General features: G+C 45.5%; 1 protein-coding gene, 1 long non-coding RNA gene and 1 pseudogene across 7 annotated transcripts; 1 reads left to right on the top strand and 2 right to left on the bottom strand.

The window, feature by feature from the left end:
• The first annotated feature begins 787 nt into the window (after window positions 1-787).
• LOC148004221 (large ribosomal subunit protein eL42-like) lies at window positions 788-1,144 on the top strand (annotated as a pseudogene).
• A 26,640-nt stretch (window positions 1,145-27,784) lies between these two features.
• C2cd4b (C2 calcium-dependent domain containing 4B) lies at window positions 27,785-29,290 on the bottom strand. Of its 2 annotated transcripts, none has more exon segments than NM_001447018.1 (2): window positions 27,785-29,033; window positions 29,203-29,290. In NM_001447018.1, a coding segment is annotated over 1 exon segment (1,023 nt). In that variant the 5' UTR covers window positions 28,996-29,033; window positions 29,203-29,290; the 3' UTR covers window positions 27,785-27,972.
• A 12,502-nt stretch (window positions 29,291-41,792) lies between these two features.
• On the bottom strand, window positions 41,793-51,246 carry LOC146679309 (uncharacterized). Of its 5 annotated transcripts, NR_203060.1 has the most exon segments (5): window positions 41,793-42,159; window positions 44,370-44,557; window positions 46,010-46,116; window positions 48,086-48,196; window positions 49,909-50,137. It is a non-coding gene; the product is annotated as an uncharacterized LOC146679309 (long non-coding RNA).
• Window positions 51,247-60,948: the final 9,702 nt, after the last annotated feature.

The following is a 60,948-nucleotide window of genomic DNA, read 5'->3' as shown; positions in this document are numbered from 1 at the left end:
GCCTCCTGTGCTACCGTCCCCTCCCCCATCCCATTAGCGTGTCCATTCTTGTCCTTGTCCAGCCCATGCTTAGGCAGTCATGTTGGTGAGATTTTATAGGTGTAACTTCTGTCATTACTAGGAGGCACAATATCATAGCAAACTTCCTGTCCTCTGCTCTAACACTCTCTGTCTTCCGCAGTGATCTTTGAGCCTTAGGTTGTTGTATTGTAAATGTATCCTTGGGATGAGGCTCGCAACTCTGTATTCTGACTGATTGTGGTTTTCTGTAGTGGTCTCCATCTGTTGCAAAAAGAAGTTTCCTTGATACAGGTTGTATACACAGACACACACACAGACTCACACACACACACACACACACACACACAGGTATGTAACAACTATTAGTGGAAAAAGATCTTGAATTAAAAAAAAACAAGGAAGGATATATGGGAGGGTTTAGAAAGAGGAAAAGGATTAACGTAATTATATTATAATCTCAAACAATAAAAGAATTTTAAAGTAAGTACTGTACCCACTAACCTGTGTGAAAATGCCAAGCCTGGTGGCATATACTTATAACCCCAGTGAGAGACCCTGCTTCAAAACCAAAACAAACAAAATCCCAACAACAACAAGCTGGTGTCCACCTGAGGAAGGATAACCAAGGCTAACCTCTGACCTTTCCATGCACATGAACGCACATGGGCACATGTATGCCCCACACACCAACGGACACGTATGAACATCAAAGGAGGAGAGGAGAAAACTTCCGTTGCTGCTCTATCCTCTTTCTTCCTGAGCTGACAGCGCTCCTGCAAACATGGTGAACGTTCCTAAGACCCGCCGGACATTCTGCAAGAAATGTGGGAAGCACCAACCCCACAAGGTGACGCAGTACAAGAAGGGCAAGGGTTCTCTGTATGCCCAGAGAAAGCGGCGTTATGACAGGAAACCTACGGAGGGCAGACTAAGCCCATTTTCTGCAAAAAGGCTAAAACTACAAAGAAGATTGTGCTGAGACTGGAGTGCGTTGAGCCCAACTGCAGATCTAAGAGGATGCTGGGTATTAAGAAATGCAAGCATTTTGAACTAGGAGGTAACAAGAAGAGAAAGGGCCAAGTGATCCAGTTCTAAGCTGATTTTGTTATGAAGACAATAAAATCTAAGCTGATTTTGTTATGAAGACAATAAAATCTAAGCTGATTTTGTTATGAAGACAATAAAATCTTGACCTTTCAAAAAAAAAAAAAAAAAAAAAGGAGGAGAGGAGAAAAGCTGTGCCCACTCTTTCTGAGGCACGCTGCCTTCTGGTATGAACTAATCCATACCAACCAGATCTGAGGCCTCCACCAGATGCACCCACAAGAGATTAACCTGTCAGTGAGGGCAGGGTACCCATGACCTCATCACTTCACGCAGACACCATCTCATAAAGGTTGCGCCACCTCCAAACCTCCACATCGGGATCAAGCTTCGAGCAACGGAATAGTTCGGGAACAGGCCACACATAATACCTAGCAAGAGGCTCCCTTGCGAACCACAGAGGAAAAGAGAACTGGTTTGTTCTTCAGAAGACAAGGCAGGGGACATTTGAAGCCTGGGCTCTGTAGAGAGTGCGTCTGGGAGTCCCCGTTCTGCTTGGCTCTCTGTCTCTCTTTGCAGGCTTCATTAAGACCCTTTTGACTGGGCCAGCCCCAAAACTGGAATCCTGTTAGCTCCAAGAAGCCAGTGAGCACTCTTTCTGGCGATTGGCCATACCTTTTTCATCTCCAGTCAAGCCAAAAGGAGCTCTGCGTCGGACAGGGTACCCACGTGACACCTGGTCTTCGTGGTAACTTCCTGGGAGTGGACTGTTAACATTCCCGCTGGGCAGATGGAGACCATGAGTCTCAGAGGAGACACACGACCCCCCTTAGGTTTACAGATGTCAGTGGCGCAGCCTGGAGGTGCCACTGCTGAATTCCCGGGCATCCCAGAGGTGATCCGGGAACACTTACCCTCCATCACTTCCTACCGCTCTACCGCTGTAGGGAGCAGCAGAGGTCCCTTGCATTTTCCCCTCTGCTAATCAGCTGGAGCCACCTGGGTGCCTGTGAAATATGGGAGTTGCTGCTTTAATGGCTACCCCTCCTGGACTTCATCAGTCAGGGAACACGGTGCTGCTGTGGCCTCCTGCGGCACTGTAACCCCATCTGACTCCTTCCTCACTGCACTAGTGACTCAGACGCTTGTTGTTCTGATAATTCCCCTTTGTGCGCTTTTGTGCAGGCTCTGAGCCTGATTTCCTGTTCATGGGTTGCTCTGATTTTTCCTGCACAGGTATTAGGTGGCTGAGTTTACAGCAAAAGTGGATCTAGAAGTCCCTGCAGTTGGTCTAGTGGTTTTGCTAGTATGATGCTTTCCTTTGATAAGGCAACAGAATAGTGTACTCAGACCCCTGAGGGTTGATGCAATGTGGTGGGAAGATGAGTGGAAGCCTGGAGACCAGCTTCCTCCTTCCTTCTGACCACTCAGGCTTGTGTGGGCGGTTAAGATAGAATCCACATACTGTAAACCCACTCCGGAAAGGGTGCTGTCCAACAGCTTTTAGCAAATTCACAGTGTTCTCCAACTGTAGCTCTTATCTCATTCCAGAACATTTTAATCGCTCTCATAAAGCCCTGCTGTCCCCAAGCGCAGCCCCTCCCTGTGCCTCTTCCTGTGTGCTGATAGCATCTGGGGCTGTTTGTTTCTCCTCACACCTCCTCCCTCCCCACCCCCGCCCCAGTCACCCAGATGTCACTAGCCGGTCACCAGAGATGAACTGGATAAACCCAAGGCCAGGGTCACTGTTATTCCATGGACCGTGATGGTGCCACAAGCTCTCACCTCTGACATTAGAGAAGCCCCATTCTCCTGTCTGATACCCACGGTGAACAGGTATCTGAGCTGTGAGGAGAGGACGGAAAGCTCTAAGTGTGGCCTTCCCCTCAGAGCTGTCGTGGTCTCCGGAACTATTCACACAAGCACCTGGTCTCTCTAGAAAACCTAAGTCAGACTGAATCGCCAGGGGCATGGAAGTTGCCTTGCCAGGACAGAAGCACCTGTGCTTTGGTTGGTCCCATGTTTGCTGCCTTTGTGTGGCCTGTTGAAGGATATGCATTCCCTACTCTAGATTTTCAGGGATGAGACAGATTTCACATGTTGAACCCCCCAAAAGCATAGTGTAAAAGGCACCTCATGTTGGTCTATCCTTCCCTCCTCCCTAAGAAAGGACATTAGCCCTCTAGTCTTGTTGGTGATTGTTCTTTCGAAACATCTTATTATATTTGTGTGTGTGTGTGTGTGTGTGTGTGTGTGTGTGTGTGTGTGTGTGCGCGCATGTATGTTTATAGACATGCGTGGGCATGCCACAGCTAATCTGTGGAAGTCAGAGGCCAACTTGCGTGACATGCTTCTCTCCTCTCACCGTGCAGACCTCAGGCTCACACCCAGGTTAGCGGGCTCCATGCCAAGCACTTTTACACACTGACCTTCCTCGTCAGGTCCTGCTCAGTACTCTTCAGTCATTCATTCCTGTCTGTCCCTCCACTAGGACATGATGTGTCGAAGGCAGCGAGGTGGTCTAGGCTTGTCACTGTAGCACCTCCAGGTCCCGTAACTGCGCCTTAAATGGCGGAGGGGGTGCTGTAAAGTCAGTTGTGGCATCAACGAAGGAGAGAGGGTTCCTAGATAAAGTCGGCTGTCATTCTCCTGTACTCTGGATTGCATTTCCAGCCCCACCCACACTTCCACCCCCCAACCCTCCAGAGGCTGTGCTGAATTCACTGGGCCCAGACGTGTCAGGTTCCTTTACATCTCCTTTCAGCCTGGCTTCTACAGCAGCGGGGTGCTGGGGGAGGAGGTGTCCTCAGTCTCAGATTGGGGCCCTGAGGACCCACTAGAAACAGCTCAGTGTGGGAAACTTCTCAGGGCAATGTCTCTTGTAACAGCATAGAAGCACTGTTTGCCTTAGGGAATATGTTCTGTAGCTGTAGAGGAGGCCCCTGCTGCTTCTCTGAGTAGAGAAGACAGAGTCCACAATGTTTTGTTCAAACATACACTGCATATCTATTAGTGATCCTCTAAGTGTGTGTATGGTGTGTGTGTGTGTGTGTGTGTGTGTGTGTGTGTGTGTGTGAGAGAGAGAGAGAGAGAGAGAGAGAGATTGTAGTTGTCTTTATATAAGTACATACTATGAACATCACACAATGAAGAAATTCATTTTTTAGAATGTGTCCCCATTGTTAAGCCACACACAGCTGGCTTAGTACTCAGAAATGAATTACCCATACCAGAAAAGAAAGGCTTTGAATGGCGACACAGGGCTCTCTGTTCTGGGAGGCTGTTTCTTAAAGAAACATCACCAACTAAAGCTGGGGAAATGGCTCACTGGTTAAGAGCATCCAGAGAACACTGGTTCAATTCCCAGCACCCACACAGTGTCTCACAATCATCTATATACAATTCAAACTTTGGGGGATCTGACTTCCTCTTCTGGGCTTTAAGGGCACTAGGCATGTATGCAACACACTTACATACACATGCAGGCAAAACATTCATACACCATACACATAAGATAAGAAATAAGTAAAAATTTAGGGAACAGAGATGGTCCAACTATTAAGACCATTCATCTCTCTTCTAGAAGATCCGCATTTGGTCTCCAGCAACTGCATGGTTGCTCACAACTGTCTGTAACTTCGGTTCCTAGGGATTTTCTACCCTCTTCTGGCCGCTGTGGGAACTGCATGCATGTTGTGCATAAACATACATTGACACCAAACATTCATACACAATAAAATAAAATAGACCATGTATAATATCTTGCTTGAAGAAGTTTTTGACAAAAGAAGCAATATCTATCATTTGTAAGTTTTCTTGTTCTAAAGAAAGCAGTTATGTTCTGTAGATAAAAATTATGTAAATAAAAGTTATTTTATACCATTAAAATAAATAAATAAATACATTTACCTTGAAAAATAAAAAAATGATTTTCCCTAGTTAATACAAAGTGGTCAGCCCAAAATCATATGCACATAAGCAACACTGAACATACTTAGCAAACTGTGTTTACATATTTATTTATTCATATATGTGTGTATATAATGATAATCAAAGAAAAAGAGACCATAAATTTGAGATGGAGTGAGAGGGTCCATGGGAGGGTCTGGAGATAGAAAAGGGAAGTCAAGAAATGGTATAATTATATTTGATAAAAAAATTAAGGGCTGTCCCACCATTCTCCAAAGGGTCTCTAAGCTGATGTCCTGCTCAGAATGTCTGTGAATCTCAGCCACTCTCCATTAACACCACACGGTATCTGATGATGCTTCATGATACTATCAGCTGCAGTCATGGGCACTTATAGTCACCACTGGATAAAATGGCATTTGTTTCGGCCACACTTACTTAAAATACAAAGGCTGTCATGGAGAATCCTGAGCTCAGTCCTGAATTTCCTTTTAATGGCTCTTGATGGAGAATTAAGGCAATTTATAACAAGCCTCATAAACAGCTGGAACCCTAGTCTCTTAGCATCTGCAATCACCAAGGTGATCCAAAGTCACAATGAGAAATCGAGGGCTATGTATAAAACTGGGTCAGGATCTCGTAATGGTATTGATTCAGCAGAGAATCTAGGTCAGCAATATTTTGTTGTGACCTACATTGAGGCAGAGCCTTTTATTACACATGGAGCTTGGGGCAATGGTGATTTTTCTGGCTTCTACGTGAACATTTTTCCCTTCCTCTCTGCCAAAGGACCAAAACGCACCTTTATAATTTGGTCTACCAACTTTAAGCATAACAGGTTGGACGACCTACTTGGCCCTGGGTTTCACTGGCTGCTGCTCACCCAAGCACAGCTGAGTAGGGTCAATCCATAGCCTTTCAAGATAGAGTCTCTTTATTCTCCGCCTTTCCTTAAACAGAGAACAATAGGGTGTATTTAGTACCTGAAGAATGGGGCTCCGCAAACTTGACCTGAGGGCTATGACGTCAAACGAGGTCAGGCATCAATTTAGTCTCACAGGTGGTTCCGCACAGGCTTGGGGTTTATTCCTGAACGTCTTGATTGCCAGCCCTACAGATACACAAGGAAGTCTTCAAGCCCAGAAAGTATGCCAACCCTTCAGGCAAACCTGCAGGAATTGACCATGCTTGAAAAATATAAGCATGCCAAGGATTGCTTTGAACTAGTAGTCTTAGAGCGGGCTTGATGCTGATGGGAGTAGGTGATGGGGAATGGGGAATAGAGCAGAGACTGACTCTCTTGGCAGAAATGCTTTCAAGAGTCCCTTTCAACCTCCAAAATTCTGATTGGTTTGTTACCAACATACACAGACCGCTTCGTCATCTGAGAGTTATAGCATGTGCGTAGCACGTGGACAGTGTGTTCATGAGATTCTAGCACCATGCAAAGTCTGATGCACAGACTGCTTCATTACCTCCTCATAGCCACACTAGGGGGCTCATGGCATCACAGTATACAGGAAGGCAAAGTTTAGGGAAGTTGAGTAACTATCAAGGTCACACAGCCTTAAGGGTGAAATCAGGACACAGAACCTTCGAGTCTTGCAGTGCTCTCTAGCACTGAGCAGGAGTAGCCGGTGTGCTTTTTCTCATTGCTCAACAAAAAGACGGAGGTAGTGTTGCAAAAGGGAAAAAGAAATAAGTATATTCCGGAAACAGGAAGCCGCTTATATCTTACTCTGGTGAACAATGATTTGCAACCTTAAATAAGAGAGGGCAGTACAAATATTGACTTTTCCTGAATCACTGATAGTGTAGGCAAACTGTTTCAAAAGCACACATCCTTGGGAAAATTTAAATATAGTCTCCTCCCACCTCGACAGGGTCAGAGAGTTAATGAAGTCGAGGGTGATGGAAGGTGTCTTTCTCAACTTGCTTTCCTTCTGTGCTAATAAAGTGTTGGTCAGCAATTGCCCGCCCCACCTGTCAGCCTCAGTCTCCTCTCTGATCCACATTCCTTCGAGCTGAGCTGACGCTCTTCTCTCTCCCACCTGTTCCTAGCCCCTGAGGCCAAGTAGACGTAATTCCCCAAATGGTCCATAGGCGAAAGCCCAGCCTGTGAGCCACTCTTCGAGGCTCAGATTGGAAAGTATTTGATTCACAGAAAGCAGCACAGGGCATTTATGAGAATGGCTTCTTGCATCTGTGCACCTGACCAACGGGTAAAGAATGAGACTTGGAAACACTTCCTTCCCCTGGAACCCAGTCATAAAAGAGCACTCCAAGACTGGCTTCAAACTCACGATCCTTCTGCCCTTTCTTTTCTTGGTCAGTCCTTGTCTCAAAGATGATGGATGGATGGATGGATGGATGGATGGATGGATGGATGACAGACAGACAATAGATAAATAGATGGATGATGGATGGATAGATAGAAAGATAATAGATGCATAGACAGACAGATCATTGTTGGTCCCACAAGGCTCAGAGAACGACAAGGAAGAGTCGGCAGAAGGAAGGTTAGAGCTGGAGGACAGGGAGGGGACTGTAAAATGCTGTTGTCTAGACAGGACGTGGGTATTTTCTTCTGAAATCAACAGCTGTGGTTAACTGCACAAGATTAACCTGGCCAAAATGTCAGCATACATTGGGTGGGAGAGTTCACGAGGCCCCGCCCCTAACTGAGGAGCTATTGGCATTTAATAGCTGCTGGGAGTGGGAGAATCATTTTTTCTTTGGGGTTGTGGCCAGTTGTAGGTTATTCATAGACTAGTGGATGGCCACACACACACACACACACACACACACACACGATGCACATATAAGCATCACTAATTGGACTGAATGAGTTGTTTGTTTGGCTTTAAAGTTGGAAGGGAGACATGTTGGATTCAGGGCATATTGGAAGGGGGAAATGGGAGGCAGACATAGTCATATTTCTGTTATATACATGTATAAAATACTCAACAAAATAAATAATAAAATAAATAAATGCAAGGAAAGGGCACCCTGTTATACCCAGAAGGTGAGAAGTAGGCATTTAATTCACAGAGAACGATGCTACATCTGTTTGTTCTCCCACATCTTTCTTTTCACACCACCCCACAGCCATCCCTCTCTAGGTGCAAGGCCCTACACTGCATCGTTTAGCTTTACCTCCTATGGGAGGGGTGCTTAATTATTTCCATCACTCATTGCTAATTACTAATGGATTCTCCTCTTGAGAAATTGGGACAGTGCAGATAAGCAAATGGCCCCAGGGGTAACTGCTGATCTGGGTCCTGAAGCGAGCTGTAGACAAACAGTAGCTGGGACAGTAAATAGAAAGTGTGGTCGTCGATGGGGATGTGGTACAATTATCTCTTGCTCGTAAGCTTTTTAAAATAAGTTTTCTTGCCCCTTAGTGTATACAGCCATAATCTCATCTTCAGAAATAAAACTGGCAAAATTCCCGGCTTCCTGTGACCCTAGCTACCAGTCACCTACTCCTATGCACTTCTTCAAAGGTTTTCTCTGAATCCCTGTTCCTGAAGCTGTTTTACAACCAACGGTCTTCTCCGTATGTTGGCCTGATGGCTCATTTTATGACAGCTTGACATGGTGGAGAGTCACTTGGGAAGAGGGAAGCTCAATTTAGAAAATGCCTCCACCGGACTGGCTCTAGATTGGTCTGTAGGCAGGTCTGTGGGGGCATTTTCTTGACTGATGTGTGGGACGGCCCAGGTGTGAGTGCTGTCCATGGACTGGTCTCCTGGATGGTGTGAGAAAGCAAGCTGAGCAAGACAGTTAGCAGCACTCTTCCGTGCTTCTGCATCAGCTCCTGCCTCCAGGGTTCTGTCCTCTTTCAGTCTGTGCTGACTTCCCTCCGTGAGGGACTGTTATCTGGAAATGGTAGATGCCCCCTCCCCCAGTTGCTGTTGGTCGAGCTGTTTTATCACAGTAGTAGAATGCTGAACTAAGGCAGTAGAGTTGGTTCTAAGGACAAAGAATGGACACTTGGGGCTGGAGAGGTGACTCAGTAATTATAAATGTGAGAGAACTCGAGTTCAGTTCCCGGCCCTTACTTCAGGCAGCTAACAACCACCTGGAGCTGAAGCTCCTTGGGGATCTAACATCCCTAGCATCCACTGACGCATGCACATAGCTACATAGACACACACACACACACACACACACACACACACACACACACACACACACACTTACTTACACACAATTAAAAAGGAATAAATACATTTAGCCAGGCAGTGGTAGCTCATGCTTTTAATCACGGCACTCTAGAGGCAGAGGCAAGCAGAGCTCTGTGAGTTCAAGGCCACCCTGGTCTACAGAGTGAATTCCATAACAACCAGGGCTACACAAAGAAACCCTGCCTTGAAAAATAAACAGTTAAACAAACAAACAAATAAATCTGAAAAAGTGTTCACCTTTAAGATAAGAGTTTTAAAAAATAAAGCAAATCAGTGAAGTGAAGCATGGTGGTTCACACCTACAATTTTAGCACTGGGGAGACTGAGGCAAGAAGATTAAAGCCAACCTGGGCAAGTTCCAGAGTAGGTTAGGATATGGAGTGACTCCTTGTCTCAAACATGATAGATAGATAGATAGATAGATAGATAGATAGATAGATAGATAGATAGATAGATAGATGATGAATGGATGGATAGATAGACAGACAGACACCCAAGTTTGCCTTCTGTTATCCCTACACCCACAATGTGAGGAGTAAGTGTGAAGAAGACAGAAGGCCAGGCACAAGTGTACCCATTCAGCTGTGTGCTCAGCCAGCTGGACTGAAGCCCAAAGGGAAGGGGAAAGGAAGGGGCAAGTCTTCCAGGCAGGGGCCATTAGCGTTTGCATCCGGAGCTCCCAGCACTGGCAATGCTCCAGGAGCACTTAGCACAGCTGGAAGGCAGAGCTAAGTCAAGCTCTTCCTCTGTCAAGAGTTTATCTGGGTGTAACTGGTTATTACCAGAAGTGCAGGGGCAGGCTCACGTCTCTGCTTCATCCAGCTCCATCAATCACGTTTAATGCCCTCTCTTGCATCATCTTCTAACAGCCTAATAAAGTTGTCTGTAGTGTCAAGCCGAAGGTCCGTCTCATTTGCTGCTCACTCTGTTGAGCCTTCAAAAGGAGTCTGATTATGTGAGCTATTAATCCAATAAGTCCCCAGATGGAGCAGGAAGGCCCCAAACTTCTTCTCTGTGTTGACAGAATTTATCACGTACCATCCGTCCCTCTCCAAAGAGTTAAACTGTCATGTTTATCGTAATCCTCACTGCAAGGCTGTGGTTTTATTATTGATTTGTTACTTTGGTATGCAGTTTGCGTCCAATGTTAATGCTATTAATGTTAATGCTATTTTACCTACTATACATTTCCACATTTGGTAGAGTAAGAGTCCCTTTATTGTTACTTTTTGATTAAAAATATTTTGGAAACACTTTTTTATCTTGAACTTTGTAGTTAGTTTTCTTTAATTAGAAAAACTTATGTTAGAGAAACGTTTAAATATTTGTTTATCTGTATTTAATGTGTATGACTATTTCCCTGCATGTACGTATGTGGATACATGTGTGCACGCACTGCCTGCAGAGATCAAAAGAGGACATCGGAGTCCCTGGAACTGGAGTGGCAAGCAGTTGTGAGCTACCATGCGGGTGCTGGGAACCAGACGTGGGTTTTCTGCAAGAGCGGTCTGTGCTATTGACCACTGAGTCTAGATCACCTTTTAAATTCAGCATTAAGGAAAACCAAATCAGTAAAAATAAGCTGGACTTTATGACATTCCAGTATTGGAAATAACTGAATAGTCATAGCAAAACCCCATAAAGTCATATCTGTTCGACTCACAATTTTCTGAGGTACTTTCACTGTAGACAAGAGACAAGTGACATACAAACCACACAGATACTTAAAGAAAGAACTTCAGTGGGGATTTCTCTATTAGATATGAGGTACACTGAAAAGGCTGACCACATGAATAAGATTCTCTGTCTGTCTCTGTCTGTCTCTGTCTGTCTCTGTCTCTCTGTCTCTCTGTCTCTCTCTCTGTCTCTCTCTGTCTCTGTGTGTGTGTGTGTATGTGGATGTATGTGTGTGTATGTATGTGTGTGTGTATATGTGTGTATATATGTGTGTGTATGTATGTGTATGTATATGTGTGTATATATGTGTGTGTATGTATGTGTGTGTATGTGTGTATATATGTGTGTGAATGTATGTGTGTACATATATGTGTGTATGTGTGTATGTATGTGTGTGTATGTATGTGTGTGTATGTGTGTATATATGTGTGTGAATGTATGTGTGTACGTATATGTGTGTATGTGTGTATGTATGTGTGTGTATGTATGTGTGTATGTGTGTGTATGTGTATGTGTGTGTATATGTGTGTATGTGTATGTGTGTGTATATGTGTGTATGTGTGTGTATGTGTATGTGTGTGTATATGTGTGTATGTGTATGTGTGTGTATATGTGTGTATGTGTGTGTATGTGTATGTGTGTGTATATGTGTGTATGTGTGTGTGATATGTGTGTGTATGTGTGTATGTGTGTGTATATGTGTATGTATGTGTGTATGTGTGTATATGTGTATGTATGTGTGTATGTGTAGATGTGTGTATATGTGTATGTATGTGTGTATGTATGTGTGTGTATGTATGTGTGTATATGTGTATGTATATGTGTATGTGTGTGTGAGTCTGTGTGTGTATGTGTCTGTGTGTGTGTGTGTGTGTGTGTGTGTGCTGTGTTTAGGTCTTCATAGTTTTGCAGCAATTACTTTACCATCTGAGACATCTTCTCGGACTCTTTATATAAAAAAAATTCAATGGGAAAAAAAAAAGAGAGAGACACACACACACAAAAGATATAACAAGGGGGAAAATTGCCAAGTAAGTAATTATTACTCTTAGCACACAGGGTCCTAAAAGATTAACTCTACAGAAAAATAGAAAATAGGTAAAGCATAAAAATAAGAAAGGTGCGGTTTAAAATTTTTGTTACATACTGGCTCCCCGTATACGACTATCTGCTGATAATACAAAGCCAAAGTCACCAATTAGTTGCCACCGCAGAATACCAGATGGAGATGTAGCTCAGTGGTAGAATAATTGCCCAGCATCCAGGAAGTCCTGGCATGGTGGCACATGCCTGTCCACATCCTGGGGAGGTCAGGGACAGATCTGTAAGACACAGCTCATGTTGCCAAGGATAGGACGGCTCCATGGAAGGCCTCGTTTCTGCCTTGGTGCAGAGCATGAACAGGGAGGCTCCCACAGCCCCTAGCTCACCTCAGCACAGAGTCGATCTTCTGGGAGTCAACCGCAGGCTGTAAAGTGGACAGGGACAGCATCCACTCAGGAATAAGGAAACCGGAGAAATAAGGGGGAAAAAGGTTGATAATCATCAAAGCAAGCAGGAGAGTGAGGGCTTCTCTGCTTTAATAAAGGGGAATAAATTCCTTGTTATGGTATGTTCACACGGAACGTAAAATTTTCACAAAGGAATTGCTAATGTTAAGCAAGAAATGGCTGCCTAATCACGCATGCTTTCTTTATCACCAGAATTGTTTCCGCTGTACTAACCTTTAAAGAAAACCAACAAAATTGAGCCCTTTGTCCTGTCTGCTTGTGGTGACTTGAATGAGAACGGGCCCCCATAGTCTCATATATTTGAGCCATGGTTCCCGGGGGGGATCGGGTGGAAAGTTTGCAAAGGATTGAGAGGTGTGACTCTGCTAGAGGAGGTGTGCCATGGGCAGGTTCTGAGAGTTCAGAAGGCCACACTTTTCCAGCTAGTTCTCTCTGCCTCCTGCTTGTGGATCAAGATGTAAGCTCTAAGCTACTGCTCCAATACCGTGCTGGCCGCCTGCTCACTGCCCTGCTCCCACCATGGTGGTCATGGACTCACCTTCTGAAGCCTTAACCCTCACTAAACCACTGCTGCTATAAGTTGCCTTGGTCCTGGTGCCACTGAACATCATAGAGGAGTAGCGAAGGCAATCTTATATTTTCTTTTATCATTCATGACCACCTTTCCTTGTTTCCTGCCCTCTACTCCTTACTCTTTTCTTCCTTCCTTCCTCCCTTCCTCCCTCCCTTCCTTCCTTCCTTCTTCCCCTCCTTCTGTCCCTCCCTTCCTTTCTCTCTCTCTCTCTTTTTTTTTTTTTTTTTTGAGACAGGGATTCTCTGTGTTATAGCCCCAGCTGTCCCAGAACTCACTCTGTAGACCAGGCTGGCCTCCCTGCCCTGACTAACTAACACACTTAGTTCATAACAGACCAGTGAGGAGCAGGCTCAGGACCCCTCCTCATTTTGCCTTAGCAGAAATCAAACATCAATGGCTGCACGTCTACATGATTCCTGTGACGTCCCAAATGGTCTGATCTGGTCCTGGTGTTTGTTCTCTCTGCAGACTTGAGCCCTGTAGCAATCAGTAGGAGACTTGGGGATTTTCCTCTGAGCTGAAAACACTTCAGTATTGCTTGGTGCCAGCACTCGCCAGGTCTCAAAGTCTGGATCCATCCATAAACAAGGTCCAGTCAGAGAACTGCTGTACGCCCCTACTTCCCTTAAGCTAACAAAAACATGCTTATCTCCCAGCCAAAAGGAGAAAGGGAAAAGTCCCTATTATCATCCAACTGCACCAACTTCCTACTTTTTTCCCCAGCCTGCTACCCCTTCTTCTCCATTGTGTTCTTCTGGTCTCCTAGCAGCTGTCAATATCCCCTGCAACTTGAGTAGCCGGGCTGAGCAGGCACTGCCCAGGTGTACTCCGAGCTCAAAGTGTGGGAGGGCACAGGAAGAGAGCATAGCAGGACTCCACTGCTGCCCAAGAGCCAGAGGCATTTCCATGGCTGGTTTGGGAAGCTAGCCCGTGGCTTTCTCTAAATAAGCACTTGCAAACCCACGTTTCAGAATTTGCCAAGGAAGCTGCTTGGTGTGAGCAGCTGTGTTCCATAACTTGCCAGGCGGGATCTCGTCTTCATTCAAAAGCTTCAAGTGGGTTATCCACTATCACCTGGCAAAGTCGCAGGAAACCTGTGTGTTGGTCCTAGACCTGACATCGCATTAAATACAAATAGTACTGAGACGCCGCAGAGAGTGGGCACAGGCACGTGGGTGTCCACCCATGTGTGCCTACACTACCGTCCTGGTAAAAGAGTGCCTGCTGCTCCGTAGGTCTCATGCAGGCATAGAGACAGCCTTAAAGTCAGCATGGACTTTGTGGTTTTATGTGTGCATATATGTGCATGTGCATCTATGTGTGCGTGCAAAGTTCAGGGGTTGTTAGATGTCCTCTTCAGTCTCTCTCCACCTTACATTTTGAGGCAGGGTTTCTTTACTAAACCTGGAGCTCACCAATTTGGCTGACTGGCTGGCCAGTGAGTTCCAGCTATCCATTTGTCCCTACCTCCCAGCACAAGGATTACAGGTACATGCCATTGTGCCATTTTGCTTTGTTTTATTTTTGTTTTACATGAATGCCAAATTCAAGACTTCATGCTTGCACAAGTATTATACTGACTAGCTATATCCCCAGTTTTGGACTTTTTTTTAAGTGCTAGAGGGAGATGAATCTGGAACCTTGTATATACAAAGTACACATTCTACCACTGAGCTACACTCCAGCCCGCTACTCCTTTTTATGAATGAATCTGACAGCATTTGTCACACGGAACACCATGTTTGTGTATCTACCCCTTCAGCCAGCTGCGATTTCTGCTGGGAACTCTGAAGAGCTCCTACCACACCACTGACTCCATATACATCTTTTGTTTGCTTTTAATAATGAGCAGGAAAGACATGGAGATAAACTGCCATTTCTGTCACCCAGGTCATTGTATTATGCTGATACCGATCACTTCATGATCCCATGGGTCAGCTTTAATAGGATCACAGTGCATGGGATAGGTTAGTCAGAGGCCAGTGAGGCCTGGCAGTGTCACAAGGAGCTAAGATACAATGCAAAGGCTATCGTGAGAGAGATGATTCAACCAATGTCTTAGAGTGAGGAGGGAGGGAAGGCTCAAATTAACATAAAGGTTGGACTGATGGTCAATGCTAAGCAGATGGTACTGGGACAGTCTTGGCCTGGAGGGCAATGTGCTGGGTGGCCTACCCTCATTCATTAGATTCCAGTGAGGGAGAGAACAGATCCTTCTCTTGGCCTTTTACTGTGCATTATCCAAGACATGCTCTGTTCCTTCCCAATGCAACTAAGGACAGTGGGATTCTACAATGAAAACCTTTAGGTTGTTAGTCTAGGGAAGGAGAGTAAGCCCAAGATTCTTAATTCTGTGTCTGTCTCTGTCTCTCTCTGTGTGTGTCTGTGTGTGTCTCTCTCTCTCTCTGTGTTTCTATTTCTTGCTCTATGTACACACACACACACACACACACACACACACACACACACACACACACACTTTTTATAGCCCAAGCTGGTCTTGAACTCACTATATAGACAAAGATGACCTTGAACTTTGGACCTTTCTAATTCTCCAGTACTTAGAATACATGCACATTCCACAGTGCCTTGTGAGGGGCTGGAACCCATGTCTTCCTGTGTGCGAGCCGAGTTACGTACATGGCCTTCTTCATAATCTCTTTATCATTTGTATGAGAAATTTTCCTACCCCTTAATTACAGTCATGGCACCAACAGGTGAGCGAAACACAAAACTACTTTTAAAGAAGTACTGTAAAAGTGTTGTGTGTGTGTGTGTGTGTAGACCAGAAGTCAGCATCACGTGTCTTCCTCAGTAGTTCCCTACCTTATTTTATGAGACAGGGTCTCTCTCAGAACTTGAAGCTCACTCACTGATTTGGCTAGATGGCTCGGAGGACACTGTCTCCACCTTCCAAGCTCTGGGAGGACAGAAACATGCCCATACCCTACTTTTTCACAGAGCTGCTGGGAGTTTAACTCAGGTCCTAGTGCATGCATAGCAAACAGTCCATTGACCAAATCAAACCCCTAGCTAGCTCTCCCTAGAGAGCCTAGCCTCATTCATAAACTCTGGGTCCCCAGTGAGAGACCCTGTCTCAAAATCTATGGTGCAGGGGGACTGAAGAGATGCTTCAGTGCTTCTCTGCTCTAGAGAGAGTTCAGTCCTCAGCTCCCACATGACAGCTTATGACTCTCCATAACTCCAGGTTTGGGAGACCCGATACCTTTTTCTGGCCTCTGCAGGCCCCTCCAATCACACAGTGCACCTACATACATGCAGGCAAAACACTCAAACATGTAAAATGAGGTTAATAAATCTTAAAAAAAAAGGTTAGAGAACCAGAAGATAACCAACATTAACCTTTGACCAATATACTCATGCTTGCACACACGTGTCCCTGTAGATGCCTGACAATACCCCACCCCCACTCACATATGCACCAAGATACTGTTTTCAAAATAGTAAAAGGATGTAGAATTGCGATAGGATTATCAAAGTAAAACAAACAAAAAAAATCGATAGCAACCTGTAGCAATGAGCCCTTTCTCTCTGAACTGGGAGAAATGTGACTTAAGGTGCTCCTATCAGACTTCAGAAGGACCTTTTCCTGTAAAAGTCCATGCCTCCCAGTATCCAGAGCAGCATTCGTGTTTATTCTCAGCACCAGCTCTAAGTGGAAATGTAAATACCTTATCAAGGGCCGGCTCTGCTGGGTCCCTCAGACATCACCGAGGCTTTCCTCAGCTTGTTAACCTTGGTTCCAGAGCTCTCAGTGTTATCTGGCACACAAGAGCAGCTGAACTGCACACTAAATGCACTTACATGCCCCCAGGTGGGGTCAGGAGGCTCTGAAGTTCAGTCACTCTCTGCTAGATGGCGACTTCGAAGTCAGCCCGAAACACATGTGACTCTGTTTTAAATAGGAAAAACAAACAAAACAACAAAACCTAGCACACAGTACCATGCATAGCAGGCTCTCCTATCCTTGGGGAGATCAATAGTGATACTTTATTTTTATTTTTAATGTTTTTTTTGTCCTTGACTCTCCCTTAAAATGCCTTAATTTATCATGGTGGTACACATATGTAATCCCAGCACTGAGGAGACCGAGGCTGGGGAATCTTGAGGTCAGGGTCAGCTTAGACAACATAAAGAAATAAAAAATTACTAACTTTGATAATGCTATGTTACCTGCTTCTGACTGGGACACCCAGGTGTGCTTATTCTTCAGTTTGTAAAGTAGACATGGGCTCTGAGAGTTCAATGGCCTCTTAGTGAAGAGACACACCCCTTGAGTCCTACCTAGGACCCTTTCCACATGGACATAGCGAGCATAGATGGGGATTGTCTCTGTGAGAACATGGGGACTCCAGAGAAAAAGAACTGTGAAACCTCACAGCTAGGTTACTCTGATTCCTGCAATGGAACGGGCTCTCTCCACTTAACTGTTTCGACTAAGCTGTGATTGTCTTGAGTTCCAGTGTCTCTCTGGACTTTATGCCTTGACATTGAGTCAACACCACACACCTTTCTGGCTGTGGGGGTTTGAATAAGGATGCGTCCCATAGACTCATATGTCTGTCTGCTTGTCCCCCGGTTGAAGGAACTGTTTGGGAAGACTAGGAGATGTGGCCTTGCTGGAGGAGGTGAGGGAGGCTTTGAGAATGCAAAAGCTCACCTGATTCCTAGTGTGCCTCTCTTTGCCTCTTGTTTATGGGTCAAGATGTGATCTCTGAGCTGTTCCTGCCATGCCTAACCCTCTGAACCATAAGCCAACGAAATGGTTTGTTTTATGAGTTACCTTGGTCATGGTGTTTTATCATAGCAATAGAAAAGAAACTAAGCCTTTACCGAAGTCTTGGCCTGACATCAGGCTTTCTCTAGGACTCACATACATTGTGTGATTCCTTCTGCATCTATACTTGGATGCCCAGCACTTCCTCTCCATCCCCTTCTGCTGGCAGGGTCATGGTGAAGCTTCAGAGGGGAGACCACACTGTTCACTGGCCTTCCCAGGAACAAAGATTAACTCTCTAGCTCCCCTGGATCTCTGAATCTTTGCATCTGCTCGAGGTGAAAACACACCCCTATGGTGGCAAAGGAGACCTTTGGGTCATTTAAAGTGAAAGAACTTGAAGTTGATGAGACCAGACTGGAGGAAAGGGCCTGTGTCCTTGACTGAAGGATTTCTAGGGACAGGAGAGAGAATTCGCTGCTGAGGATAGTTTGAAAGGAGAGGCACATTTACATCGTGCCTGTAAATGTCAGTGGTCGAGCAGTGGGCAGATCCTGGAGGATGATCCTGTTTTCCTACCCTCCTGTGATGGTTTGCATGTGCTTGGCCCAGAGAGTGGCACTATTAGAAGGTGTGGCCTTGTTGGAGGAGGTGTGTCACTGTGGGGTGGGCTTGGAGACCCTCCTCCTAGCTGCCTGAGGATGCTCAGTCTGTTCTTGGCTTCCTTTGGATGAAGATGTAGAACTCAGCTCCTCCTGCACCATGCCTGCCTGGATGCTGCCATGTTCCTGCCTTGATGATAATGGACTGAACCTCTGAACCTGTAAGCCAGGCCCAATGAAATGTTGTCTTTATAAAATTTGCATTGGTCATGGTGTCTGTTCACAGCAATAAAACCCTAACTAAGACACCTTCCATGGGGTTCCATGCCATGGAAGAAACAGGGACATTTTCTTTATGCCCCCTTGATTTGTCCACATACTCCATCCTGGACACTTCCCTTGCCCAGGGAGGTCCAACTCCCTGATGATTCTCTTGATGTTTGACATGCAGGAAACCAGAGAAATAACTTCTCATGTAGCAAACTGCCTGGAAAGAAAATCTCTCTCTCTCTCTCTCTCTCTCTCTCTCTCTCTCTCTCGTTGAGGGAAACAGCCATGGCATACTGAGTGTGCTTGTTAGAAAGGATTAAATTGCATGGTTTCTGCCCCTTAGTCTGATTGGGTGGTGGACAAACAGACATGGGGGACTCGATGTACTAATAATGCAATTAAGGTCAGCAGGCTCTAACAAAACTTACAAGCTGACTTTTATACTAACATCAATTCTACTCCTTCAACTTTCTTGCGTATCTTATGGACTAGGACTAGAACTATGCTGACACTGTTAGTTAAAAGTCAATGGAAACTTTAAAAGCAAGGATACTCAGGTCTGCATGTGTAGTTTTGTTTCCCTGCTTCCTCTGAGGACACAAATGGCTCAGGGCAAAGATCTTCCTCCATGAGGAAGCATTTGCTAGTAGAGCATGCCCTGTGTACCAGGCACTATTCTGAGTACTCAGAGTCCACTAACCGGTCAGACAAGGCATGGAAACTGGGCTCTAATGGGTCAAAATGGACTAACCAAGTGGGCAACATTTCGTGGTTAAAAACAAGGGAACAGCCATTCTCACAGTCAACCAACCCATGAGAGGCTAAACTTTCCCTCCAACCAGGCTGCACCCGAAAGCCAGTGAGTTTTAAGGCAATTCTCACCATACAAGAGCTAACAAGTCCCTAGGGTTAGACTCACATTGCCTTTCAGGGTATTGGAAAGTTTGGCAATGACCTCTTTTGACATAAGATGAGGAGAGAGCAAATATAGATGGCCTAACGTGTCCCTCGTTGTTCCTGAGGATTAACCCTAATTCTTAATGTCACTCGGAGGAGGCTATTGTTAGTAGCCCTGAGGTAAAACATAAGTAAACCAGGTGAAGCCGAATGGCTTTTAAATGAGCAGAGCTCAGCTGAGTCCAGAGAGTCTGATGTTACTCCGTCAGCCTGTAAATAGTCGGGAATTCATTAAAGAAAGCAAACATAGGTGGAACTATTCTTTACGCCTTTGCACTTTAGATTCTGCATGTGTAAGTTAAGAAATTAAGAAGCATTGGCTTGGGAAAGGGAAGGAAGTAGGTAAAGTCAATGAACTCTGAAGTCTGTGAAAACATGGATGATTGACAATCAAAGAGAAATGGCGTAGCCAGTCAGGAAGACAGTCCCGTGTCCCCCCCCCCCCCCCCCGCCACCTCCCCTACCTCCCCATCCCATCTCACAGAGAGAGAGAGAGAGAGAGAGAGAGAGAGAGAGAGAGAGAGAGAGAGAGAGAGAGAGGAGGGATGCGTAGGGAAGCTAGCCCAGTAAAGCACTGTGCTGGCACTTACTGAACTCAGGCCTTTTGCACACGCTCCTCCTCAGTGCTCCCTTTTTCCTGGCTTCGAGTAAATGTGCCCTGAAACTTGGGGCCTGAGACAGTGAGATGGCTCAGTGGATAAAGCTGCTTGTCCCAATCCTGACAACCGTGACAACCCTGAGTCACACATGGTAAATGAGGGGAACTGACTCCCCAGGTTGTCCATTGCCTTCCACACACCCACTGTGACACATGCATGTAGATGTACACACAAACAAAGCAAGCCAATCTTCCTAAGAGATTTGTCCGTGGACAGAGCATAAGGAAGGGGCCCATATATCATTCTTAGTCTTGTCCCTGTGCTGCGCCGGTCCAGGTTCTTGGGTCCCTGCCCCCACCCATGAAAATCACACCCACTCCCCCATGTCATCCTTCCTCGCAGTGCTCAGAAAATGTGCCACAAAAGGATCCCTCAAGCTGAGTTCAGCTCTGGGAAAAGAATCTCAGGGAACTACCTGGAACAAAACAGACAAGAAAGGCAGGAGGATTATGGGAGGGGGCAGTGAAGAGCCCTGAATATCAGATCTAATTGCTGTCTTTGTGTCAGTCCCTGTAGTCATCATTCAGCTTCTTTGACCCTCTGGACACTGCTCTTTTCTTCATAGGATTGTAAGTTTTATGACGGTTACATGGAGTCATATCCCTAAAGCCGCCCCCTGTATGTGTGAGTGTGTGTGTGTGTGTGTGTGTGTGTGTGTGTGTATGTGGGTGGGTAGGTGAGTGTGTGTGTGTGTATGTGGGTGGGTGAGTGTGTGTATGTGTGCATGTGTGTGTATGGGTGTGTGGGTGGGTGGGTGAGTGTGTGTATGTGTGTATGTGTGTGCATGTGTGTGTGGGTGGGTGGGTGAGTGTATGTATGTGTGCATGTGTGTGTGTGGGTGTGTGGGTGGGTGGGTGAGTGTGTGTATGTGTGTATGTGTGTGCATGTGTGTGTGTGGGTGGGTGGGTGAGTGTATGTATGTGTGCATGTGTGTGTGTGGGTGTGTGGGTGGGTGGGTGAGTGTGTGTATGTGTGTATGTGTGTGTGTGTGAGTATGAGTGTGTGCATTCATGCCTGTGTAAGTGCCAGAGGTCAATGTCATTTGTATATCTCCAGTTCCCATTGGCTCATCAATTCAACTAGTCTTGCTGGCCAGGGAGTTTCAGAGATCTCCCTGTCCCCACCTCCCCAGCGTTGGGATTACAGACACAGGTAATCACACCTACTTTCTCACATAGGTGCTGGGAATCTGAACTCAAGCCTTTATACTTGAATCAAGCCATCCTCCGGGCCTCCCATTACCCTCTCTGTCATCTGTCCATAAACATTCTCTCCCTTTTGAAAGAGGAGGAGGAAGAAGAAGAGGAGGAGGAAGAGGAGGAGGAAGAAGAGGAAGAGGAGGAAGAGGGAGCAGATAATGACCATCACACAGAGATGAGCACAGCCCTGCTCAGCTGTAGACTTTAAGGAAACCCTCCGGGCCTCCTGCAACCTCACTGCTTCCCCTTTCTTGCCCACTCCCCACCCTTTCTAAATTTCCCTTCATTGGAACTGAAGTGTCACCGTGACCGTGACCCCAGCAAGGTGGATGGAAACACAAAGACTAGAACTGATTACAGTGTTTAGAGTTCCCTGCACAGTTTACATGGAAACCAGTGGCACACCTCTTGTTCCAGGCCGAGCTCTTAAAGTCACCCTCTCTCAGTCCTGTCATCAACTATCCGACACCCCTTCCAAAGCATGCATGGGTTAGAAAATAAGCAAACGATGCCAGACACTAATTTTTACCCATTTTGGAATACAGGGAGTTAGATTTGATTCCTTGTTTTGGTTATAGCACTCATGTCTCAGAGTAAACTGTTTAATTAATTAGTTAATGCCATTGGCAGGTTCACTACCTGCTCCAATGGTTTACATTCCAGAATGAAAGACAGCCTTTATAGTTTTAATATGCCTTAAGCAGCACAATATCTGGGCCACTACCTAACCTCCACGCAGTTAATTCACCTCCTGCCAACAATCCTGAGTTATTACTCACTAAACTTTATATTCTATCTTGGCTGCTCTGGACCCAAAGGGCAGCCCAATAGGGCTGCACTCTAGGCTGTGCTCTCCTGGCTGCTTAACATGGGGGCCACTCCTCTTTGTCCTACACTCTTCTCAGGAATTTCATCTTTCCTCTTCCCCACCATCCCCCAGTGTGGAGGATCTCCCTTCTCCTCCTTCCTCCTGGTCCCAAACCCTGTAATCCTAAAGTCCCACCACTGTCTGCCCTGCACTGCCCAGCCATTGGCTGCAGGTATCTTTTATTTACCAATCAGAACCAACTGTGGCAGGGTCCCTCAGTCTCAAACAATTTTAGGGGAGACCCAAATTAACATTAGAATACAAGCAGCATTAGGACAAACCCATGATAGTAAACTGTTTTCCCTTCAGTCTCTACAGGCTTTTACTACTTCAGCCCTAGCCTGTGACACCCCAGCCCTCACATCTGAAGGAGTTGGAGTGGGTCACAGTGTATCTCAGTTCATGTGGACAGGGGAGTCAGCGGATTGTTTAATTCAAGTTCTTTTTAAAAGCTAGATTAGATATAGAGAAACAGACATGGAACAAAAGGGTTAGCGTTTGGAAAGTCAGGGAGAAGGGCACACAGAAAGTCTTTGTGCTATTTAACAAATGTCTTGTGATCCTGGCCAATCTAAAAATAGAAATAAGACGGAGCCTACTGAGAAAGACACTGGCCTCCACATGCACATGCATACCTGTGTGTCTGTTTATGTACACGTCAGTATGTGTACACAGACAGACAGACACATAGACACACACACATGAAAATAAAAAATGGTGATGTAGTGAAGAATGAAGCTTGAGCTGACGGGGTAAAGGGAAGGTGGGAGGCTCTGTAGGAGATGCAGGAGAGGAAGAAAGAGATTCAGGCTCCTGTGTGGATAGTTCTGACAAACACAGGCACCATGTTCTGACAGACAGAAATAAGAGACATTGCTAATAACTTTTTTTGAGACCAGGAACTGTTACAAATCAACAAAGTAAGTCCTACTCTGTGTTTCTCTGCTAGTGTCTGGTCCAGGAAGATATGGTGCCAGGTTGAGGCTGTTTATAAAGGATCACAAACTCATCATACTGATGGTTGGATTCGAGAAGCACACATCAGCAGAGTTGTTCTGCTTAGAACATGGCAGATGGAGACTGGAGTGAGCTGCCGGGGGAGTGGAAAGATGTAATTCTTGTGTTTTTATGTCATTTAGAGCAGTCACTCAGACATGTGCCCGGTGGGCTGCCCTTTGTACAGACTTAAGGTTAGAATCACAGACGTGCAGAAAGCAATCCTGCAAAGTTATACTCACTTGCAGGAGTGAAGAGACGATTTCTGTTTTGGTTTCCACTCTCCTTGCAGCACCTGAAGGAAGGAAGTGGGCTCATAGCTTGACCATACAGACCACCATGGTGGAGAAGGCATGGTGACAGGAGTGGAAGGCACTGGTCACATTGTATTGGTAGCCAGGAAGCAGAGCCTGATACCAGTGTTCTCCCTTGTATTCACTTAGGGAGCCTGAGCCTAGCCCATGAAACAATGTTTCCCCACAGTTACTGTGGGTCTTTTCACATCAATGTAATCTAGAACTTTCTTTACAGACATGCCTCAAGTTTTGTCTCCTAAGTGATTCTAGATTCTGTCAATTTGACAATCAGCGTTAACCATCATAAGTCTACCCTTTGCCAGGTGGTGGTGGCACATGCTTTTAGTCCAGTATTCAGACGACAGAGGCAAGCAGATAATCTCTGAGGTTAGACCAGCCAGGTCTATGGAGTTACTTTCAGGACAGCCAGGACTACACAGAACAACCCTGTCTCAAAACAAAAACTTAGTTAATAATTAGTTTACCCCTTGTCAGTTTGACATCCAAGCAGATCGTTTTCAAGTTGTTACTTTCTATACCTTCCCTCCACAGGGAAGTCCCTCGTAGTCTCTCTTACTTGCTAGTTCATTCAGTCCAAGTTTAAGAGTCTCCATTGTCTTCAACTGTTCCAACACTATATATAAAAAAATCCTTCTGAGACTCAGGTAATCTTTTAACTGTGAGCCCCTAAAACATAAAAAAAAAAAATTACAGTGATCAGATGGCCCAATGAGTAAAGTGTCTACTGCCTAATGACCTGATTCCTGGAACGCAGATCATGAAAGGAGAGAGCAGAACCCTACAAGTTGTCCTCTGACCTCCACACACATGGATCGTATACCCACATACATATTTACCCACAGGTTCATACAAAAATTAAAACTATTTAAATGTCATGAAAGATCTCTTTTTAAATTACACGTTTCCCAGTTGCAGTGGGACAGAGCCTGCAATACTGTTCCAAAAGGTAGAAATACAGGCATAGGAAGGAAAGGTCAGACTCAGCATGGCAGAAACCCGGCAGGGCAAACAGAGAGTCCTAATTTCTATGTCAGGTATCTGGGGCTTATGAGAGCATCTTCTGAGCTCTAAAAAGGCTTGGGTGGCTCCACCCCTTCCTCTCTGCCCGCATGCCGCACACGTAGGCCCTCTCTTGCACGCATCCCATTCTCTGGATGCAGTCTCCCTCCATGGACATCTCATTGTTAGGACATCTCCAGCGCCCTGGGGTCTCCCTTACAACTAAAGCTGCTCCTACACAACATCACACAATGGCCTCTCAGGGCCTCCCTGGGGGGAATATGACCTTACTACACATTGCTTGGTCTCAGCTGCTATTTGGAGCCCTCATCCAGACCTCCAACCCCTGTTTTCATGGATTTCAACCCCACAGACATCCCCTTCTTTTCTGGTCTGAGTTTCCACACTGCCGCTGGCTGCTGCTGCTCTGTCTTCTATACCCTGGCATCTCCTTTACTGAGTCTCTGTCTGTTGCCCGGACTCAGAGTTTGGCTCCCCTGCCCTCTCTGTTTATTCTGTTTGTTCTTTCCTTCCCACACTCAGTCTGGGCAGTAACTGAATGATTATTTACTATGCGCTGTACTCTGTTTTAGGCTCTGAGACAGAGCAATGACTATGTAAGCCAAGTTCCTGCATTTGTAAAGAGTGTATTATCATGAAAAGGAACGTGCAAACAACAGCACAGCGACTACGTGATGTACCATTTGGTAGTAACAGTGACATACACAGGGGGTTGGGGGAAAGGAAAAGAAAGAATCATAAGGGCAAGAGGATAGTGGTGCTAGCTAGGACTTTTTGAAGAGGCGGCACTCTCATTGGAGTAAAGTAAAACATGAGGCAGAGGAGTCAAGGACAACTCTACCTGACTGGAGTGACAGAAGACATGATTGTGTCCTTGAGAGAGGGCTCAGTAAGTAAAATGCTTGATATGCCAGCCTGAGTCCCAGAGTTTGGACCACCAGAACCCACATATGATAAGCTGGATATGATAGCAAGGTCTGTAATCTCAGTGCCTATACAGTGAGATGGGACGCAGAGGTAAGAACATTCCTGGAAATTTGCAGGGCACCTGGCCCAGAGTGTACAAAGGCAAACAAAGACACTGTCTCAGATAAGGTAAAAGGTGACGACTGATATCTAAGGTTAACATGGGAAGTGCAAGCCTGTACTCACACATATGAACACACACACACATGCATGTACATGCACACACAGAGAGAGATTTAAAAAGAAGAAGAAAGTGTGATCGCACCATTTATTAAGATAGGACAAGGAGAGAGGACATTGGGAAGAAACCGAGACAACCTACTGAGGCATTACAATATTGTAGTAAGGGGCTATTTAGCTATTAGTTCCTTTTGGAATTTTCCCCTTCTCAAGGACAGAAATCTTCCTGGCTACTTCATCTCTGAAAGCATTTGCCTCTTCCAGACCTGTCACCTTCCTTAGTTTTTTGTTTTGTTTTGAGGAGTTATTGCAACCTATAGCAATGAAACCTGCTTTTGCTCTCTTTTTTCCTTTCTTTCCTTTTCAGTTTTATTTGTTTGCTTATGAATTTAGCTATCCACTTGTCTATATTGGCCATCCCTCTCCCCTCTGGGCGTGGTATGACACTTATTGCAGGGAAATGGCTCAAATGACTTGTGAGATCGCACAGGGTAGGCCAGCCATCTGGAGAGGTCAGGGTAGCTTAGTTCATGTCTAAGGTCAGCTTTGTGTACTAACTACATGGCTCTGTAGAAATGTCTGTAATGAATTCTCAGTTTTAAGTTATATGATTTTTAAGTATTGATTTGCCCACTTTAATATATATTTAAAATGCAGGATTGTGTTGGTACTTGGGATATTAAGAAACTCTTCCTGGGCTAGGGAGACAGCTCAGATGTTAAGCAAGATCACTTTCTGTTCTGATCCATGACCTAAGGTCAGTACCTAGAACCTAAGTCATACGGCTCACAACTTCCTGTATTCCCCAGCTCCAGAGCATCGGATACTCGTGGTCTTATTGCTATCTATCCTCTAGTGTACGTGTCCACAAATACACACACCTACACATAATTTTAAAAAGTAATAAATATAGACCTATTTAAAAAACAAAAACAAAAACCTCTTGGGAGCTAGAGAGACGACTCAGCAGTTAAGAGCACAGATTGCTTTTCCGGAGGACCGGGTTCAATTCCCAGCACCCATGCGGAGGCTACAGCTGTCTGTAACTCCAAGATCTGATACCCTCAGCCAGCTATCCATGCAGACAAAACACCAATGTGCACACAGTAAAGACAAGAGTGAACAAGAAAATAAACTCTTAGAACTCACAGTTCAAGAATTTAACCACTGATTTTAATTCATCTAGGAAATCCTACTGTGAAACTAACCACTGTGTAACTGAAACACAGATGAATGGGAACAAGGCCCATTCTGCAAACAGCTTGTTTACAGAAGCCACAAAGATTCCTCAAGGAAGCAACAAAAGGAAAGCCCCATCCCCGCCATCACCTTGAGCTTCTACCTCCTTCCTTTGCTTCTGTTCCTGCCCAGTACTAAGAATTCACTTGCAAAAGGGCCCCATTTCTTCTCAGAGAGTGTTTTCTCCTCACCATTGCCATTTGTATTAGAAGAGGGTTCTGTGTGTATTATATGTGCATAGAACAGAGAGTGGAAACTACACCACCCAACTCGGTAATGGATCTTAATGTCTGGAACGATTTTGAGAACATAATCCTGTGTGCAAAACTGCCCTCAGAGGTCAAGTTACAACCTCTGGTGTTGTTCCTCAATTGTCACCCACTTTGTTCCTTGGGACAGGGTCTCCCATTGACCTAGAGACTACCAATGAGGCTAGATTGGAGGGTCTGCAAACACCAAGGAAGTAGCTGCCTGTCTGCCTCTCCAGCACTGCGCTTACAATTGTGTACCACCAGGTGCAGCTTTTTAAAAGATAGAATTCAGTGCATCCTATCTGCATGGCAAGCAGTTCACCAGAGAATGAGTGACGTGTTGTTTTTGTTTTTAAGATGCACGGACCATTCAGTGTTTACTTAAAATGGGCAGACAGAAAAGCATGCATGTGTTGTGCTTCTGTTCTTACTCTTCCCCTCCAGGGTGAACCCATTCTTTTCTTTTGCCCTTTTTACTATTACAACGGTCTGGAAGAGGAGCACATACTGTAAATAGAGTGAGGGGAGCCATTACTTTTTCTTTTGCTACCAAAAAGCGATCAGAAAAGTGGAAAATCATCAGTACTGCAAAAACATAAATAGGAAAATAAATAACTTTTATTTTGTACAAAAGAGAAAGTGTACCAGAGCCAAAAGGCTGTGGGTGACCCAGGGCCACGTCACTGTCAGAGTCCAAGAGGCCTTGAGTGTCCTAGGGCCAAGAGTCTCTGTGCATCTCATGGCCAAGTGGCCTTAGGTGTCCAGGACGCCAGGGAAGCCGCGCTCAGAGCAGTAGCAGAGAGCCCAGCAGCAGCTCGCCCTGGCCCAGTGGTCGTCTGCGCTCCAGCCCGCGGCCCTTGCTCTCGGCCTTGATGCGCACCGCCAGGCGGCGCAGTTGCTCCTCCGGGAGCCCGTCGAAGCAGCAGTCCTGGTCCAGGGCGGCCTTGCGGCTGCGGCGGACCACACTGGCGCGCTGCTGGCCGGACGGCCGCAGCACCAGGCTGAGGCGACAGCCCAGGGCGCGGGGCTCGAGCTCGGCGGCCGGGCCCTCAGCGCGCAGTAGGCGGAGGCGGAGGCAGGCGCTGCGCGGACAGTACTCGGCCGCCAGGCGCAGCGTGCAACCCCCGCGGCCCAGAGGCACGTTGGCCTCGGCCTGCAGGCGCTCGGGATCCGGGCCGGTGGGGGCTGGGGGCGCGCAGGAGGCGGCGCGCTCGCGCTCGTCGCCCCGGGACCCGGGACGCGCGGTGGCCCGACCGCGGGGGACCCGCAGCGCGCGGCTCAACAGACCATCGGGAGCGCGCAAGAGGCGGCGCACATGGGGCACAGGAGCGACTGATGGGGCTGTGTCCAGATCGCGCGGGGCGGCGAGCTCAGAATCTGAGGCTCGGCGCTGCCACGCGCAGGTATGCGCACGGTGGCGAAACCCCAGCCGAGGGGTGCCGGGGTGGCCGAGGAAGAGCGACTCCTTCCGGCGTGTGTGCGGGCTCTCGAGCAGCGCACAGAAGCCGTAAACCGTGCGCGCACGGGGCAGGTGCGGCAGCGAGAGCGCAGCCTGAGAGCGCGGGTCCCAGTCGGTGAGGCCCGCGCCGTCTTCGTCACCATTCTCACGGCCGTCATGGGTGCGTGGCCATAGGTCGGGTTCGGCCGCGCAGCGCCAAGGAAGTGAGGCGGCCGGGAGCGGTGATTCGGGAGCGTCCGGCACAGGCAACCGCGGGGGGATGCAGAACTCTGGGATGCGGCCGGGGGTGAGCACGTTGGAAAAGGCAGGCTCAGGAGTGGAGGAGCGGAGTCGACCAAGAAGCCTCATCCTTTTAGTTTGTGCCGGAGCGCGGCGGATACGAGTGCCTGCAACACAGAGAAAAACTGTTGGATGTGGGCTCCTGGAGTCCAGTGATCTCTTTCTAGACCCCTCTGAAAGTACCCACACCTGTAGGGCTCCGGGTCAGCACGAACTAACCTTTGGAGCATCTTCATACTAACCAAAACTATCTACATGAACATATAGAAATCAGACCTGTTCTTCTTCAGGCTCGTTGGGTCCGACTGCAGGATCAAAGCAGGTGACGTCTAACTCGCAGCTAGGGCTCCGCCTTCAGCACTGCAGCAGGAGACAGTGGCGCTCCTGTCTTATACCTTAGCTCGAGTCACGCCCAGGTGCCAAGAGGCCAATCCCAAAAGGTAACAGATAGAGCCCGCCTTTCGGTCCTCTCCCACCAAGTCACCAGCAGCTCGCTCTATAGGTGTCGCAGGACCGGGCTCTGGGACCTATATTGGCTGTAGCTTTGCTGGAACGCAGCTTACAGGCCTGGGAAATGCTGCAGATGAGTAAAGGTCATCCTGTCACCCTGGGAAAGAGAATTTGCTAGTTCAAACTGTTTATGGCCTCTCCGAGAAGGCGAGGAAGGATGATGAAACGTGCAGTTGAAGTGGAGACCAAGTAAATCTGCTCCTCCCACTCGGCACCTGACTCAAAAGTTCCACTGGCTTCTACTTTTCAGGATGCATACCTGTTTCCAGGCACAGACTAAACCTGGCACATCCGTTTAGGATGGAGTTATATGCAGACAGTTTTGTGAAACTGTCAACCTACGTTTAACATTCAGACAACTTGTATTCGACACTGGACTAAAAGCCTGGAGTAGTTCTGCACCCACCTTAATTTAAAAACCATAGCTCCTAAGTCCCAGGGTCTGCACCTTTGGCCTCTGTCTCCCTCTGCTGGACTGCCCTTGATATCACCATTGTCCCGGATACCAGATGCAGCACTGGCGACTTGGGTGAATAAAGTGCCAAATATTCTGATCTGTAACGGGGTGGGGGGTGGGGAGATGGGGGCGGAGCTTTTGGGCAGATCCCTAAAACTAGTACTTGATTTTCCAAAACTACCCTTCTTTCTACCCTAGCCAGACCTATCCAGAAGCAGAAGTTTGGGGGGATGAGGAGGTGGAGGTCAGTAGGGATAGAGAGGGGGACCTTACATTAAATCTAAGGACCCTCTTATTTTCTGAAATAAAGATGAAATGAGGGTTTTGGGGAAGCTCCATGAAGGCTAAAAAGAGCTCGTTAGTATGGAGATCTGCAGTGTCTCTACTATGTGCTGTTTCCCCAGTCTGAAATGCTTCTTCTTTGTGTGGTTTCTTCTGAGGGGGTGAATTGTGAATGGCACCCAGGACTCACACACCACAAAGACTGCCATTGAGCCACATCCCCAGACCTATTTACTTATTTTGAGAGTCTAAGTTGCCCAGACTGTCCTTGAGTTCATTCTGTAGCCCAGGCAGGCTTTGAACTTGCAGCCCACCTGCCTCACCTTCCTGAATGCTGGAGATACTGGCCTGTGCCACCAGACACAGCCGACTTAACGTCTGTGTGCATCAGCCCCATCAGGAACTGTCAGGACCCTGCAAGCCTCAAGGTGGGCAGGGTAAAGAACCATGCAAGGAAAAGACTGAGACTTGAGTTCAGCACCACCTTTGCAAGCGCTGGGTTAAAACTTCCAGAGTTTGGCCCCAGGGTTTATTTTTTTTCTTACATATTTAAATACAGTAAAATGTCTGGCAAAGGTTTCCAGGTGACAGTTACAACAACAAAGCTTTAGGCATAGCGACATAGAAACTCCCTAGCAAAGTAGGAAAGCACCATGGCCTTTACAGTAAGAATGGGTTCTGTTGGCTGCTAAACGGTGCTCGTGACAAGGGACTAAAAAGGAAAGGTGTGTAATAAGCATTAGGATAGATTCTATTGGTAGATGAGGCAAAGTACATGGGACCTCTTTCATGAGCAAGGGTTCTATTCACTGAGAGACAAAGCTCAGGATTAAGGGGATTCAGAAACGCTGGCTCCATAGAAAAGTAAAAATGTCACCAGGTTGTCAGCTGCCATCCACTCCTTCTGGGTGACCGGGCATCAGTCTTCTCCTTTGAAGTCTGCTTTCCCCAATGGTTTAAGCTGCACTTTCTACAAGGAAAGGACCTAATTCCCAGTCTGCAGATCGCCCTCGCTCCCCCCAAGCAGTCTGTAGACCACTGCTGTATTTCACACCATCCTTTGGAAATTTTGATTGGCAGCTTTCTCTCGCCTAATAGTGTTTCCTAGTTTCCTAGTACATAAGTCACGGGGTTTCTTGAGCCACCATATGTGTCATGAATTATAGAAACATAAACGAACAGTTAAGAGGACAGGAGGAGGAAATGAGAACTGAGGCACCGCAAGGTGAAGGGCAGGGAACCTGCTACGAATGTATTTAAGCCTCCTTCATTCCAGTTACCCCGTCCAGGTCATTAACCTACCATCTTGCTCAGCCCTTTCAATTCCAGCACCAGGGATACGATCCTCGGCAAATACTCAGGGCTCGGTCAATATTTGATGAGTTATATTGCATTAAATTGATAGTAATCTACCATCTAGTTCTTATGACCGTCAGGTGCTTCCAACCACCCATCTCCCTAACCAGCTACATTATTTGATTTGTCGTAATAAGCCAGCGAGGCAGATGTTTCTGTTTGCCAGATGGGAAACTGAGGTGCACACGAGGCCTTGCCTAGGGTCATTCGGGCTGAAGTGGGCCACAGCTGCTGAGTCCTCTCCTGCTAATTTCCGATCACTTCTTTTCTTTTCACTATTCACTCCGGTCTCTATAATTAACTAAGGTGTTGTGTGACTTATCTGAAAACCAGAATTTTGTTAGTTTGCTTGCTTGTTTTTGAGACAGGCCCAGGCTGGCCTTAGATTTGTAGTGATCCCCCTGCCTCAGCTGCTTGAATGCTGGAATTATAGACTTGTGCCATCACGCTTTGGGACAATGTTTGTTCTTAAAACACCTGGGTCTACTTACTCTTGTATTTCCTACTACACTTATGTTGGAATAAGCCATTGTGTCAAGATTCTTAAATATGAGGAAAAGTGGACTTTCCCTCTGTGCACGTATCATTGTTAATCTCATTTCTCTAGTACGTTCGTTTGTGGTTGGAGACAAGTATTGGTCCATATGGACCCACCAGGGCCAGCAAACAGCAACTTATTCAGCTAAAGACAAGTTCACACGAGTATTCTTGGGCTTCTCAGACCTCCTGATTCTCCCTGATTCATCAGGTCAGTGGACTGAAGAGTCTTTGTTGAAGGGCTTTCTCTAAGGCACAGCACCCTTGAAGCAGGTCCTAGGGTGGAATGGCAGAATGATGTAAAAGTGTGAATCCAGTACCTTTTCTTCTCCCTGGAGGGACAGCCTTTTTCCTAACCTTTTTTTTTTTATTTTTATTTTTTTGGTTCTTTTTTTCGAAGCTGGGGACCGAACCCAGGGCCTTGCACTTCCTAGGTAAGCGCTCTACCACTGAGCTAAATCCCCAGCCCCTTTCCTAACCTTCTTAAAAACATCTTTACAGTAACTATCTAGACTAATTTATGGTTGCCTTTTAGCAACCATTAGATAGTCTCCTTTGATGTCAGATGTTTGCCTCCTCCTCATTGGTCAACGTACATAGAACCCTTAATCATTTTTGCAAATATTGTATTTATTTAATCCTTAAGATAATAATGGAAATCTAATACTCAGGCTACAGCTGGGGACATGGAAATTTGTCATTCACAATATAGGACTACATGGCTGAGCCATCACTAAGGCCTGCTTGTGACTCCCAACCATATCTTGGGGTTGGAGACATGGCTCAGTGGTTAAGAGCACTGGCTGCTCTTCCAGAGGATCCAAGTTCTATTTATAGCATCCACATAGCAGCTCACACCCATCTATAACTTTAATTCTAAGCGATCTGACTCTGTGGGCCCACAAATGTATCAGGTAGGCAAGATGTAGGTAAACTATTCATTGTAGAGAACATCTTGTGTCTTGTATGGATGCATCACCTGTCAATTAAAAAGTCTATAGCCTATGGCCTTTGACTTAGGCAGGAAATAGAGGTGGGACATCTGGGAGGGGAAAGAATTCTTGGAGAAGGTGGGAGAGTCACTGAAAAGAGGTGAGGAGACAGACACATGATACCAGGCACAGGTAACCAGCCACAAGGCAGAATGTAGGTTAAAATAATTGAATTATTTTAGTTATGATCTAGACAGAATAGAGCATAGCTATATGGCTAGGGTATTTGTAAATATATTTTGAGTCTCAGTCTTATTTCTGGGAGCATGGGGCTGGGAAGAAGAACTAGGTTTAACTACAACAAAATGGCCCCCAACTTACGACAGTTAAAACCCAAGCTTATATCTCAAAAGGCCTGGGTAAAAAGTGGAAAAAGTCAAGAGGTCTAGTCTCTTAAAATAATAATAAACAGACCAAAGTTTCCCAGAACAGCACAAGACAAGTGGCTGAAGATAAATTCCTAGCCAAGGAGCAAGAACCTCCAGAGGGATAGAATGGAAGATGGCTTTTTAAAGAAGCCCCTACTCACTGTAAAAGCCAAACAAAAGTTGGGGCATCTCCTAAGGGCAGAATGGCTGACGGAGTTACCAGCTCCTACTTACACACAGGCTCAATGAAGCTGATACAATAGTGGAGGGCAAAGCCTGTAGAGACTTCCTGGAGACCATAGCTGCAGATTAAGCCACTTCAAGTCCTTTCAAACTTGGCAGGGCAGGTCGGCCCAGTTCTGTTCAGTGAGAATTAACGCTCTGCATCAGTGGCTGTGCAAATGCAGCCGTAGGTTGGCTGCTGTAGTGGGGGTGAGTTGGGGGGAGTTGGGGAAGTGGAGGGGGGCACCTCCCTGTAAACAAAGAGCAGGGGGCATGACCAGGCACAGCACAGGTTGTGATCCTACAGCAAACAGCAGGGCAATAGGGACAGGTAGATCATCTCTGTGAATTCTGGACCAGCCTGCTCTACACAATAAAGTCAGGGTGGGATCCTCTGATGGACGTACGTACCTGCTTACAAATAATCTGAGATCCAAAATGACACATTTTTTTCCTTAAAAGTTTTATATAGGTTTTTGCTTAAAAATAATTAGGAGGGACCTTAGCAATTTAAAAAATACATACTCATCAATCTTAATACAAAGAGACAGGAGAATATGGGTATGTTTAGAAGGCATGTTTATAATTTCTATGTTTATAATTTGAAATAGAAGATAATGCTTTTCTTTTGCCAAAATACATTTTGCCCTAGGAAAGGTATATTCTGCTAGTCAATGTGGGGACCCAGAGTTGGGGTCGGAGCAGAATTTTTTTTTTTTTTTTTTTTTGCTTTTATCCAACAGATAAAGCTATGCTCATGAGAGCTAAGTTAAGTAACATGGTGTTGAATTTCATTCTATGAACAGCCAGCCTGTCTCCTTGGAATGTGGAGTTTCCACAAGAGAGCTGTGGGTGTCACGCTGGTGTGGCCAACCTGTCTTTATAAATGTGAGCATGCATGGGAGAACTGGCAGAGGCTTGGCCTGGCACATGGCACAAGCTACAACAACACAGCAAATGCGTGGTAACTTAGGAACATGCTGACACAGCAGAAGGGGATTTGAGCAAAGTTTATAGAGGATATTAATTATGTAAAAAGCAAAGGAATATAATGTATCAATCCACAGCAATATTAATCTCCAGAGAAAGGAGAACAGAATGGGAATTGATATGTTTTCAAGGATACATAGATAAATCCAAGCCTTTGATATAAATACATGGGAGATAAAGGCAAGGACAGGTGGTTTCTTGTGAGTCTGAGGCCAGGCTAATCCACAGAGCAAATCCAAGTGAGCCCGGCTACACAGGGAAACCCTATCTCAATAAATAATTGTTTCAATTATCAAAATGAAAAGTTCAGCAGTTTTAATGGTGCTACAAATCCTCTATGAGAGAGGTCAAAATAGAGCAGACCTAAATAGAAGGGGGGCTGCTAGATTAAATCAGTCTATACGTTTGATGATTTTAGGTTGCTGGACCAAGGACATGTTATTTTGGGAGGAGATCTTTGTATTTGTGTTAACAGAGAAGAAGAAAAGGAAAAAAAGAAAGGAAGGCTTTGGATTCCTTTCAAGGTAATAAGGGTCGGATGTGGTAGAGGACGACTCCCTGAAGATCTTGGCTGCTGACAGGAAGGGATAAAAATCAAGAAAACCAAACATGAGAGGTAACATAATTTGCTGATCCCTCTACATGGGACTAGTGTTGAAACTGACTGAGACATAAAAATCTCTCTAGCCAGAACTTCAGCTATACACAGCCAATGCATGTAGGCATAGATTAAAAAAAAAACTAATAAGGGTTTTTAAAAATGCTTTAACCTCCCTTCTAGCCCACCACCCACCAGAGGCAGTGGAGAGGAAAGGTTAACAGGGCTAAGTAGGGTGGGCCTGTTTAGAAACATTTGTCAGGATATCGGCAGTTCAGGTCACACAAATCAGCAGTGGTAGCTCGATCCACTCTCAAACACTTATTGACAAATCAGCAACCACAGTTTGATTCAGAAGAAACCACAAGGCTCTGCTAATCAGTCTGAGTCTACAGAAGCCGCCAGAACGCCACCAAAAGTTCTTCGGTGCATTTCTCTCAATGAAGTCAGGACAAATGAAAATCAGTGGAGAAGGCAAGGCAAACCAATGCCAGTGTCATCAGCAAAGACCAGTGTCAGCAGAGTCCAACAAAGACCAGCAAAGAGTGTCAAGGCAGGGCAAACCAATGCCAGTGTCATCAGCAAAGACCAGTGTCAGCAGAGTCCAACAAAGACCAGCAAAGAGTGTCAAGGCAGGGCAAACCAATGCCAGTGTCATCCACTGCCGTTTGGGTTATATTTATCCCCTTTTCAAACATTATGTGTTCTCTAAAGTGTCTACTCTAGCAAAACATCACATGCCCTTTTCTAGGCAGCTTCCAGAAAAACACCGTATGTCTTGTTTGACATAAAAAAAATAAATAAAACAAGCAAAAAAACCCACGAAAACCAAAATTCCCACCTCAGATGGATCTTGTCAGCTACAGTCCTCAGGATTCATCACATCATCTTTCATACGGCATGAAGTAAGATTTATATTACAATTTGGTTATATGATTAAACTAAACAGTCTTAAACAAAGACAGTTGTCTCTGCCTGCTCAAACAAGGAGCAAAAATTCATCCTTAACTGATTTGCTCACCCTGCACAGTCCATACAATTGTCTTTACAGAACTAAACATTGGTTGGAAAGTTTATATGTTGCAGAATGAGAAAGCAGGAGGACAGTCCTGACGGGATTCACGTTTGAGGATCCTGGGATGCACAGACCTGCTGTTTCAACTCCCTGATTGATCTGCCTCAGACTGATGCTGAGTCCAGAGACATCTTCCAGAACAGCTTCAGAAAGGACTGCTAATCCCAGATGACTTTGGTCCATCCAGCTTTTCAGACTGTTCCAGTCAGAACTATAGTTAAGCCCTGAACTTAAACAGCACATAGAGACTGGACAACAAATGATACCAGCTGGCTTTCTTTTGACTTTTAAACATTTTCCCTGTATCCTGTTGGTCTCCAAACAGGAATTCTTCACTTCGTTCATCATGAAGCAATTATAAGACCACCGTTGTCCCAATCCCTTAAGTTGGGGTGGATGGTTTTGGTCATTTTGTGTTATTTTAGGAGATAATTTGCAAATAATTATGGTCTTGGATATGGAGGAAACAAAATAGGGAGGTTAGACTCAGGGATTTCTATCCTTTTCTCTGTCCTTCTTAGATAAAGGGTAGGTGGTTGAAAAGAAAAAGGATATAGAAATATAATTAGACAAATAGGGGTATATTATTGAATCTACTCTTAAATCTAAAATATTTTATAGCCATAATATTACATTGGTACAGAAGTTTGTATATTGATACAAAAATGATTTTGTAACATTGGTACAGAACTTTGTATACTGATTTAGGTGTAAGGTTTTCAATAGTATAAATCTTTGTATATTGGTACAAAATTTCAGATTTGTTACAACACATTATAGATATGTTTCAATTCTTTGTCGTTGTGCCTATACTACTCATTTAAATATGTTAAGGTTTAGTTTCAATCCTTTAATAGCTTCTGTTACAAACCGTTTAATAAGGTAAGCCAATAATCAGTCAATCAAACACTTAGGTTGGATTATCGCAAAAATATACATCCTGGGTTATACAGATAATAGGTAGCTGGAGATGGGCACTGTTTGCTTGTTCAGATATGCTATGAATAGATGGTCTTCAAAAGTGTCAGAGCCACAGAATACAGCATTTAAATTTATTCCACTGATAAAAGATCTTATGATTATGAGGCAAATCTGCTCCTAGCAGAACCTCCATTCCCCTTCAAAAAATAGAATGTGCGTCAATAACTTCCATGTGGAGTTGCTTCAGTTGTGGCAAGCTAACCACTGGGCATGCAATGCCATAATTTCATCTACAGGCAAAATACTGTTGAAAAATGAGGGACAGATACAGGATTGTCAACTACTAAGCTCTGCCAATTCAAGGTAAGCTAGTCCTTCATAATTTCTGCTTCACTTAAGGTCTGTCAGATGTTCTGGGTCAGAAGGCTGGAGTTAAATGTTCTAACATTATAAAGAATACTGGGGACTGTCTAAGCAGTCAGCCATCTCTGCCACTTGTTTAATTTTTGGGAGCTGCGTTCCTTCACTTCTTTCTTATTCAAATAATATGTATTCTTCCTCAGATCTCTGTTCTTTCTTATTCAAATAATATGTATTCTTCCTCAGATCCCTGATGAAGTTGAAGACTAGATATAGTCTCACAATTAAAGTTGCTTAGCATTTAGGAACATGTTCTAAGTCTAAAATGTTTTAGGTTAATAATTCAGGTTAGGATAAAAGTTGATTTAAATATAAAACTCTAAACTAACACAAGATAGGATAGATAGAATACTTGATCTAAATTGCCAAATATAAGTAGATGAGACTTCATATATACTATACATTATGGTTTTCATAATTGTTTTACTGGTATATTTCAAAGAAAAAGAATCTTTTATGGATTAAAAAGAGGAAATGTAGAAAGAATATTTTGTGTATTATATGAATGCATCCTGTCAATTAAAAAGCCTATGGCTTAGGCGGGAAATAGAGGTGAGACATCTGGGAGGAGAATTCTTGGAGAAGGCGGGAGAGTCACTGAAAAGAGGTGATGAGACAGACTTATGGTTGTTGTGGTTTGCCCTGAAGTTATCTGTATTTTGATGTAATTCCACTGCCCCAAGGACAGCTGCCTAGTCACTACTCAGGAATCAGGTGACTTCACCAGAACCTTCTCCCCACTGAATTTGTAAAGTACAGGTGAGGGGCAGGTACAGGATAGAAGGAGGCCTGTCACTGGAGGAGAAGGAGGGATGGGCGGGAGAGAAGTTTGAGGGAAGAGAAGAGAGGAGACTGGAACAGAAAGGAGGAGACGGGAGGGAGAAGGAGAGAAGCCGTGGCAGGACAATGGAGACTGATGTTAAGATTCTGTTCTGTGTATTTACAGGTTGTTTTTAACGTTCTCAAGGGATGGATGGTACCGGGCTTTGTATGTTTAAGTGGGCAATTTTATCTTACCAATTGGATCTAAGGTTATTGTGTTGTGTGTTCTTTAATGGGTAGATTTAAGTGTAATGGAGTGTGGTCTTGCCGCCGTGGAGTTGGGATGTGTTTCCGCCAAGATATCTAGGACATATCTTGGGGTACTATGGTGCCAGACCTAGCAAGGTAAAGACAACCATACTTTTTTATTATATTTTTACAACTTACGGTATCCGAGCACAAGTAACCAGTTATGCGTCAGGAAATAGGACTAAAATCATTGGGTTATTTTAGTTATGATCTGGCAAGAATAGAGCCTAGCTATATGGCCAAGATATGTGTAAGTATATTTTGAGTGAGGATGGAACTGAGAGGAAGAACCAGGTTTAACTACAACAATTCATTTAATCTACATCCTTCTGTTTTTAGACGAGATCTGTGTGTGCACAATACGACATAGTCCAACGCTTCGAATGACATAGTGCAGCATCAGATGACACCTCAAGAGGAAAAGTGAATGGCTGGGCATTTTAGGCAAATGGAGCTAGTCTAAAATGACCTCAAACTCGTGATCCCCCTGACTCGGCATCCCCAGGGATGGGATTACAAGGGTGATCTTCCTTGTGTGCTTTCCAGCCTCATGTTCTGATCCCCCAAGCATTGCATTTGGTGACTGAAATTTTGGAAAATATCCACACAGGATTCGTGCAGGAATCTACTGCACGAAAACATAAGTTATGTGCCATGAAGGCACACTAAGAGCAGTGGGCCAGAAGTGGAGAAACATGTCTTTAATTCCAGCATGCAGGAAGCAGAGACAGGTGAATCTCTGTAGTTTTCAGGCACGCTGGTACTACACAGTGAAACGCTGTATCAGGGAGAGGGGGTGTTGGAGGGAGGGAGGGAGGGAGGGAGGGAGGGAGGGAGAAAAGGAAAAGATGAAAAGAAAGTTGACAGAGAGTAAGCTCAGGGCAATGGGATACAAAGCTTGTGAACCCAGCAAGAAGGGAAGACAAAATGTTTCTTAGAGCAAGTCACCATTGTCTCCATGTTCTGCAAACAGCCATCATTTCCAAGTTCTATGGAAGCTGAAAGTCTCAAGTGACATCACATCCTCCGTCCCACTGCATCCTTACAGCTTCCCACTAGAGCAGCATTAAAACTTTGATTCCTGAATACTGTGGCAAAGGTACTGAACGCTCAGCTCTGCTCTTGCCACCCCCCAACCATCCATTCGATAAAATGTTAATGCCCACTCCTGAGTAGCCCATTGACTTTATCATCACAGTAGCTGGGTAGAAAAGCTAACATCCGACAGCATCATGAGGGTGGGATGAATAAAGACAAACAGGCTACTGCTTGGGACATTGAAAGAAGACTAGATGGAGGTGGCTTGCTGTAGACAGATAGAACACGGGGGACAGACCAACTTGTTTCTTTTCACTCCTGACTAGGCTGGGTCACCCAGAGAGAGAAGATCTCCTTTTTAATTAAGGACAGAAAGACATTTTGTGTTGAGTTATATTTCCCTTGCCCTTAGTTCAAAATTGACTCCATTTGTATGTTTCAAAATGTAAGAATCCTCCAACACACACACACACACACACACACACACACACACACCCCACCTCCTTTCTTTGCCTGACAGGGGTTCAACAAAGTCTCTGAGAGTAAGCGGTCATCCGCTGAAAGACAGGATTTGGCAGTTGGGGCCTAGGTTCTGACTATAGCTGTGGTAGCTTTCTACCCTGTGATAAAAATACCCTGAGAAAATGAACTTAAAAGATTTGTGGCTCATGGTTTCAGAGATTTTCATTTTCATCCATAGTCAATTTGTTACTTTGGGCCCAATGGAGGCAGAACATCATGGTGTGTGTGTGTGTGTGTGTGTGTGTGTGTGTGTGTGTGTATGTGTGTGTGTATGTGTGTGTGTATGTGTGTGTGTATGTGTGTGTATGTGTGTGTGTATGTGTGTGTGTATGTGTGTATGTATGTGTGTGTATGTGTGTGTGTATGTGTGTGTGTATGTGTGTGTATGTGTGTGTGTATGTGTGTATGTATGTATGTGTGTGTATGTGTATGTGTGTGTGTATGTGTGTGTGTGTGTGTATGTGTGTGTGTATGTGTATGTGTGTGTGTATGTGTGTGTGTGTGTGTGTATGTGTGTGTGTGTGTGTGTATGTGTATGTGTGACAGACCAAACCTGTTCATTTCATGGCAACTGGAAATAGGGAGAGGAAGAGACTGCACAAAACCTCCCCTCAACGTCACATTTCCAATGTTCCCCCACTTCCTAGAATTTCTATCGGCTCCACAGTAGCCCCTTAGACTATGAGACTATGAGACTATGAATGAATATTGTCAATTTCAGAGCCCTTAGGGTGACAGCTCTAAACACTACCACGCGGTGCCATCAGGACATTTGGTAGGATATTGAAGACCCAAATCAGGAGGGCAACTTACATTGGCAGTCTGTTCACAATAGGGATTCCTAAGGAGTGGCCCCATGGGGAAGGAAAGCTGTGTGCTAGGCCTAGAACTACCAAGATCAACAGCAAAGTGAGTCCACCAGGTCAGGGTTACATGGGAGTTGCCTGGATCTGAAACCATGGGTCTTAGACTGGGAGAACTTTAAAGCAAGCTGTGGTGGTAACTGCTTGGTACTCAGTGGAACTGTCTGGGAAGGATTAGATGTATGGCCTTGTTAGAGTGGGTGTGGTCTTGCTGGAGGTGTGTCATTAGGGGTGGGCTCTGACATTTAAAACTCCCAGGCGGGCTCAGTCGCACACCCTTTCTCTGCCTCTATCTTTTGCACCAGATGTAAACTCTCAGCTACTGCTCCAATGTCATGCTTGCCTGTTGTCATGCTCCCCACCATGAAAGACTAACCCTCTAAAACAGTAATCAAGGCCCACTTAAATGTTTCCTTTTCCAAGTCGCCTTGGTCATGGTGTCCCATCACAATAGAACAGTAAGGCACCACACAACCCAATGGACTGGAGACAAAGGTTTGCATGATCTTTCACAGTTAAAACGAAGGGATCTGGCACAGCCAGCAATTACGCCTCCATGGATTAATAGACTAGTTCTCACTGCTTTGAGTTAAAGGCTTAAATTTTTGAACCCAAATAGTATGAAGAGACCTTTATCAATTATGTATAGAACCAAATGCTTCATTTATATTTGGAAAATGTCTTATATACATTTTCTTCAGTTCATATGTCATCGAGGGCACACATGTTTTAATATCGCGTTGAAATACATTGCGAGTTGGCAGAGACCTTAAGAAGGTGTAGTGTACAAGCACTTCGAGACTGGCCAGATGATGGTACCAGTGTTCTACAAGCAGGAACCTCTCTCGTTTCCAAGGGCCATCTCATCACAGAATCCATCAATCCCATGCTGTTTTGCATAATGATACCTGCCCTCGCCCACACTCCTGCCCATGCCAGAAAAACTTCCAGGTATCACGTCCTTGTCTGGATCTCTGGTTGGTGGTGGTAGCTCATCTTCTGCAATGGGACCTGAAGGGAGAAGTAGACTTGTGAAATAAAAAGCATCTCAAAGGCATCATGTTTCAGGGTGATGCTTTGAGGCACAGTAAGCTTAGGAAAAACTAAAAATCTACAAGATAGTGTAAGTAGATCCGACCTCTGAAAACTTGTATTAGGCAAATGCAGTTGCAAAAATATGCACTAAAATGACACCAGCCAGTTGACTCTGGCCAGCGGGCTATTGATTTGCTTGCCTGAATTTGTCATGCGTAGTTGGTGAGTTAAACATACGGATGAACTCCTGTGATAGTTCCAGAGAGACAGAAGGAAAGCCTCTTTAGGCAGATAATAAAGAAACTCAAGTAAAAACACCACAGTTGGAGAGCTTGGATAGGCAGGCTGGTGAGAGGGTGACTGCATCACCAGCTGCAACTTCAGCACTGGTACTTGGAAGGCCATGTATACCAGGAACCAGTCTGTTCATTCCGTGCAAGCACAAGCCAGAGTGAGGCAGGGTTACAGCAAGCCCAGTGTGCGGCCCATAGGCCACATGCAGCTGGGGATAGCTATGAAGGTGATCAAACAGGAAACCAGATTTTCAGAGGGTTTTTGTTTTTTGTTTTGTACATTGGTTGACTCAACTGCGCAGTTCTCAAGCATGAACTTTGTAGAGGACAATGTCAACAGCTAGGACGCACCCTCAATGCCCTTACATGATCTAAGTTAGCCCATGTGTAAAGATAAGACAACTGGGGTCCTAAGGAAAAAATGGTCTCTGCAGGAGCCTCTGGGACCACTGAACCTGGCTCGGTTCAGTGCAGTGCACAGGAGCTCACAGGAGGAGCTCAGTGATATAACTGAGCACTGGACACAAGGTGGACATAATGGTCCCTGGAGATATGCAGTCGAGAGCTACAGGGCCTTCTCCCCACACCCTTTGAAGAAAATAACTAAGTTGAGAGAAGCAGTAAGAGATCCACGCTTTGTTTTAATTTGCATATGGAGTGCAGAAAAACTAACATTCTCTTAAAGTAATTTGCAACAATATTTAGGACTAAGTTAACACATTTTCTGTAAAGAGTAAGAGAGTAATTAGACTTTGCTGTGTATGTGTGTTTTCAGTGCTGCTGCTGCTTCCACAGGACCGGATAAAAACCCAATAGGCAGGTCCAATGTTTTCAAGTGAGCTAAGAAGATTATATTTAAAAATGCTAACACTATGTTCAGAAATAAACCTAAGAAATAAGTGCCAGATATTTTACATGGCCTGAAAAATCTAAAGGTCACTTAAAGGGGCTGGAGAGATGGCTCAGCAGTTAGGAATATTTACTATAGAAATATTTACTATAGCAAAGGGTTGTTCTTTAAAAGCCCAGTTTACAAGAATTACAAGGGAGTAAGAAAAAAAAAAAAGCCCTAACTTCTTCCATTTTCTTTGGTACAGAAAAATCTGGTTTACTTTTTCAAATTAACAGTGATCATTTTCAAAAGAAAAAAAATTACTTGAAAAAAGTCAGCATTGGTTCCTAATTAAAAACACGCAGCAGGGGTTGGGGATTTAGCTCAGTGGTAGAGCGCTTGCCTAGGAAGCGCAAGGCCCTGGGTTCGGTCCCCAGCTCCGAAAAAAAAGAACCAAAAAAAAAAAAAAAACAAAAAAAACAAAAACAAAAAACCACGCAGCAAATTAGAGAGGAGTATTCTCAACTGGATTAAAGATGTCTGCCAAGGACTTACAGCTTGCGTAGTATTTAGTTAAAGGCAGACGAACGACTTCCAGAGTCCAGAAAAGAAGAAAACTACATTCTCTGTGTGTGAGTCTATTTGTCTGTCTATCTGTTCTCTCCATTTCAACCTTCCAGGAGAGGTTCTAACCACTTGAATAGTGCCAAAATAAGGGCTAAGGGCAATTTACATCAGAAGAGAAAACCCCAACAGGGCTGCCTATACAGACAGTCTGACGGGGGCTGGATGTGTGCCGCCCACTTGGAACCCATGAGTTTCAGGCCAGCCTGGATTATATAATAGATTTGAGACCAGCATAGAGTGCCATGAGATGCTGCCTCAACCAAACAGAACTACATGGGATATTCCAAAAAGTCATCAGAATTTATCAAATTTGTAGGTAAACTTAAAAATGTTTTATGCTTAAAATTGCTGGTGTGGGAGTGGGGATCCCAGCCCCTTTAAAGCATAGAGTTCCCCTAACCTCTCCAAAGAGTGTGTCCCTTTCTAGTACTCACTTGAGTTCAGGCATCTGCATGGCTGCTTCCCAGAGAAGCTAGACCACATCATCTACACAGACGGATGAGTCGTGGTGCTCTGTCCTGTGACCAGGTTCTCTCTCTGAAGGACCACATGCTCTGAAGAGTCTGTCCCAGGGCGGAATGTGGATTGCGAGCGTCTAAGCATACGCTTTCAGAATCCAAGCCTGTGGTATTAAGTAGTAGCCTTTTTCCTACTTCAGTTATGTGCCCCTCCCCCCACCCAACAGGCCCATATGCTTCTCTATTGGCCAGGATGGAAATCTTTAAAGCCTTCCATTCCTTCCTCACTTGGATGCCCATTCATTTCAGCCATGATAGACCACTGAAGGCTCTCTGTTCTGCCAGTCCTAGTAGACCAAAATGGGAGTGTCTGAAGATTATCCAGGTCACACCTCTCTTTTCAACTGAGGTAACAGATTATGAGTCACGTTGTTTCTTTAGGCCAAATATTTAATCATTTGCTTTGCGACCACCTTCAAATGAAGGACAGTTGGATAATGTGATGGAAATCCACTGAGCATGTCCAAAACTTTCAGTCTCAAATGTTCTGTCATCAGGCTACATTAAGGAGCTGGGGACACGGTTCAGTTATAGAGTACGTATTAGCGTGCATAAAACCTTGGGTTCAATCCCCCAAATCACGAAACATAAAAAATACTGAGACAGGGGGCTGGAGAGATGGCTCAGTGGTTAAGAGCACTGGCTGTTCTCCCGGAGGTCCTGAGTTCACTTCCCAGCAACCACATGGTGGCTCACAACCATCTGTAAAGGGATACTGTGCACTCTTCTGGTGTGTGTCTGCAGTGTACTCATATAAATAAATAAATCTTTAAAAAATACGGAGACAGCAGGCCACATCAATCGTCTGCCTGTAAAATCACCACAGTGGGTACTGTGCTCACGGTCAGAGGATACTTTTAGAAGTAATCGCTACCTTTGAATCCAGCTCCAAGTTTCAAGCTCTGGCTTTCAAAATTTGAGGTGCTGGAGCCCCCTTTAGGAAGCCAGTGAGAGCTATCTATAAATATAAACCCTTTCGATTCACGCAAATTTACACATAACCATTTTACTACAGAGTTTAGCCAGGAGCATGAAACAGCATGTAAGAAGGCAGAAATGTCCACATACGTGTCATATGGCCAACACAGGTTTAAAGCTGGCTCTTCAATCACAACGGTTTATAGAACATGAAGATTACCGAGCTTATTGAATCCACACACCAACCCAGTGAGGGGTATTGATATCCCAATTTTATCCACGAGGATGCCAAAACCCAAAGAAGTCGGGAGACTCTCCAAAGTGTACATGGCTCATTAGAGGCAGTATAAGAACTAGAGCACATACTAGGGACTCTGCTCAAGTGCAGAATTTTCAGGGTCAGGGGGTCCAGGATTTCTGCTAACTTCCAAGGGGAGACTCCCATTTCCAACCCACCCAGTTCCGATGTGGCAGAGAATGCCACCAGGGACTCTCTAAAGCTACAGACCAGGCCCACCTCGTTATTTCTAATTCCATCCTCCAAGGACTACCACCAGCAAGGACACCAGAAAGCTTGACATTTGTCATCTCTGGCTTTGGTATCCAGATCCAAAACTCTACTTCAAACAAAACCCAACCTGCCAGTAGCAGCAGCAGCAGCAGCAAGGCACACAGGTTGGTTCTGGGGTTCAAGGTTCTCTCTTCACCATAGCTGTGAGCTACTCAGTCGCTTCACAGAGGACAGCTGTTGGTAACAGAGGCAAACACCTGAGGGGGCGGGGAGAGCTTTCACGTAGGAGAAAATAGTAGGCCTTAAAAAGAAAACTTCCCAACTTTAGAAAGGATGCAGATGCTGGGAGATTTGCAAAATGCCCATAAACACAACGGGTCAGAGAACAGTCAAGGTGGGAAACCCCAAGCGAGCTGTTTACCAGGCCATCCTTGCTGGTACCCAACTCTTGTGACGTCTGCTCAAAAGAAAGATAGGGTAGGTATACGGCTTGATACTATTATCACTAAGCTAGAGCCTCTGGGTTGTGTCATCGGCAACGAGCTGCTGTGCAGGAACACTAGAAATATGAAGTCCCAATGGCCGATGGCCAACGAGAAAAACATGGTGATGCTATGCTTTAGCAACTGCCTCCCTAGAACACCATCCCTCATTACAGAACCATGAACATCAAACCTTCATCAAAACCTTGTGTAAAACGGAAATGATACCACTCCTGCCTGCCCTTATTTATTTTGAGCTCTGGCCAGGAAACCTGTGTATTATGACCATAGTGAAAGCTTCCCAGACTGAGTAAACCACCACCAGGTTTGCTCTCCCTAACTCTGAAAGCTCCTAGCTAATTTCCCAGCACCTGCTTTGGAGTCCTAAACTGGATGGATAATTTTTGGCTGCCTCAGAGGATCCATGTCCTGGAAATGCTCTGTCTATAAGTCTTCAGAGCTCATAAAATAGCACATGTGTACTACCCCGCCCCTTGTAAAGGCACTAGGGGTGGAAACCTAGCAGCTTTTGTCTACCCTGACCTTAGCTTCAGTAAGGACCCTCGTCAACATTGATATCACCTCCTACAAGAGTAGTCTTTGTTTTCTGGAACTCAGGCTTCCCAGCCAGCAGAGACCCATAAATTGGATGTCAAATTCTTTGCCTTTTTTTTTCTCGTTTTGAAAATTTGAGGATACATCATGCCCCCGCCCTGACCCCATCCTCCAGTGTTTTACACATCCTCCAGTGTTTACACTTTTCCCTCCCTCTTCCATTTATGTTGATGGCCGTGATAGAAGCCAGGGTGAGCTGCTACTAGACAACCCATGGGGGTACGGGGGGTGGGGCACCTGGAGAAAAAAGAAAGGAGTTACAGTTGTCCCTGCCAATGTCCATGGGCACCGTACCCACGACACAGGGCTCCTCCCGCCAGACTCACTCCAGTTGCCCGTTCTGTGCTTGTAGCAACCCCAGCTGATGCCCAAAGAGAAACAACAAAGGTGGTAGAGTCCTGGGCCAACACCAGCTGGCTGCTTTCTGACCTCAGCCCAAGAGCTGCTGAGACAGCATCTCCTTCATTTCTGGGGCCTCCGCTCTCTTCCTTGACCTTCCCTATATCCTGGGAATGCAGCTGGGGGAGACACGCTTTTCACCCCACTGTGTAATGCTCTCTCTGTCCTAATCTCTGCACCTACCTAGCACTTGGCAAGGGTTCAGGGGAGGAGGAGGACCAGAAGAAAGCAGAGGGAGAGGGAAAGCTCTCATCTTTCTTCGTTCTGACTCTCCCTTTCCCTTTCAGAATTTTTTCTGAAACATTGTCTCAATTTTTGGCTGACACCTCCATCACCTCTGTTTTTGGAGCCTAACTCCTCTGCCATTTTAAATTCCCTGCCTAGGGGTTGGGGATTTGGCTCAGTGGCAGAGCGCTTGCCTAGGAAGCGCAAGGCCCTGGGTTCGGTCCCCAGCTCCGAAAAAAAAGAACCAAAAAAATAAATAAATTCCCTGCCTATATTTCTTATCTGGGTTTCTGCTTTGATAATCTTTTTCCCCCCATATTTTCTAAAAAAGACTTTTTCTTTATGGCTAGGATCAGGCCAATTTAGGTTTATGTAAAAAGCAACAGCTAGGACGAACATCATCCAGCCGCTCACAGAGGCAGGACCCTACAGCTCCACAAGTGACTCATGCCCTCCTGTTACCCAGAAGCTCTTCCAATTACCATCAACGTAGAAACTGACCCTTTCAAGGGTCTTTGTAGTGTCACAGGATGGGCAGCAGTCAGTGACTTGACTTGTCTGTCCTGTTGCTCCAAAGAGGTCAGCCCTGTGTCCTTTGAGTGACAGCAAGGGCCATGAGACAACACATAACACGAAAAATAAATAACTTGGGGTTCACGCCACAGCCACACTGTGTTTTCCACCCCACTTTCTGATCATAGCATGACCTCCGACAGAGCTGGCTACTGCTAGGAGAGCCTTCTGAGAGCTCATCTGGGCTCAGAGGCTTACTGCTTCCCATCCGTGTTCTCAGCTAGAGAGGACGTAGCCTGTACGATAGCAGAACGTGAACCCAGGTTCCCACATGGGTGTGGCACTCTATCAGCAGAAGACCAAAGTTCCACACTGGGCGGAAGATGAGAGAAGGCATTATAATTTTGTACGGATGACAGAAATGTAGTTAGTGGTCAGACATTAAAGAGAGGACCCAGGCAAGCCAGAGGGATGAGATTCACAGGGACTACGGACCAAACAAAGAACTTTTTGAGTCAGCTACACCCAACTCCTGCTGCTCAACTCTGCATCCTAGACTACAATACCCGAGGGAGATTAATTTCTCACAAGATTGTTGTAGATTCTTAGAGAGCTCTGAGATGTACACCTAACTTGGTGCTTCGTCATCTCTGTAGTATTGTTTCTTGTCTGGGATCACTTTGAGTGACAAGACTGTGATTCTGCAGAATGGGAAAGGGCAGCCCCACTTCCGCCCCTGTCACTTCAGGTCAGGACATACAACAATGTACTTAACACGGCTAGTCTTCTCTAATCAATACTCCACACATGTAGCTATTCGTCTACAGGTCTAAGCTATCTTAAAATGAGATTTAATAATGATCCAACCACAGGATAAAGATAGCCCTTTTTTTAAACACCCTTTTACTGAGAACCTCATTTCCCCAGTTTGAAGCTTTGGGAAGGAAAGCTCCTTTCCTCCTTTCTATCCAGTGTCTATAGAGTCTGGTATTTCCACACCCACAGTCTAGTCTAAAATCATACCAGCGTATGAACTTAAGGCTCCCATGACTGTCTCACACTTCAAAACTTTGTGCAGGCTCTGTACCAGCCCTAGAGAACAAAAGGAAGTTTTCCCCAGCAACCTAAGTTCTGTAGTTCTTTAGTTTACCCTTGAACCTCATGTTAGTCTTGTTACAATGACTTCTTTAATGATGTCAAAGTGACTTAAGAGTCACTTGGAGAATTTTCCTCTTTCTTCCTGTCTAGAAAGGATACCTCTCCTACACAAGGAGAGGGATTGGATAGAAAAAGGAGAAGGGAAATGGGTTATGGAGAAACCTCTGGGTTCCTCCCTAGGGCTTGGCAGAACCCTGTGAACTAAGAACGGGAGCTGGGCAGTGTAGGGTAAAGCTATAGACCCTTGGAGAGCGTTACTTTGTTGACTCTGGGCAACAATGTGAGATAACTCAAGGGGCAGAAGGCATGACAGCTCTCTTGTCAGAAAAACCTGGCTAAAATCTCCAGCCTCGTGCTCCAGAGATGGTATCTATGGAGTTGTCAACTCAAGCCAAGTGCTGACCGATGACTATATGTCCCCATTTAATATCCCTTTCCTGTGACAGGTTTGAAATTTTTTTACAAAAATTGCTCCAAAAGGCCACCAGATGAGTCCGTGGGATTATTTAACAGAGTTTGCACAGCTCCTACCTAAACTCACTCTAAAGCCACTGTCACCACAAGACTATATAGCTGTGCAACAAACAGTTCAATCTTGGCAGCAGTTTAAGGTTTTGGGTAAGATGGGACTTACCCTACCCCACTGCACCCCACCCCCACTACCATGAAGATCTTTGTCGAGCCTAGCTATTGCGTTCTTCGTGGGACCAGCCTAACTAAAGGCCACTGGGCTGGAATAGCCAACGCCTTCCAACTGCCACTAAGGGAGGTTTTCCGTTCCGTGTTTGGGATTGGCTGGGACTTCTGGTGCCTCCTGCCAAGGGTGGAGCCAATGGTTGGGCAGCCCAGAAGGCTCCAAGCATGCGCACTTGAGCTCGAGCTCTTGCGTCGTCTGTTCATCAGTGCAGTTAGTTGGTCTTCAAGCTCAGTGCAAGTTGGTGGTAGTGTCCCTGTACTCCATGTGGCCTGCTGCATGCTCGTGCAGGGTTTTAAGATCGGGTCCTGAGCTTAAATACATTTCCCCGGGGTGTGAGGCTAGTCCCTTCCTTATAGCTTCATAGTCTTTGATGGAGCTGTGCCATCTGAGAAGCCTGCCTCTGGATTGGGGTTTTGGGGAAGGGGGGTGGGTGCCAAGTCTCACCATGGTGTCATTCCTGGGTCCTATTGTGGGGGCCCTCTTACCAGCCTGCCCTCTCGTAGTTCAGAAAGCCCTGCCGGGGCATCTGTTTGTCCTCTTGCCACTTTGTTTCTGGGTCCTCCTTCATCTTTCCTATGTTCTATCATGTTCTGTCGCCAGCACTCTCCAAGTCTCATTTACTACAGATCTTTTGACACCGGTCATTCTTTTAAGCCCAAAGACCGTTTGTGAAGTGGACAGAGCTATAACTGCTGCTGTTTGTAGAGTTTTGTGTCACACTATTTCCTTTTTTAACGTTTACATTGTTGGTGAATTTTACATTGCGCACCCGGTCATGCTCACTTCCCAGTCCTCCCAGGTGTGCCTCCCCACCTTGTGACCACCCCCTAAAAAAGAAAAACAACTCCAATTTGTGTTGCCCATCCTTACTGAAGCACAGGCAAACTCCCAGTGACCAGCTCCTTAAGACTGAATCCCTCCCCACCCCCACCCCTGTCAGAATGTATACATTTAATACGCACATCTTTCTAAGTGGGTTTTTACCTGGACACTTTCACGGCCTACCATCTTAGTAAACATTCTCTTTGTGGCTTACCTTACAATAATAGCACAGTTGGTTTCTTCAGTCACCAAACTCCTGACATCATTTCTCACCTGTTACTCTTAACTAGTCCAGAGAGGAATTGATCGTCAGACAGCGCAAATTGGATAAAGAATGTTTTTCATTTTCCTTTTTATAATTTCTATTCCCACCGTGGAAGTGCGTTAAAGATGGCTTCCACCGCAAGTGAGAAACTGTGGGATCCGGCAAGACGATAACTCTTTGATGATCTCAAAGAACTCTCTCTCTCTCTGCCTTCCAACATCTCCTACATTGTGATTTCAGCAAAAAAGAAAAAAGAGGAAAAGAAAAAAAGAAAAGTAGGCTAGCCAAGATGGCCAAGCGTGACAATGGTGTGGAGAGGCCTAGCAGTGCTTCTGACCATGGTTTGGGAGGCAGAGAAACCTGAAGGATTCCTTAGAAGTCTCCAGCAGAGGGTTCAGCCAGTCCATCTTGCTCACTTGTGCTTGTAAACAAAACAGTATGAAATGAGTTGGGAGCAGATAGGCTTTGTCACTGAGGGCTCATCTACAGTCTATCCCCTGACTATGTCTGGTCTTTAGGCTGCTTCCTCCATTTTATTTGTAAATATGAGGCCTAGAGTCCCAGCTCACTAAAGTGTGCGAAATGTTTGGAAATGTCTGGAGACTTTGAAATCAGAAGGGATCAGCTTTTCTATTATCCCCACCTGTTAAGTGTGTATGCAACCTTGGGTAAATTCTGGAAAGGCAGAGAGCCTCCTATAGGTTTGCACCCACAATGTAACAAGAACCCTGTGAGGATTACCCTCACAGCAGGAAGGAGAGCAAGTCCTCATTCCTGCCTCCCCTCTCTAAGAGTAACTGTAGCTTCTGAACCCCAGGGCTGAGCTGAATGCCCCTACACCTTCCAGTCCTAGGACTCCAGGGCACTTAACAAATCTCATCTCTTCCACAGCAATAAGGCCCTACTTGGGAAGACTGTTTTGTCAGGGACCTTTGGCCAAAGTTCTTCCTCCCCAACAGGATCACATACCTCCAAGACCACTTCTAAATACCCTGCCCTCTTTTCTTTCCCTGGTTGTAACCCCAATGGGTACCTTTCTACTGTGGCCCTCCCCTCACTCTCACAAACACAGACCCTAACAGACTTTGGCAGTACAGAGCTCATTACCTGCTGCAAAGGTGATTCCCTTTCCTGGGAGTCTTACAGTCAAATGTCACCCCACTTCATCTTTGGGGCTTACTTCTCCCTAGCACTTTTGGGGACAGGGACAGCTTCTTTACCCTCTCCAAGTCCAATCTGTTCCCTCGTGTCCTCTAAAAGGTCTGTTGACAGGTGTGTTAAGTCTGAGAGGGGCACCTCCGGGTGTGCGGAGAAGCCGAGTACTTGCATTCCCTGTGACAAATGTGACGATTGATGGGTGAAAAGAAGTGATAACTAGTGGGACCGGAGACTATTTCAGGTTTTTTTTCCTGGTAAAACATGTATTCAATCGTTTCTATTGCAAGTGTCAGGAACTGGAGAGCATTATGGTGATAGAAAAATACATGACTTGTAAAGGAACGAGAACACACTGAGGAGAAGGAAAGTCAAACTTTAAGGGTATAGTTATCAAATAAATGGTAAACAGAAGGCGGGATGAAAGACGTAGAAAACCATGTATTGATTTCCTGACATTGCAAACAGCTGGGTTTTCCTTTCAAAAGAACTTGGGAATAGGTCAACTTTGAGAAGAGCTATAGTTTAAATAAAAATGCTTCTGAAACAAAATAAATGAACAAGAGCAAATATGCTTGTATGCACATATACAAGAAGATGGGGATCTTAGGGTAGGATGAAGATACTATATCCACAACTTACATACACAAGACAGCATATCGGCTACCTGTATTACCCAAAACTGTTTTTACATTCAAAGAGCTTTGGAAGGAACAGGGAAGAAGCAAAAGATAGAGATACGCATAGTCAGCAACATATACACGGGATAATTTGCAAGCTGAGAAGTTATGGGGTTGAGAGGGGAAGCAGTTCACATAAGATTGGCTTTATCCAGGTCTCTTGCCTTAATTGGAGCCACCAGAATGGTCCTTGGAAGAGTCCCTACCCAACTTCATAAAGCCTGGAAGTCCCAGGGAAAACAATGTCTAAGGATTTATATCTAATGAAGCCCACAGATCCTCCAAGTGAAGGAGAGAAGGGTCCATATTCCAAAGAATGATGAAGGGTGGGAGCCATCAGTAGGGAAACAAGTCTTGAGGATGAGTTCCGTTGACAGGAAGGACGTGTGGAAGAGACAATAGGCAACACAATACACACGGAGGTTTTTCTTACTCTAGGACTATGGGGTGGAGTCATGTAAGGAAGCTGTGTAGGGCTCAATGAGCAGAAATCAGAAAGTGGCTTTTGTGTGTGTGGGGGTGGTGGTGGTCAAGTTTTCCTATCACTGGGAATGGTGTTTGTGGAGGACAGGGCACAGCACTTTTCAGGGAAACCCAGATTTCTTATAGAGGTGGTATGATATTTAGTGACTAAAGCTTGAGGCAGATGTAAAAGCGTTTAACCCATTCTACAAACATAATACATTCTGATAAAGTGAACATTTTATCTCTTGGAAACTAGAAAGGAAGGGAATGGGGGAAGACCAGGGAATGAAGCTTAATGGCAACCTAAAACATTGGGCTTGATATCCAGCATTGGAGGGTGCAGGGGAGAAGCAAAAATATAGACACATATATTCAACAATATATACAGGAAAGTTGGTAAGTTGAGAGAGGAAAAGGTGTCCCAAAGGTTAGCATTCAGTAGAGGAGAGGAGAGGAGAGAATATAAGCACAGTGCCAGGCATGGGAATGAAGGGTGCAGTATTGGGATAGGGAAAGCAGCAAAGCCATCAAATGGGCTGGGGCTTCTAGAGACTGTGCACCTCCTGGACAAAGGGATAAAAAAGCCACAGTCTAGAATGTGATGAGGAATGAGAGGCAGAAAGTAGAGAGTGTCACATGTCACAACAGGCCACCAACATGCCAGGTCTAGGAAACTTCTGACTTAACTGACCCGTGTATCCTCTTCCAACTTGGGGGTTGGCTTTCTGGCCACAGCAGTCCTTCCTTCCCTTTCTTTATTGGAAATTGAAGTAGGCTCTAGGCCATGTTCCAAAGGATCTGACTGGAGAGGCAGCTTTAGAAAAGTAACTGAAAACGTTTTGCTCAGGAGCAGCTGGGTGGCACTGGGTGAGAGAGTCTTAAAACAAACAAACAAAATGTCTGTGTCCCATTTTCCTCAACTGTAAAATGAATTAGCAATGCCAAGAGAGGCCCTAGAGATGTTGGACAGGTAAAAGGAGGAGCTCCGTAGATGAAGACTGCAAGGTGTTAGCTGATTCCTGGTTATCAATGTTGATGACATCATTTCTTAATCCAGTCTCTCAGCCACAATCCCGGGACCCATTGTGATGTCATATACTTTCAAAGACCCCATGACAGCTTCTCTTACTCCCTGGAGAGAAGATGACTTGGAACAAAGGGTCTAAAGACAAGTGTGAGCCGTCTGGGAGGTGTCTGTGCCGGAAGCCTCCTGCTCCGTGAAAGCTCGCCAGCTCTGCTGTACTCTTGCATCACTGAGTTATACTGCACCAGAGTTGTTGGTGTCACCTGTAGGACTAACTTGGACCTTCTTTCCAAGGCTGTTCTAAAGGCCAGCTATGCAATAGGGAAGTCTATTTGGGGTGTTTTCATGACCCATTAGCTGCCCCCGTCCCCTCTTGCTTGTGGGTGGTCACTAAAACCTGGGCCCTCTTCTTTCCAAATGTTAAAATCTTGCTTTTTCCTCCTGCTTCTTCTGTGGGGTTCGCATGGCTCATATCAAAGGTATGAAAAAGTCTGAGCTTGAAGTTGTCCTCGGATTCCCACTACGTATTCCCACGTTAGTAGGGAATCCCTTCACCCTCCCCTTGAAGAGAGCCCTGAATGACTAGAGTTTCGTTTGTGTGGCAGAGGGTTCCTGCTTGCTGGGGAAGACTTTTGAAGGTGAGAGGGACTGCAAGACCACTACTGGCATTTGTAATGAGACACAATACAGTTTGTCAGCTGTGGCTTGTGCTGTTTCTTCCAAAGAAGACATTGGAAAGTCTCCTTTTGAGGTCAAGGAGAAGGCTCTGGGTAGACTGATTTTTCTCACTCAGTGCCTCTGTGTTGACTCTTGTTCTTGGAAAAGCCTCTACCTTTCCCTCAGAATATGTCCAAAGAATTGGTAGAGGATCTGGGGTTGGGGGGTGTGTCCTTGGTGATACAGATTGAATCTACTACGGGAACTCCAGGGGAGGCTTTAGGGGAGTCTACAGTGAGAAATGAGAGGATGAGATATGCATGCTTAAAGCCATGTCATGCAAGAGAGGTCTAGTGAGGACGACACAGGACAGGCGGCCACCGGTGGTAGCTACAAGAGTGGGGGCCTGGGAGCCCTTCAGGGTTGGTGGCAAGTGTCTTGAGTCATGTAGCACAAATGCCCACAGGATAGTAGATTCTTTTAAATGTTGGATGAATGAATGAATGTATGAATGAATGAATGAATGGGTGTGTCTAATGAAAGCATTTCAAGACCTGCCCAATCTAGTACCCTTCATTTAATGAAGTGCTCCTCCCCGGAGCCCTGCAAAAGGCACTTCGATGAACTGTTCACACCCACCCAGCTTCCACCCTCGACCTGAAATTTCTAGAGACCCCAGAGTAATCCAGGACTTGAGGCTTCCTGACTCGGCAGCTTTGGAAACCTTGAGAAGATTTGGAGGTCCATAGGCATACCAGACACTCCAGGCTTGTCTTATCTCTTGGGCCCCAGCATCTCCTCAAATTCACTGAAATTTACTGAAATCATTCATTTTACTCGGGATAGACGGTAGAAAGTTACCTGGGTTTTGTCATGGTACCCTGCTTGTACCTCGATGTCCCTTCAGATGCTTCTGCTGTTCCAAAGGATGGGATGCATGAGGTGGCAAATCCGATGACGGCCTTGCTCTGCCCAGATCACAGGGACTATTGCGAATGCTACCGAGAGGAAGAGGATCAGACTTGACTCCTGCACTGACTCCTGGCTTCACACACCCTGCTCCTCCCATTCCTCTCACACTTAACATTCACAGGAATTTCTTTCCTGGCCATACCCTCTTATTGTCTTTGTTCCTGGTTGAAATACTGGAGGTGAAGTTGTGATCTCCCCAGGAAGTTTCCACTGTCTACCCTCAAGGAAAAAAAATCTAGCAGTATACAAGGTTTTCCTGAGTGGAAAAACAGCAAATGTTATGACCTTAAAACTTACATGAGATAAGACCTGCCTGGCGTTCTTCAACCTGAGTAGTAGATACTCATGGAAGAGCAGTGCAGTGAGGGTCTAGTACCCCAGGCTGATAAAGCAGTGCTTCATTATGACGAAAAGTCATTCTCATCAACTTTGCAAATCTACTCCCTAATTGGTTTTTATTCTCATTTTTCTTCAGTGGTTAATATACTTTTATCTATGATTTGTAAAAACAGATGAACTTTTTTTTTTTTAACCCTTGAACTTGAAGAAAGAAGTTCCAGAGAATGTGAATGAAGTCTCTGGAACCCATCCTGGAAGGATGGGAGGGCCATTCTGGATGGTGTGGCAGACAACAGTAGACTGATTGCTGGTGGCTAGGCCTACTGGGTGCTAGAAACTGTCACTCCAGGAGGAAGGACCAGGAACAAGGTCAATATGGCTTTGTTTTTCTCCCTCTGGCTGTGTCTCAGTCACCAGGACAAAGAGGCTGGCTAATAATTTGTTCCAATTTGTCCCTTTGAGTTTTCCAGTCTGTAATCATGATGCCCACTCAGTGGGGGAGGCCTACATTGGGGTCACCTACTCGTGATGCCCACTCAGTGGGGGGGGGGATGACTGCACCTCTGTGTGGAGATTGCAGAAGGACAGAGACAGGAGGAGGCTGATGTAATGTCAATAGTGACAGGGTCTGAGAAAGATGCAGGTGGCAGGCTGAGGCGTGAATGTTGACAGGCATGAGGACAGCTCAGATAGTGAGTGATTCCTCACACATCTGGGCCAAGCAGGGCCAAAGAAGGAAGTTATATCCCTACTCCTGACATCAGATGGGTCCTTTCCCTCAGCCATCCTGGCAGAAACTTCTTGGAGAGAAGTTAGTTGAGGAAGAAAACAATATTGACATCTGCAGGTATGCCAAGGATAAATGTAGAAACACGTTCAGTCCCAACCAACCCCAGAGCAAACAGAGGAGTCTGGTCACCAGCAGAGGGAAAGGAAGGAAGGAAGCACATTTATAAGAGTGATGATGAAGTAACAGAAGCCAGAAAAGGTTGGGAAGTCAAGGCTGACACTGTCCAAAGCAGGCAGCAAGGGAGCTGCTGTCTACCATGGCATGGTCTCCACAGCCAGCAGTACGCTTGGGCAGCTCTGTTGGAGTCAGTGAGCTGCTCTGCAAAGACCCTCTGAGGGTGTTGAGAGAGGCATAAGGAATAAGTAGTTTGGTGTCTGAATGAATGGGAAATGGAAAGGAATAGGTCATATGGATAGAACATGTTTTTCCTCTTCCTTGGCCTGACTCTCCCCACCATGGTGCTCTAAGATATAAAAAGAGATAGAATGAGAAGGGGACCTGGGTACTGTGCTGGACCTTCCCCAAGGCCACCATAACTCACGAGTCACTAGCAGTATTCTCAGGGCTCAGCATGAAGTTGCAGTCACAACTGCGATTTCTCTCAGAGGGTACAGAGCAAAATCAACCAAAGGCCAACTTGGCTCAGGGGAGGCTCCACAGTGCAGGAAGGACCTCTGCACAGAGTTACAGTAATATCTGTTGAGAGAGCTTTCAACAGGGAGTTCACTGTAGACCCTGGGCCCAGGGCTTCCACGGGATACTAGTCACACAGATAGACCATATCTCCTTGACAATAAGGTCTAGACACAGGGAGAAAGCAAACCCATTGTTGACACACCGAGTAGGTAGGTACTAGGGTGGTCTGAGCTTGCTTCCTAGCATCCTAGAAGGGCCACAGTGCACAAACTGGTGAGCAATCTCAGGCCTGTGGAAGAACTCTTTTCTGAGCTGGATGCTCAGGAGAGTGCTGGCTACTCTGGTCCCCAAAACCTTCCTCTAGTCAAGCTACAGAGTTGCCCTGGCACTCGAGTCCTCTGCCCATTCCCAGGTCTCAAATGTTCATGCTACTGAGTAGCTCTGCTGTAGGAAAAGCTCAGGAATGTTCCCACTGAGACCTATATCTGGGGAAAAATCATGGTGTCAGTTTGGAAACTGACAACCACTCCTCCTTGCCCTACCCTAACCTTTGCCATGATCTGACTGGAGCAGGCCTTGGACTTGGCTGCCTTTGGGAGCACTCCCTCCCTCCAAAGCAAATCCTGCACTGCTTATCTCATCTACTGCTGACAGTCTGACGGGAAGCCAGTCTGTGAATAGGGGGCTTTCGAAGCCCTTCTCTCTCAAGCTTGTTGAGGTTTCAGAGCCATTGCTCCTTCTGCATCTCCATTGTCAATCATCTGAGAGGATGTTTCTGTTTCAGAAGCCCCTCTCTCAGGACTGACTCCCCATGGTGAGTGAGCTCTGGAGGTGCAGGGGTTCAGCCTTCCATCTCAGCTCCCCTAATCCTCTTAGGTAGAACTAGGCTCACTGAATTTCCCTGTCCCTCTCTTGGAGGCCTGAGCCTTTGTTCATCTATTGCCAAGGGATTGGGCAAAGCCAGGTCTTCACTGTGCTTACTGACGCCTTCCCTGGGCCAGTCAGTAGTCCAGTGTCCTAGCACCAGCAAAGGGCTCCTGTGGTTCAGTTAAAGTGGGAAAGGGGCATCCTGCTGTGATGATACTCAGCTACCCGTTAGTGTTACTATGCTTCAGTGCAGAATTAGGATTGCCCCTGGCTTGTCCTCTCAGGAGGATACGATTCTCAGGATATGATAATTGGACCTGTTGATAAATTCGCTGACTGCCAAGGCTAAAGACCCACACTGGATCTCTGAGTCTGACATATTGGAACCAGAGATCTGTGTCCCAGGGTTTTTTCTCTTGAATTCTGTGGGTGCTTATAGGATTAGCACTGAGGAAAATATCTGAGGTCTTTCCAAATTGCTGTCTCAAGAAATCTAGAAATTTTGAGAAATGATCATAAACTCTTCTTCCAAAATGTCTTGTGACACTAGTCTAATCCAATAGCGTGTTTCTCTCACTGGATGAACATGAAGCTCAAGGAAGAGAAGTCTTGAAAGAATAATGTGCTTGTGAAGTTGGTTGATGTTCAGTAAGGATGTTACAAGTAATTAGTCTTTTTCACAAATGTTTTTGGGGTCACCCAGCTGGACAGTCAGATGGGAGAAAAAGGTACTGGACTATTAAAGTACATTACATACAAAACTCAGGGTGCATCACTGCTGTGTATATAAGGGTTAAAACCCTCCTGGAAATCTTTATAAGCTTGGAGTTGGCTGTAGTTTTTTAGATATGACATCAAAGCCCAAATGATGAGAACAATATAGTAACATCAAACTTTAATTTGTACTCCTCTGGACATCCTGAAGAGACAATGTCTAGAGCTGAAATCTATTTTCTCATGTCTGATGATCCTGTTTCCAAGAAGGCCTAAAAAAAAATCCTTCTACAATTCAACAGGAGAAACCTCACACTTCTCAAATAAGACATGCTAGCTATCTAGGACCAAAAACCATGTGAAAATGTGTCCCCAGTCTTTAGTTCTTGTGGAAATGGCAAGTAGAAACGGCAGGGGGTTATCCCGTCACACTGGTGAAAACAGCTATAACAAAACCAGATAATGACGGTGCTTCTGGGGGTCTGTGTGTGAAAACTGTATTCTGCAGGATAAATGCAAAATGGCAGCAAAGGTGACAAAGGGCTAGCAAGTGCATCAGATTAGTTACGAAGCATCACAGGGCTTGAGGATTTGTGGACTTCTGTCATTAGGCCCCTTACTCAAAGCTAAAAGTGGGCATTGAGAAGAGAATGCATGTGCAAATGAATAGAGCTCCAGCAGTATTGGTGTTAGTCAAAAGGCAGAAGCAGCTTTGCTGCTCATTGGTGAATGAACGGGCAAAGTCTGAGCTACCTGCATCCTCACCGGCCAGAATGGCGTGCATGCTGACAATGGTTACAATTGGGTGGAAGTGGTACAGACGCCAGACATGAAAGGCCATATTGCATGGCTCAACTTTGTGAGATGTGTAGCATAAGAAAATCCATGGGCACTGGAAGGGGTTCAATAGTTAGTAGAAGTGGGTTGATTGGGGAGGGTCAAGAAGGGCGGACCATTCAAGGTCTGTTGAGTTTTTTCCTTTATATTTCCCTTTGTAATGGTGAAGACAACCTGAAACCTGATGGAGGCTGATGCTCAAATTGAGGATATACCAAATGTCACAATGGTGGCTTCTATGGTATGTGCATTTTTTCCTTCTTATAGAACAAAATACTCAGAATAGGAAGAGACAAGATGGAGATCTGAGTTTGCTGGAGGAAGGGAAAATATTGTAGACATTAAAAATTGTGGACAGAAGTTTCTGGAAAGTTCCTGGAAGGCCAAGACTGATGCCAGCCACAGCTGCAAGCCATTCCTGCTCTTGGTTCAAATCCCATGAGGAGCTTCAATCTCCTCTGATCCTCTTGCCACTCAACCCATCCCCATGAAGGTTGGCCTCCATGAGAGAGAGAGGGGCACACTGGAGGTAGTTTGAGTGCAGTCAGGTTAGAAATGAAAGAATGAACTGCCAGACGGCTCTTGCTGAATGGGTGGCCATACCCAGCACCACTGTCCAGAAGCCCTAAGACCCTTGAGGATTTTTATGACTCTCATGGGGATATCTGAATGCTGAGAGCTTGTTAATTAGTGTATGGGTCCTCCACTCTGGTCTTAGACCCAGACCTCAAGAAAGTGGTTTCTTCTAGAAGTG

Source organism: Rattus norvegicus, chromosome 8, assembly GCF_021556685.1.
Source record: "Rattus norvegicus strain SHRSP/BbbUtx chromosome 8, alternate assembly SHRSP_T2T, whole genome shotgun sequence".
NCBI lineage: Eukaryota > Metazoa > Chordata > Mammalia > Rodentia > Muridae > Rattus > Rattus norvegicus.
Note: the sequence above shows the minus strand (reverse complement) of the source record. Positions and strands in the feature narration are given on the sequence as shown.